The sequence below is a fragment of the Empidonax traillii genome, unplaced genomic scaffold (genome assembly GCF_003031625.1).
Source record: "Empidonax traillii isolate 1590-97213 ecotype Southwest subspecies unplaced genomic scaffold, ASM303162v1 scaffold437:size906396, whole genome shotgun sequence".
NCBI lineage: Eukaryota > Metazoa > Chordata > Aves > Passeriformes > Tyrannidae > Empidonax > Empidonax traillii.
Genome location: NW_020955630.1, coordinates 446,645 through 518,733, shown reverse-complemented (window position 1 = coordinate 518,733; position 72,089 = coordinate 446,645).

Below are 72,089 nucleotides of genomic sequence, written 5' to 3'. Positions count from 1 at the left end.
TGCAGATGTGCTTGGGCTGTATCTCAGCTCATACATATGTGTAAGGAGAACTGTGAGTCAGACTGCTAGAATGATGGTTGAGCCATGTGGAGAGCTGCAGGTGAAATGAGCCAGGCTGTGGATGCCTCAGCTCAGAAGGAGTGGCAAGAACAAGTGGCAACATGCCTGCAAATTGCAGTGCAGCTCTGACACGTGTACTGACCAAAAAAAGTCTTGTTCATGCTGTACTACGGCATGCATGTGTGTGCAATGTACTACAGTCTTATTACTTTCTACCTTAGTACCAGTTTTCTTCTATGCTCCATATGATAGTCTTATCCTGTTTCTTTGGGTTCAGTGAAATTGCAGTCTAAGAAGCTCTTTCATGGCTTGTCTGGACCTCTAGAAAAACATAAGAGAGATTTTCCTGTGCTAGAGGAATTAGGATGGGAGTAGAACACTTAGGTGATCCCTGACCCCACAGATGAAGACATCAGATAAGGACACAAACTTTATACCCAACACAGAAAAGAAATATTGGAGCACAGAGGAGTTGAAGCACCCATATTTAAAGCTCAGGAAATACATTTTTAGTTTGTTTTGCTTTTCAGGCATTATTTTACTAATTTATAAAACAGTCAGTGGGTGCTGAGTACACTAATTGCTCTGTGCCCTGCTTTGTAACATTTACTTTTTAGCCTGTGGGTTTTCATTAAGCTAGGGTTCCATTCAGCTGTAATTCAAATGTAGTCCAGATGACTGTCCACTGCAGGCTGTTAACTAAAGAGCTAATAAAATACATTGTTTAGTCAAGTTGGGTTGTTTCCATTAATCAGACTGCATAATCTTCCAGTAACAAAGTAATGCTGATTTTATAGACTACTTACATAAAACCTAATAATTCCCCATTCAGCCTAAGCTAACATATACTTTAGTATGGATTATGTTCTCATAGTTAGAAAGAGAAAATGGTGGTATTTTCAACATAATTGATACTGACAAGAATTAACAGTTCCTTTACATTTGCTTTTATTTAAAAGATTGCTGTATAAATGAATTGCTTTCACATTATATAGCTAAGTTGGCTCAAACATTCTAACTAAAAAACCCATTTGTGCTAGACTTCTGTTTCTCATAGACAGAAAACCGCTGAAGTTTCTATCTATGTCTGGCTAAGGCAATTCAGTACTGTTCATGTCATATTTCTCACAAAATTTTGGAAAGTTAATTGATATTATCTTGCATCTTTCTTTCATTATTTTTCAGTAAGCCATTTGATGTAAAAGATATTTTGCTCTTCATCTCTCCAACAATTTTCTATTAGATGATATCAAGACATATTTACAAACTGAATAAAAGAATTTTCATAGATATCGTCCATATGTATTGTATTGCAGCCATCAAAATAACCAGAAAGTTCAGAATGATCGAGAATATGCAAGTTATCAATCTTAATAATAACAATACTAATAATGATAAAACAAAAATAATAGCTGCAAAGTAAAAACCTCTCAGTTGTGGAAGCTCTTATGTTTTCATTTACAGATCTATATACACAAATACAGTTTGGTCTGAGATTCTATAGGCGAGAAATAGAATGTGTCAATTTAATTTCCTCACCATTGCCTTTATAAATACATTTATACCACAAACATATGTACTATTTGCACATAATTATAAGTTCTTAACTTTCATTGCAGTGGCATTTGAAAATAATCATGGATCAATTGGCTATTTTTCCAGATGTCATACGAAGTCAGTATAAAAGGATGGCACCTTTCTATACTTACAGACTAAATTTTTCATGCACATCTTCAAGCACATCTACTTATTCCAACATTACATTGGAGAGCTCCCTGGGGGTTGTGGATTACTTCTCAGGGGTCTGTGAAAAGCTACTCAAAAAAGCAGGTTTAGTACTAATACACTTCATCTCTAAAGGGACCCGTAACTTAATTGTGAGACTAAAAATTGTTGAAATAATCAATAATTCTGCAATGGCTAACAGAATGGCATGTATGGCATTCATCAAACAACAGAATCTCTCATTATCTTCCTTGGATTTTAAGCATCACTTTCATATCCACAGGATACTTTCTTGTGCACATTTGCCTGAGAAATAAATGGAAGTTTTTTAATACTATACAATGCTAAGATGATGTACTTGTAAATATAAATAATTCCTTCTCTATATAAATTTAAGCAATAGTGATATTACTGCAATTTCATCTTTTATTGCTACTGTTAGGGATTGAAAAATTTTAACTAAAATTAAACTGATAAATGGTGTTCAAGCTTTCATAAGGAAAGAGGACAACAATCTCCTGAAATTATTTGCTAACATATAATAGTAAATAACATTAAAAGCAAACAGATATGGATATAGTTTTCCAAAAAATATATACACAAAAATACTGAGTAGTGAAGAATATTCTTATCTAAACAAAAAAGAGAGAATTCATAAGAAACAATGATTGGCCTTCAGCGTCTTTTTTTGCTAGGTGAAATCTCAACTCCTTCAACCTCTTTCTGCCTACCTCACATATACCTCGGACTCAGGGACCAAAAAGTGGGTACAATATTTTAGACACAGCTTCACCAGTGTCAACTATGACTAGCTACAGGGAAAGTAATTTCTAAAAATTACTGTTATATTAGAGAAATACTAACAGTAGTATAAAAAATGGGCACCTATTATCCTATAAAAGGCTTAACTGACATACAATTCCTTCAACTTGAACTTGCAATAAACTTTTCCCCCAGGCAGCTTAGCATCTAAATATTTCACTTCACAAGCAATACCAGAACTAGTACAGAAGCGGGGTAAGGAATCATTTCTCCCTACTATGATCTAGGCTACTTCAGGTTTCAAATGTGTGGTGGCTGAGTATGCCAGTAGAATCAGTCTTGAGGTTTAGGCAGTTTAGCTTTGCTCCTCACAGGATAAAAAGCTCATATGTATTAGGCCAGTCTTGTCTCTGAGAGATGATGTAAGTTTAAAAGGTCCACAACCTACCTAATAATTTGAGTGTTGTTATAGTATGCCAAGGGCTTTAGACAGTGCCGTATTTGTTCATTTTGGGATTGCGGTCACTTACTGTTCTCTTCTAAAGCTTCTTTTTGTGTCATCTCAATATGTGAGGTTGTATCTTTTACAAATAGGACATTTTTTGGTTATGCCAGATTAGGTTTTGACCTACTTAAAAACATTTTTTTTACATAAGTTAAATACATTTCTTATAGCTTAGCTTTTACTCAATGTCTTTCAGAAATAAGACTTAATCCATTACCTTAGACTGACTGCTGTGTTCAGTAACATGCTGTTTTAGTAGAGTGTGCTCAAATCTAATGCTCGAATGTATGTTGTTTTGACGAAAGCCTTGAGGTTCTTTGGATAAAGACTCTACAGTACTGTGTACAAAATAAATCCATTCTTTACATATTTCAGAATTACATAAATATGTACTTGATTTCAAGAAGGTGAAAAAGAGATCTTCAGTATTATTCAGACAGCCAAATAGTTATGCAACTGTTGAAATAAGTGTAGAGAAAGCATATCTCCAAAAAAGTCTCACTAATAACATGAAATCTTGAACCATGTCTTGTCACTAATATTCCAGTGCTTTTAAACATTGTTTATACCTCCTGTTCCTGCTGTTCTGTGACTTCATAACTCATGTTTATTTTTCTGTCTTATTTTATGTTTCATCAAGTTACCGACATCTAGATAACTGATTGGGACTGTATTAGTAAGAAAGAGAAACATGATTTTTTTTTTTTCTGAGAAGAAGAGAAATGAGAGAAATAAGAAGAGTTTCCTTTCTCTACCCCTTCTGCCCTCAACATAATTTCTCTGCCTCAAGGAAAAAAAAACCCTTTTACGTCATATTTCTGAAAGACTGATACAAACAGTATTTATTTTCCACACAGTTCTGACAGCAAAATGAAAAAGTTGAAAGACTGCTAGGTTTTAATAGCAACTGTAGATAGGGAATAGGTATGAACTTTTAGCAGTGAATTCTTCTGACTTTTATTCATCATTATTTTTAACTGAGACTAGAGTCCTTCCACTGGAAAGATCTTCTAAGTTGGCTTTCTTTCAGGTGATACAACGTCCACAGATTAACACTTATTACATATACAGAGAGGTTTTTGTTTGTTTCTGGATTGATTTTTTTTGTCTTTCTCTTTTATTATTATTATTATTATTATTTTTGTGGGGGAGTTTTTTGGTTGATTTTTTTTGTTTGTTTGATTGATTTGGGGTTTTTTGTGGGATTTTTTTGTGTTTTGTTTTGTTTTGTTTTTTTCCTCTCATTTGTTTGTTTGCTTCTCCTCTACTCCAAAGCTAAGAATTGTTTTCTACTCATTTTTAATGGGGAAGAAATCCAATTTGTGACCTCTTTGAAACCAGCGTGGTAAGGTCCCTTGACACCTATGAAAAAACATCTACTAATGCTGGAAAGTGAAGACACTGTAAAGAGAATCCAGAGGAGGAAAAAATCATTCAAGATCAATAGCCTTTACAAAGTCCCATCCAACATGAGAAAAGTATTGAATTAGCTTGGAAGAAACTCTATAAAATCCCGATGTGAACTGTAAGTTCTCCTTATTGAACAATAAATTGGTACAATAGTGCTCAGAACTGAGACCCAAAAAACAAGTATAACAATCTACTTCATCCATTTGTAAACTAATCTACCAATATTGCTCCTGGTGATCTGTTCATATGAGAAAATGCAACAACAGAGTTCAGACAGAAAACATAGGTAGCTAAAAATGTCAAATTTTATACTGGAAAATATGACAGATGTGCTCTGGATGTGCTTTGGGCTGTGCACAACCCAAAAGCAGAACTTAAGACTTGCTTCAAACTGTTGCGTTTATTATTAGTATTAGTATTAATTCTTTTACCATTGAAATGAAGATTGAAAAAAGGTATTTTTCTTTTCAACATGTAGCCATCTCCATTTTCACTTGGGCCAGGAAAATGAGTTATGTACCAGGAATACTTCATATATGTAGTGTTGATGCTTTGATTCCTCCCTGGACTTTCGATTTGCTGCTGACAATAACAGAATCATAGGAGCAGTGGGAGCTTCTGCCTGTGCCTCTGCAGACAGTTTCTGGTCTTGTTCCATGGCCAAAATATGTGAAATATCAGTTTATTCATCAAAACTGCAGAAAAGAAATTATGATAATCCAGCCCTGACTGGATGTTTAATTTCACCCTGTTCCAAATTTCAACAAGAAGCTCCCATTTTGTCTGTCAGGAGACATATTTAAAACCCATGGAATCAAAATTAGATCATCTTCCAAAATCCACATTTCCCTTTGGAAATGGCTGGGGCATTCTTAACTAGTAATCATTACTTAGGCATGATGTTTTTTCAAATTATAATGCCTAAAATATACAGGGAACACCCTCACACATAGAGTCTAATCTTCCTCATGTCAATGCTACGTAGCCAGGAACTGAATTCTTCCCTGCAGCCAACTCAAACAGTCATCATAGACCTAGTGGTTGTATTTTCAGCCAAGATTAAATTGACCAAAGTGTTTAAAGAAAGCTGAGCCTGTATATAAAAGCATTTGGACAGAGCGTCAGCAAAGTCAAATGCTGACATAAGCAAACAGCTGGCTACCCAAAGGCTGTCTCTGAAGTTCAGTTGTATCTTATTTAAAATGGTTCTTATTTTTAATTAGAAGCATTCACAGAACAATACTTATTAGATGTTTATTTCAATTAATTTACAGTAAGAAGAAAGCTCTTAGTCTGCATGTGAGGAAAAGCTGTGTACCATGTTATGACTTCCTATCTACAATGTACATTGGAATTTTCTTTGGTGAAAGCAGTGACCAGCATTACCGTACCTAAAGTCACAGTTAATATTGATTTTTAGCCCTAAAATTTTACTAAGAAACTAGAATAACATTTGTTGCATTCCCTGATAAGTTGCTTTTTAATTTTGCTTAGCTTATTTTTAACATCCTTTTTTTTAGGAGATAAACAATAGCTGAATTCTACAGCAATTAAATTCCATATTTCAAATAACATAAGTTTACTAATAGTTCTCTTCAAGCGATGATTCAGGCACTATGTGTTTTGGTGTTGTGAGGGGAGGGAAGGCAGATTAGTATGTATTGAAAACAAGAGCATGAAAACAACTATGTAATTTTAGCTATCTCTAGATAAAGGCCAGACCTAAAGTCATGCCTAAAGCCTCTTCATAGTCACTGTGGTTTTGGTGTGCAAGCACACAAGTAAGGCTATATAGAGGATGATAGCATGGAGTCAGTACAAGAAGTGAGAGTAGAGATGAAATATTGTCAAGTAACAGATAATGACAGGGTGGAACTGGGGTGAACAAGGTCATCTCACAGGAGCATTTGATGAGGAAACTCAACAGCTTTACAAGCATCCTGAGACCATACGGCCAATGGATAGGCAGTTTGTCCACAACTAAAAATCCCTGTGATCTCAGAGGGATGGAACTACACACACGGAGTTTGTACTTACAGTATTTGTATTCAGCTGTAGTTCTACAGCTTTAAATTCAGCTTGAGAAAGGCATATTCTCCTATAGCCTTACCTTCCCTGTTACAGCACAAATGAGGCAATAAAGATTTAAAACATTCCATAATTAACTCAGAGGCCAGTAGCAGTCTGAAATGAGTGAACTGAGATGGACACTAAATGATGGGGCTTTATAGTTATTACTAACTTGATTTGTAAGAAATGACTGAACATGATTCAGGATCATGAAAGTGATCTACAGCTTCATAAAGCATTTCATTAACACAAGGGAATAATAAAAGTCTTTCCACATGAAAGATGTCACCAAATAAATATGATGACTAGCATTTCTTCTATAAGTTGTGCAGCTTCAGTATATATATTCTGTTTGTAACACAGGTAAATAAAGATACATTTTGGTAAAGCTGTAAATAAAGTTGTATATTTTAAAATGCTGCAGTGATACACTCACAGATTTATCATTCTGCACAACTCCTGTACAGTGTTGTGGACTGTAGAGAAGCAAGACTCCTTTGTCCAGGGACTTTTAGATACTTTTTGGTAGCTTTTATGGTTTTATTGCTCAAATCAAAGAAATAAAACAGTATGTTTTACATGAGTGTACAAAGAGGACACAAAATATCAGAAGCAAATTATCAGAACACAAAGTCTGTTCTTTATTTAGAGGGGCACAGAGACGACAACTGTACTTACAAGCAACACTAAATGTACACATATTTAAATTTTCTAGATGTGAAACAGCATTATGTAATTCCAACAATGTAGAAGGGATGCAGAAAAGTAAGTGGGAAAGAGTACATAAAATAAGTGTATATTTGGTGGCACTGTCTTTCAACACAACAGAGACATTAAGGTTTTTGAAGGAAAAAATCACAACACAGCATTTTTCAACATTTTAGTTATTTAAATAAATGCATTTTATTTCAAACTTTGAAATCAATTATTTGGGTTTTTTTTTTAATGTCTCCTGTAACTGTAGATATTAACATTTTGTTTGTGTGTGACATTTTAAGTATTCTAAAATTGATAATAACTCAAAATAGGTGATAGGATATGGCCATATATTGAGGACGCATAATTTGGCTCCTAATTGTGACAACACACTAAAAAAATCTACAAAATACTGAAAATGCCTCTCATGTGCTTAAAATCACGTATCAGAAAAGAGGTAACAGGTTGACAATTCTATATTGCTTTTTCTCACTTTCTCTTCAGGGATTGTAAATCTAGTACAGTCACTATTTCAGCACTTCTAGATTTTTCCATTTGCTAGGCTTCTGTGCCTGCTTTTTGTAGCATGTGATTACCTCTGTAATACAGGGTGTAAAACTGGATCTTAGAGTTCCACCTTTTAGACTGTAATGCCACATACATGTGTCTGGAATGATTTCCTTCTGTTTTATTTTCCCTATCCTTGTGCATGCTTTCTGGTACTTTCCTGTTTGACTGCGGAAATACATTTTGCTGACAGTTTTGTGGCTCTGTTTATTGTGTTTGTGCTCCCAGGTCCTTTCCTTGCTTTCTACCAAATATGCCCATTTAATATACACTGCTTCTGACTGCTTTTAACCCCAATGCTTTTAGCCTTGCATCTACATATTTCTTAAAAGATAAAAAAAAAAAAAAAGTGGAGCTCTCCCTCCTTCTGAAAAGCTAAATATACCGTGTGAGTTTTCATATGGTAGTAATAATAGTAATTATATTTAGCAGTCTTCATCTTCAAAACGTCCTGCAGATCTGTTCAACCAGTGTAACACCACGCACAGCAAAGACTTGTTTTGGTGTTCAAAATCAAGGCATTATAATGATTTCTGTAGAACACATATGTTATTTAATGGTGCACACATTCACACATCGATTGGTGAGATGACATTGAGCATACATAGAAGAGAGAAGTATCTTTAGATTCTGGGCGGCAAAGTGATGCATCATATCTACACTGTTTCAGGAGGGAAGATGAGTTTTAGGACAGAGCACAGAGAGACCCATCCCTAAAACAGACACAACTCAGAGGGGTCACCTGCAGTGGCAGGTTTGATCAACTGGAAACAGGGCAAATGAGACTGGGACAAGGGCTCACCCGTGCAGGACCCCTTCACAGCCCAAATCAATGTTGTGGGACAGGAGGAATCGAGGATAAATCTACTGTCCCTTACTCCTTTGACCTTGTATGGGCTTAGAGGGAGTCCAAGAACCCAGTTCCCTGACATAAACATTTTATGCTGTACCCAGCCTTTTATTTCTAGATCAGAAATTAGCCTTGAGACTGACTTCATGTCTGCTTTCTTATTTAGCAAATGGGACTGTGCAACACTGTCAGTATTTGCTTTTGGGATCCAGGCATGAACAGCCACGCAGATAAGATCACATCAGATATATCATCAGTTTAGTAATTAGAATCAGGATGGATTTTGTTCTTGTCTGCAGTTAGAATTTTCTTTTTCTGAATTTCAGAGATGAGCAGAAAATGGAAAACATATTTTAGAATCGTGTTGTTAAAGATGTTTTCTTCATTTTTTAATCAAAATTCATCTTGGTCAAGATTTTCCAAGTAAACACAAAAAATTATTTGGCCAAATTAATCCCAAGTGTATCTTAGCCTCTTGCACTGAAGGATTTAGTACAGAGCCAAGAAGCTTAGGATGCTGGAAGAAAATGTTTTTGGAGTTACTAAATTACAGTCTCCATAGTGACTTTCTTGCCATACATTAAACATGCAAGAAGACAGAACACAGTAACGAAGGTTCTCTAGTAAAAGTAAGCAGAAATATAATGGAATTATAGTGGATACATTGCTTCAGTGAAGAATAGATTATAACCTATTAAAATAACTTCAGTTTTCTGTGGTGAGGCATCTCACAGTAGTAGAGGATGTAAGAGAAAAGTGCCTAGGGAAAGCAGATGTACTAAAATGCGAGAGGAAAAGCCACAGCAAGAGGTAGAGAGAAGGGGTGTTTTTATGATTTTTTTGCTGTAGGGCATAAAATAGTTTAAGGCTGGAGTTCAAAAGTGCATAAGGTTTCAAATAAAGTCTCGCTGCTGACATTTTAAAGGTCTTTGCTTAAATCATGGCAAGTACAAGCACCACCTGCCTCCTTTGCGTAACAGAAATACTAACATGTATGTAGCTTACTGGAATATTTTGAAGATCAATTGCTTGCCATTAGCATAGAATTTTACGTGTCCATTACATATGCTTATATTTATTTCACAAGTCAATAATAATGTTTTGTATGGGTTAGTATTATATTCCAAAGACTTTACACATATTTTTAATACTAGCTGTTGAACATAGCTTTTATATTGAAAAAAGTAGTATAAGGATGCTTTGAAAAGTTCTTCCTTATAGGTCTGCACCTGGTAAGAAATTTAGAAGTGGTGTTTTCACATTTGTACTTTATTTTTTGTGCTGTATTTTACTTTAACTTGTATGCACTTTAACTTGTATTGCATTTGTTCTAGTGGACTCCAGGGCATCACACAACACTTTGGGAATTCCTAAAGAAAGCTTGAAACTACTTTCAATCTTTTAGCCATTGTATTTCAAGTTACATTGAATTCCTGAGATGACTACTTGAAGAATTCAGATTCTAGAAAATAGACATTTATTTTCAGAAAAACCTGGCAGGAAGTTAGTGTTCTTTCTTGTTTTCTGTTTTGTATTACCACAATATAATGAATATATTATGTGTGTTAGTGAGTTAGTTGTAGAAAACCAAAAGTTTGTTTGGGTAGTAAATAATGAATGAAGAACAAGAAAAAGATAAAAGAGATAATTAATTTTCTGGAAGCATATATTTAGGGATTTGACTCCAACACCTGTAGGAGGGAAAAAGGTATTTGTGCACATTTAAGATATGGCCTTAAACACTACTGTGATCCTCAGAGGTTAATCAGGATTTTCTTTTGCTATTATTTTTTTCCCCACTTCCCCTTTACCCCATGATGTGCACCTTCTGGAAGTTAAAAAGGAAGGAAGGAAGGGAGGGAGAGAAGGAGGGAGGATTTGCAATATTTTTCGTGTATACTATTGCAAATGAGAAGGAACTTCTGAACAGTCATTGCAACTATACTGTAATAAGCAGTTTTGGGGTCTTGATCAGTTTCAGAAAATATCTGGCATGAGGTATCAACAAACTGTGTTTGTGTGGATTGGGAAAATTAGAGTTTGATTAGGTTTTTGCCTTGGTGCAGGAAACTTTCTGGCCATATCTGACTGTGTCATAGTTTAGGCAAGGACATGTGTGTACTTGTATAATAGATCGAAGAGGAGAGCATCTCAGGCAACCTCTCAAGCAGTCACCTGGCCTTTGAACAGTTTTGGCAATTTGTAGTAGACTCATGTTGTTATCAAACTCTACTGTAATTTGAACTATCTGTGCTGCAAACTAAACAGCTTATTTATGCTGGCCAATTTTGCACCAGAAGAGTACAAGGGATGCTGCGCACACAGATTGCAGTGCAGGGAGGGGAAACCAAGCTTCAAACCACACTAAGTTCTTGAAACTATCTTTACTAGTACACAGACAAGAGTTTTAAAAGTCAATTGTGAAGCCACAGGCTTGGGTCTTAGGGTACAGAATGCTCTTCAAATGACTTGGTTTACAGCTTTCAGAGAAAACTTTTTGAAGTTTTCCAGCTTCTGGAAATGTTGAAAATGCCCATGTACAGCTTTCCTAACAGTCTATCATCACAGCTTTGCATTCCCTCCAAACTGCAGATGTGAAGTCACAGAGGGGTAAGAGTAAAAGAAATAACATTGGTATGCTATTTAAAGCCTCATCTAGGTACAGTTAGCAGAAATAAGAAATACATACATATATATATACATATATACAATTTTATAACATTCAGGTCAAGTGATCAATGGCCCAGTTAACTCACAGCTCTAGGAATGCTGCAAAAGTGGTTAGAGTTCATGCCCAAAATTACTACAGTATGACACTAATTGAAAGCAAATCACACTCTAGGAGTAAATAGGTGAAACAAGAGGAACAGCAATGGAAGAATACCGTCTTTAGCCTAAGTAGTTGTTACATAGGCATAGGGTTCTCTGACACCACAAGATATTATCTCACTTTCAGAAACATTATTGTGTCTTTGCTCATTTATTTTTTTAACCAAGTTATTTACATCCTGAAAGAATTCTTTTGCAAAGCTCTATTTATGGTGGCACAGACATGTGGATGAAAAGCACTTATGAAAAGCACTGGGTACACATTTATTTAGAGTGAGTTAGAGTAGAGAAAACATGACCTACTCAGAGCAGAGGATGGCAGGAGTAACAAAATTACTACAACCACTGTATTGCTTCTGCCTGTACCAGGAAAGGCAGAGTCCAGCCATTCAAACAGCACAATTTACCAGAGTAATCAGTCTCTGTATCCTCTTTTTTTTTCCTGCCATGATCACATGAATGGAAGTCTAGATCCCATTGCAGGAGGAGGTGGGTGGAAGCATGCAGAGCTCACCCACTGGACTCTAGACACAGATCTCTAGTAACATCACAGCAGATATGGGAGAAGGGTGTTGTGGATTGCAAAGAGTAGGGGTGAAGAGGAACCTTTCTGCCTCCCATAAGATCCTGCAACCATGTTCCTGCAGCCCCTGTAAGCCTTCTAAACCTGCTGATTTGGAAACATGGCTTTTATTGACAGCAAATATTGTCTATTTATATTATTTATAAATATTATTTGCTGAGTCTGTGCTTGTTTTTCATATCAGTGTTGTCACTGCTTCTATGTTTTCAGTGAGTGGCAAAGGTGGACAGTATAGCCGTATCAGATTCCCTTTGGCTGGGTCCCAACAGAGTGATTATTGTTCAGAAATGTTGAAAAATTAGGTTATGTGGTATTACAAATATCCTTGTTCTTTTTCAGTTTGCAAGTTTGCAAACTCTTGATCATGTTTCAGAGCAGTCATGTTTTGAGAAATAACTGAGCCAAGCCCACTGGAACTGATAGGATACTTGGAATTAAGACTTAAATTATTAGATTCATGAATCTTTAACAAACGTATTAATTTACCCATTCGCTTTATGTATGTTAACAATATTATATGAATTCCTAGAATTAATGTACCTTATTCCAGAAAACATCTGACTGAAAAACAATAATAGATTTTTCAGCTTTTACAACTATTGCATTTCTTGGAAAAGCTTCCAATCCCTAATTTATTGGTTGAAATGTCATTAAAATTGATTAACAAGTAAGCATCTCAGAGACATTCATGGGAAAAATACTGCTTGCAATGCGAATTTACTCACATAAATGAAATAATAGAGTAACTGAACCACAAACTGATGGTGTTACATATCCCTTTAATTACTAAATGGGACCTTCAGCTCCAAAATTGCCTGTGCCATTTCATACCTGTAACGTTTTTCTGGCAGAAGTCACCTAGGGTTTGGATGAAGTCAGACAATTGCATACTTCCTGCACAGGCTGTGAGATGGCTAGATAAGAGCTCGTTCATAAACCAGACTGCATGAGCAAACAGCTTGTAAAAAGACTAAGGAAGACCTTTGCTCATCATTGTGCTACTCCTTGGTTAACAATGCAAAGAATTTAACTCGACCTGTTCAGGCAATCATAATTTTAGAACAACTGCATACTACTGGCAACCTCCTATGGGAGTGCAAGGTAACCAGAAAGAGGCTTAAAATAAGCTCTGGCCTTTTCCCCATATCTTCTTCATACTTTTTGAAAAAGTCAGTTTAGGAATCAGGAGTAGCTTTCCGCACAGTTTCTTCCTTCTCAATATTCTGTTCACAGTTCACACAACTGCTTCCAGGATCCCAGCAAATGTATAGCTGAGCCAGTTCGGACACAATTGCCCCTTGAAGACTGGAATCGTTCTCATGAGCTTTGGATAGCTGACTAATTCCTGCTGAGAATAACACTGCTTACCCTTTTCTTTACAGACTATTTATACTCCCACTTTTTTTTTTTTTTTTTTAAAGATTTAAGAATCTTCTACTCCCTAGCACTCTCAAAGATGGATGCCCTGCAATATCCAGCACAATATGCCTCTGATTTAACTTTCCTTTCTTTTATTTGCAAAATGAATAGGTTTTGCAGTCATTTCTCATTTCATTGTGTTCAGTTGAGGGTCTCAGTGATCTCAGGTTAAAGCAAAAGGTGAATGGGGTCATTTGAAAGATTATTTAAATGCTGCCTTCTTGCATCTCACATTCTAAAGTGACTCCCTGCATTGTTTGAAAGAATTATGTGAAAGAAGGTTGAAACAACATTTTAAGAAGCACACTACAGTAAGATAACTTCAGCTTATTTCTGTGGTTTGTCTGTGACACTTTTGCCATTTGTTGCCTCTTTACCACTTGGACTAAAACATAACAGAAAAAAATTATTTGCTGATTTGCATTGCTGGAATGATATGGTGACATCTCTATATAAAGATTATTTTTTAACTCCTGTTAGATCTTAAACTTGCCATGCAAGGTGAGTGTATCTATTTTCATGTTTTGCTCTGGACTCAGATGTAAGAAGCATTTATCAGAAACTAAATTGCTAGATTATCACCAGGTTCTTCTTTCTCCATTGAGCACATATTTCTGTAGAAGTATTGTTAGAGAGTTACATTACGATATTTCTTACTACACTGGGAGTCCAAAAGCAAGAACACATTAGTCTGATGAGCTTGGGTATAGTTTACTGAATCAGTAGTACTTCTTCAGCAGAGAACTAGTAACAGACAATTGCATAATGAAGCTGTCTGTCTTTATTTACACAATGTATCACTGTATTCAGCAGGCCAGAAAGAATAGTTCTGTGTAGCAGCTGTCATTGTGTTTTTTGCTTATCTCTGTCCTGTCTGCCAATGTTATAATTCACCAGCTGACACCCGCCTTGGCAGAGACTGAGCGCGGTGACTCGGTGCCAGAGCGACAACAGTGCTCTGAACTATGACACGATTCATTGCCCTTCCAGTCAGCAACCGGGTGCTCCTTTGGTTTGCTTTTTGTTTTTTGTTTTTTTTTTAGTACTCTTTGCAGCCATGGGGATGCACAGCAAGCAAGGGGAATACTTACTGTTCTGACACCATTGTGAGGGGCAGCAGGAAAGAAGGCAAGGTCAAGAAGAGGGATGGAGAGGGGCTGGACACCCAGGATGGACACTCTGGATGGCCTGATTTTGAGTAATAAGGAAGGTATGAGGTCGGGCTGTAAAGCCAGCATTCAGGGCACTCTGTCACCAGACTTGGGTGTTGCTGACCCTGTCTTTGCTGAGAGGGGCAGAAACTCATTCACTGAAGTGCAAGTGTTGGTTGAATCAGGAGTGAAGCAGGGGAAAAAGGCACCAAATAAAGGTTCGTGCATACTTTTGGAAATGAAACACAGAGATCTGATGCTTTTTTCCTCTTTTTCTATTAAAATTTTCATGACCATTCTTCCTCAAATTCTAGTTTTGTTCTTGGAATATTCATAGGAAATAAAAATATATGATAACATACTGATGTTTTCCCCCTTGTTTTGGGTATTTTATGCCAAAATCTCCTTCTGTGTCTGTTTCCCACAGGATATAAAGCTACAACTGTTAATTCTATATTCATAGACTTGTCTGAGTGAGAAAGTTGCATTTCAACTGGTATATAACCCACATGGACTGTTATTTCAGTTTAAGAACCACATTTCTTAATCAGCTGAATTCATTCTGAAACATAAAAGTTTGAAACTGAAATTGCAGCCCCAGACAAGTCTGTGATTCAAAATTTAAGATTTTCTAATTCAAGCAGCACCCTAGAGATAATTTGAGGAGGATCATGCTTTCATTGCCAGGAATCCTATAATAAACCATGACAGTGACCAAAGTAACTGTGATTTTTCTTTCCTCTGGTCATCCTAAGTCCCATCTGTGAAGAAGGAGCAGGAAAAGAAAGGAGAGAAAGAAAAAACAAAAAAAAATGGGAAGGAAAAAAGGAAAGAGAATGAGAAGAAGAAGAAAAAGGGAAAGGAGCAAGAGACAATGAGAGAGAAAATAAAAGAAGGGAAGAGTGAAGAGAGAGAGTGGAAAGGAAAGAAGAGGGAAAGGAAAAGAACAAGATAACTAAATTCAAGTCAGGAAGAGAGACAGAAGAGTAGTAACCTAAATCCTAGAGGCAATTCTTGCACCAGGGCATGCCTGATCACAAGGAGCTGGTAAAAATGTGTTGAGAGAGGAGAGAAGTGAATGGAGGAGGATGTCATTACCCTGGAAAGCCTCCATTGTTCTGCATCCTGATAGGTTGCCACTGCCAAGTGCAGAACAGCTAACCCAAGTAAGCACATCACTTGCAAAAGAAGAGATCAGAAATGTCAAAGAAAGGGCATGGGGCCAGGTGGATAGGAAGAAATGATAGAGAAGGATCTGTCTTGTGCCTTTTGTACACATCTCCTGCAACTAACTCCTGAGAAAAGAAGGGTTCTTTAAATACAGGGAAAAGTGTCAGATGACAGCTTACCTGTAAGTGAGAGGAGTTTACTTGCTTTTAAATGCGGGTTGGCTATGCATACAAACATGTTTGAGGGACTACGAGGAGGGTGAAGATCATAGCAGACTAACCCATCATTGACACCTTCACTAGTAGAGAAATTCAAATGTCAGAATTAATCTAAACATTTAAAGTAAGCTGCAGTTAGTAGGTTGAACAAAACCAGAACTGTTCTATCACCTGGTGAAAGTGTGGGGATCTATGAGAACACTGAATATAGGATTTGGTTGCTTGAGGTAAATTAATAATATCTTTAAATGCATGGTATCTCACGGTCTCCTTGCCTATCTCAGGATGTGATTTATTGTAGGCATTGGTATTGAAGTCTCTTGTCCAGAATAATTTCTGACATCTCAGTTAAGTGGAAAAGGTGAGTTACAGTTCCTATGCCTTGTCAGAACATTTATTTTCGGAGTCTGAAGGAAAGAGATGTTGCTGATGTGCTAGTATATACAACAGTTTCCACCAAGACCTCTGACCTTTCAAGAGTAACAATTACATGGGACAGGACACCTGCAGTGAAAACATGAACAGAAAAATATAAGTGTCAAACCATAATGAACGGGACAATAACGTGACTCCACTGAAAATTATGATATAGTCTTGCTTGTCATTTTAATAGTTCTATATTTACATAGTCTAATGATCTTAATAATGGAACAACAATTTGGAGAAAAGCGACACAAGGATCACATAATTTCACCAGTTGCCAGCATATGATCAGCATTGCTCTATTGATAATGAATTAATGATTAAAAAAAAAAAATCCCTCTACAACTTTTATTTTCAACATTGGAGGATTTTGATATCAATTTCATTCCATTCTAAATATAATTAAACTGCACATCTATGAGATGTTTTTGCTACTCATTCTCACTCTTGCAATCAAGTTGAACTGAATTAAAAAGATTGGAAGATTCTTTTACTTCTCCATTTTCATGATGCTTCCTAGTAGTAACAGCAAATAAAACAGTCAAATGCCAGAAGAGAGACCTGGAAACCATCAAAAGAATCCAGAGGGGAAAAAATAACAGTGGAACAGGAACACTTGAAATAGAGGGTTTCCCTGGCACACATTGCTTCCCAGTGACTCCCAACATTGTTTCACTCTCCCAAAGGCACAGAGCCCAGTGTCTGAGGCAGACTTTAGTAGAAATACTGACTCCCACTATGCCAAGGAGAAAGAAAGAGGAAGAGAAAGAGAGAGAAAAGACTATAGTGATGGTTTTTGCATTATAGGCCAACTTGGAAACTTTAATTATTGAAATGAAATATTGAAGGACATGTGGAAAGGCTTGGGAAAATAGAAATGAAGATGAGAGGAAACAGTCATAAAGAATTAATCATTCTGGCAACTTATATACACATATATTTTTTATTATTGCCAACAGAAAATGACCAGAGAGTCAGCAATTCAAGTGGAGGATGAAGAATGGAAAGAGCAAAGAAAGGAAAACTTAAAATGACAGCATTGGAATGAATTCAAATATGTGGTTTAAAAGCTGGTTTGGGAAATGAACCAAAGTCCTCAACATAGGATGCTCTCTGTGTGAAGAAAAAGGCATTTCCACTCTGGAAATGAACAATTAAATCTTGCAGAAAGTAAATGAAACAAGTTCAAATGGCAGACTCTCTCTTTCTTCCACTTCTATTCCTAAGGTAAGAGGAAATAGCTAATAATTAGCATGCAAGGGCCATGGCTAACTGTGCCCAGGGAATTGTACAAAGCTGAGGCATATGCATGGGAGGAGATGGCATAACAGAATACAAACCAAAGAACACACTGAAAAGCAAAGACACAGTAAAAGTGTTCATTGAATAAACCTCTAGCTCTATCTTAATTATTTTATATTCATAAGGACAGACTTTGTGACTAAGCAGAGACCTTAACAAGGGCTGATATATGATCTACACAATCCCAGATCCAGAGAAATTGTGACTCAGTGCTACCGAGATATTGTGACATCCGAGTCATACTTCAGCCCAGCTGAACAAGCCCTTGCTTGTGTGAGCACTAATTTAAAGCTAGCCTTTAGAAACAGAAACATTTCAATGTTGCTCTGCAGTAGTCCAATTGTTCAGTCAAGCAACTGCACTGTCAAGCAACAGAATTGACTAAAATGAAAACACCAGCCATTTCCTTTTGATCTACTCTAAACAGTAACTGTAAAAATGATTAACTACTCTTACGTCCAGGGCTAAAAGCTGATTAATCTGAATGTGTATTTTCTGTCATGTTCCCTTACCTTAAATCAGTGAAATATTTATCTGTAAAGATTGATTTTACTAGTTGAAAAATTAGTTCAAATCATTCAATATCCAGAGAAGATTATCTGCAGTTCCACTCCCAGATCTGGTGTGACAAAAAAAAAAAAACCTCAGATGGACTTTATCTGATATATTATGTTTTGTCTGATGAGTTCTTAGAGATCCAAATATGAAAATGTCCTTCATGTTAGTTTAGCTTCCCTCCTCATGGGCTATAATTTCATAACCCCCATATTGCTATTGATGATGAGGATATGCCTTTCAAAATTGTTTCCTGGAATTAATCAAGAGATGGTAAGGCAGAAAGATATGGGTCAGATTCTCAGTAGATGAAAAATACAGTAATTTGCTTAATTTAGTTGAGTGTCTGGCTCAGATAATGTAAAAGTCACACAGAGACTGACACCAGTGATGAGGTCTGAGGCTAAGGCTCTGATGTCCATCTGTGTTTAGGTGATCCATTGACCAACACAGGGACATGATTTCCCCAGAAAAGGTGGGGCAATTAGCCAGCATTGCCAAGTGTCTTAAACTCTAGACCACATATTAAGTACTCATTTACAGCTGGCTAGGTTCAGAGTGTTCTTGGACATGAGTGCAGAATGAAATTTAATTTCAAGCATACAGAACTGTAGCAAGAGGTCTAACTGTTCTTTTCTCATACCTTGTAGGTGAGCCAAAAATATACCATTCCCTGGGGATGGGATTGCTATGCTATTGCATTCTGTTCAACTCCACCTTGTTCTGCTATTGGTACCTTAACACTTTAATACACCCAGCTGCTCCATAGGACAGCCATATCTGTAGTTTCTTTTGTCTTCCCAAGGGAAGAATAACAGATAAGGTTATTTTGGGTTTGCGATGTGAGTTTATAGTAAACACAGAGGACAAAGGGAGAAGGAGGCTATTGAAAGGAGTTTTTAAGAGCCCTATTTTCCCCAGAGAGTACATTTTAGTCTCTGAGAAAATTTTTTTGTCTTGCAAAAGTGTATTTTTCCATTACTTTTGCTATTTTAAAAGAGTGAAAATCTAGATCTTATTATTTCAGGTAATTTTTTGCCTTCGACTTTTAAGAATCTTGAATTCTTAAAAGACAGTAATGTGCACTTTGAACTTGATTCAACACCTTCTTTGAAGGCAGTATATACAATAGAAGATGCAATTATATTACTTCGGAGTTTTGAGAAGTATATGCTCTGTTTTGTACTATTTAGCATTTCTGGTAGCGATTCAGCTTCGTTCCCAGATCTGCCTTGCTTTTGCTAAAATGACAAATGATAAAGACAGCTGGAAATGAGGTCATCATTTACCAAACGACAGATGATACGAAGTGTTAGTTGCATAAACAGAGTTTTGCTGAACTTAAAAAGCTCTTCAAAATACATGTGAATATGAGTTTCTCACCGAATGAGACTATAATGTGGCTATATACTCCTTCTGCAGGACTTTAAATACTCTCCATCCCTCTGACGTCCTTGAAGAAGGCAAAACATGACTGTTAAGAGCAAGTGTCTGGAATCCAGCTTCTTTCACTTGCTCACTGTCTCCCTCCAAATCCCACTCCTTCAGTAGGCCTGGCTGCAATTTTTCCTGAGCCAGTGACAAAGACAACAGAAATAGCAAATACAGTTTAATTGCCCTCTACAAGCTCTACAGGGCTGCCATGAGTTCAGTCTATGAACAGTGTGTGCTCCCTGCACCATGCTGGGAATACAATATTCACCCTGTTCCTGTGAACAATTGTTGCAGATAAACAAGGTTTAAAGACTTACAGCAAAGAGAGGATGTTTGTCAACAATCCAGCTCTAGAAAGCATTGAAAACACTCCCAAAGACTTTCTTGCAAGACCTTCTTCCAAGCTTCCTACAGAAACCTTCCATAACATAAATAGAGCAAGTATATAAACAAAAAACCCCAAAACCAACCAACCAACCAACCAAAAAAAAAAAAAAATCCCCCCAGATACTTAGTTAGTGCTACTTAATACTTGACTAAGATTTTACTCTTCTTTCTTTCTTCCTTCCATCTATTAATGTGTTAAATCTTTCTATACAGCTAGCTGACTCTGAAGTATTTGCAAACAGAAAAGTTTTCTAAATCATGTGTTTTAAAAAAATAAACTGGAAGTTCTTGATAAAAATCATCAAGCTCAGACTGCAGTATTTGTTGTTTTACTGAAATCTTTGCACCATAAATTAAAGCTTAAAAGTTGGAACATCTGCAAAAACAAACTGAATATTGTTTTTAGCTTTTCTTCTGAATCATTCTTTGATTAGCTTTTCAGTGAAGAACCTCTCTGGGAGTATAAGAAGGTACCTTTCTCTTTCCATCAAGTACTTTATGTTTGGTTATTTACTACCAGCTGTTCATGTTGAGAATTACAAAGATTCACAGGGATCTGTGAGTGTGTGGTAGGTAATAAATCTGCCAAAGATTATCAAGGTTTGTGTATTTTAACATACTGTGATGTGACCTTAATCTCTCTAAATCTAAAGAATAAGAAATTCTGTCTCTTTATAAAAGATCCATTATACATGAAGATAATGCTGTTTGCCATGTAATTCTGATGCCGAACTTTATTTTTGCTGATGGATTCTTGGCATGTACTACAGAAAGGTTAAACAAGAGATATGTCTTTGCATTGTACAATCAGACAAAACCAGATATTTTCAATGCTGCAGAACTGCTTTGCAGCATTTTGAGATTATTTTTTAAACTCAAATTTTAAAATGATAACTAACATATGTAAATGAAAAATATAATTTGCAAAATTACTAACACTTGCCACAAGCAAAGATATTAGTGTTTGTTTGTGTTATTGTCAAGGATATTCAGATGTGCATTATTTTGTTTATTTCTGATCCCAGGCTTAGTGCAATAGTGAAGGCTTTACTGCCTTCATGTTTTACAAAATGAGTGATGTTAAATCTTAAATCCCTGCATAGCACTAAAGAACAGGGAAAAAACCTTCATGAGGTGAAAAAGAAATGAGATAATTTCTCCATGGCTCCATGTAGTGTCTTTAAAAGTTTAAAGGCAAGTTTGTCCAAGTTTAACCTTTAGAATGTGGCTTCACACTCTTTCATCTTCACTCTAAATGCTGACTATATCATATGGCTTTTGTTATTGGCAGTTAATCTGCAGAAAAGAAGTTAGAAATTCACATTACTTGTACTAGAAATATGTTGTTATGTTATTCCATATTAATATAGACTGATTCTTCTCTTCAAATGAGATAGCTCTTTTTCAAGTGCATGATCAAATTCCGTCTGTATCGTATTACATGGCAGAAACATCATAAATATCTACACTGGACATAAAAAAAATGACCGCACCAATCCTTTTTTTCTTCCTCTCTCTGTGGGAGGAAATGGGAAGTGGAACTTTCACCTCTGCATCTTCTTTTTTCCCCCTCTTTCTCTTCATCTTACAGTCTTAAGTCAATAGTTGTGACTTTTGCCTTTAAACACTTACTTGTTTTGATGGTATTTCTGTGCAGTATTACACATTATTGCACAACTTATTAGAAATATTATAAGTACTTATTTAAAAATTATGTCTATCTCTATTAATTTATTAATAAGATATATCTAATATATCCTGTTCTTGAAATCTACTGAATTTGTTATTGCATGTGGTTATTTAAACTTCACAATTCAAATGTAAACAGATATTTCTTCTTTATTTACGATTTGTTTTTTAAACAAAATAAAATTCTCATCAAGGTGTAGGGAAAAAAAGGGAAGTTTCATATTTCCACAATGGCTTGCCTTTTGCTGATACTCAGCCACTGTCAATACACAGACACCATACCAGTTTGATATCAGATTATCATTTTATTTTTTCATATAATATTTGAAGCATAAACTGTATCCATTTCATGGATAAAGGGCTTCTGCTTAAAATTCAAAATTTTGATATCCCAAAATCCTTCATTTCAGTTATGGATCGCATTATAACAGCAGTTCTCAAATCCAGGTCTACATGCTTCCAAAGATTGAGTTCAACCATCTTGTTCCTTTTTTTTTTTTTTTCCTGAATGCTTCCCAATTGCTCAAACACCATCAGTTTCTTACTGCTGATTGCCACTGAGGATGACTCCTAGGTCAAAATTGACTTGTTGCTTTTGTAGGACTATTCAGATCAAAACACCTCGTCTCCATTTCAACAAGTGAGATAATGTTATAAGGAAAGACAAATCTTAGCTAAAGACTCATAAATCATTCCACTTCTCACTGAATTAGGTAAATCAGTCCTGCATCTGATGACATACAATTTGCATATAGAAATCAAGAAGTAGATGGGATCTTACTCTTCTCCAAGTTTATTCCTCAGGTGAAAACTTTGACATAAATGACCACTATATGTTAATCAAGTGCTATTTTTTATGACTTATTCCCTAAAGATGAATAAAATTAAGATAAAAGAGAAATAGTCTTATACCACTGTTTAGACCACACAAAACTACCCTCGAAGCAGAACTTTTACATGAATGTGTCCCTTGATATTCCAGCTCTCTGTGCATCTTTGTAGTCTGTACTTTTTATTCCTGAAATTCAAAAGAATATCATATCCTTTATCACTAAATACTTCTTGTGTTGTACATCTGGTTGAGCTTTATTGTGTTGAACTCTCAGTGAACTATGTCACTGACGCTGCCTAAAGCTGAGCAGATTTCAGAACTGAGTGCACTTTTAGAGTGTAGAACTTCTGCCTAATAGGACGGAAATAGAAAGTAAAGAGTATTCCACTGTTTTTAAAAAGTGAAAGTTCATTTGGAGAGAGTTCATTGGGTCTCTTGCATGTAGAGTGAAAGAAATGTCTCAGGAGAGATTTGAAAAAGACCCAGAGGAATAATCAATGTCCAGAGTCAAGGGACTTATGTGATGCCCTGTGAAATGAACACTGTCCTCAAGTGAGTTTCTGAGTCCTAAATCAGGTGTGTATGTATGCTTTCTGTAACTGAAAGAAAGCAAATAAAGCATTCACTAATGTTCAGAATAGTCAGCTCACAGTGAAGCTTAGTGCAGCCATACAAAACTTTGAGGAGTAAGTTCTGCAGGCATCTATCTCAGGACTACTCTGACATACTGCTATGAAACTGAAATTTGGAATTTGAGTCACTTTTATTATTTCATGTATTTACATTGGATTATTTCCTACTAAAGTGGTAATAGCCATCTTCTTATTCTTCATAAAGCAGTGAAAGTCCTTTTCCAGGGAGTGGAAGACCACATTTCCACAACTCCTTTGTCCACCAAAAGACTAAAAGGAGTCTTCGGCATTTCCATCTTGAAGCTCGGCTTTACTTGCCACCAGGGAATTAAGAACTGTTTATAGCAGATCTTTAGGAACAGTTAATTTTTATAACTTGACAGATCATTTTACTATTTCTGAAAAGTGTGCTTCAATTGTTTCTGTTTGTGAAATGATAATGCCCTTGCTTAGTCTGTAAGGTAATCTGTCAATTCAAGAACATGAAGACTACTGCACAGCGTTAGCCTCTAATGATGCTGCAACAGCTCTTAATCTTAGTACCTTAGCAGTTTCTTTAGTAAAATAAAAAGGCACTAGAAAAAAAAAGTGATGCAATTTAAGATCTCTGTAAAACAGTTGTTCTTCTCTCACTGGCAGCTGATGTTTCTCATTGTTCATTGGTAGGAAGCCAGGAGATAACATCTCTTTAATACTAGTGTCAGAAGCCAAGGTGTCTGCAACTTGCCCCTCTAATTCATGTTTGTGTGAATATCCAGAAGAAATTGCTGAGAACCTCTTGGACAGCCTGCAGCCAGCTGGTCCTATTTCAAAACAATTTATGTTTGCAACAGATACCTATTACAGATCAGCAGCTTAATCCTGATTTTTCACAATATCTTGTAAATCAGAAAGAATGCTGTTGTAACATTCAATGCATCTAGCTACTATATTATTGTCGCATTATTACTTAACATTTGTAATCAACTAGTCCTAGAGGCACTGTGGAGATCTGAATTACACTACACTAAACACTGTAAACAGAGTTATGGTCCCTGGTGAAATAGCATGTAGTTAAAGGACTTGTCTCCCAAAGAACTCTGGAAAACTAAAGTGAATGGACTCAATGTGTGAAGTTAAACCATGTTTGTTAAAATATGCGTAAATTTAATGCAGGTTCCTTCTGCTCACTACCATTTAAATCCTGGAGGAGTTAATTTCAACATTTTTACTTATTCCTTTTGCAAATTTCAGCGTCAAGATGAACGCAGGTGGATGCATTCAGACGAAAGGCCATCAAAAGGTAAAGAAAGACAATGTTCAGGTTGTGAGACTGTAAAATATAAACTTTGACAGATATGTGGGAAGACTACAACAAGAAACAAACAAATAAGAAAAGTTTTCTGCTTTTAGTATGTTGACTCTCCAGCTTACTTTTTTGGACGTTGTGGTAGTTTGACCCTGACTAGATGCTGGATACCCACCAAGGCTGCTACAGCACTGAAATCACCCTCCCTCTGCCGCTTGGCAGAGGAGAGGAAAAAAAATTAGCCAAGGAATTCTTTAGTAGAGATAAGAACTGGGAGACTTGCTTACTAACTGATTTTCACAGGCAAAACAGACTCAAATGGGATAGAACCTAAATTTATTGCTAACAGGATAAGACTTAAAAAGTGAGAAATAAAACGTTCTTAAAACACAACACCTTCCCCCCACCACCACTCCTGCTTTCTTCCAAGTTCACCCTCCTCCCCCCAACAGTGCAGGGAGACAGGAAGGGTTTTTGTAATCAGTTCGAGTCCACCTCTTGGACAGCAGTTCTTGGCAATCTGCTGTCCTCTGGGTTACCCCTCCATTGGGTGCAGGGGGTGTTTTTGCACTCCGATGGTCCCCTTTGGGCTGCAGGGAGATAACCTGCATCACCATAGTCTTCACCACAGCTACACGGGGTCATGGCTCTAAGTCCTTCTCCTGCTCCTGTGGGGTCCCTCCCCACAGGAGACAGTCTTTGATGGACCTCTCTGGTGTAAGCCCATCCCTTGGGCAATAGTTCTTTTCAATCTGTTGCCCCATGGGTCATTCTGGACAAGTCCTACCTGAGAAAACTTGTTTCCATGTGGGCTTTCTTCTCCACGGGCCAGAGGTCTCCTGCAGGACCTTGCTTCATCCTTAGGAATCCCACAGGATCACAGCTTCCTTCATGAATCCACTTGCTTCAGCATGGGCTCTTTCATGAGCTGCAGGGGGGTCTCTGCACCCTTGTGGTCTTCCACAGGCGGCAGGGGCTTGGCTCTCAGTCTTTCCCCTGCTGAAGGAGGAAAGGGAGGCCTTCTCAGGCCTCTCCTCCACCCCTCTGCTACTATGACCTTGGAGTCTGCTTGTTATCCCATGTTCTCCTCCACTCCTCTCCAAGCTGGAATTTCTTCTGCGCAACAAACTTCCTCTGTTCTTAAATATGTTATCCCAAAGGTGCATTTTCATTGGCTCAGCCTTGGCTAGGAGTAGGAAATTCACCTGGAGCTGGATATCATTGGCTAGACAGTGAAAGCTTCTTAGTAGCTTCTGACAGAAACCACTCTACAGCTCCCCTCCGGCTACTGAAACCCATGACAGATGTGATCTTTGCATGGGTATAATATCTTTAGGATAATCAGGTATGGATTTAATGAAGGAGTCAAGGTGTGTGAGGGCCCTTTCTTAGCAGCCTCCAGCACGGCAACCTGCTCAGAGCTTCAGCTGAGGGCAGCTGCTGATCTTCGGTGGGTCCCAGGCAAACAGCCAGAGGTTATGCTCAGAGCATACACGCTGTCTCCATAGGGATAGAATAAACCAGATTTAGACAAAGTGCAGGTGGTTAATGCTATTCTGGCTCTGCAAGACCAGTGCATCCCAATGGGGTTAGACTCACAGAGCTACACAGTCCCATTTTCTTCCCCGATATCCTGAATACAGTAGGGGAACCACATTAATGTGAATGTGGTCATAACTCAGCACAGAATTCCGGGGTGCTTCAAAAGGAGTGTGACCAGCAAGTCAAAGTAGGTGAGTATCCCTCTTCACTATGTGCTTGTGACACCCCACTTGGAGTACTGTGACCAGCTCTGGTGCCCCTAAGAAGGACAAGGAACTATTGGAGCAAGTCCAAAGGAGGGTCATGAAGCTGGTAAGAGGACTGGAGCTCCTCTACTATGAAGACAGGTTGAGAAAATTGAGGCTGTTCAGCCTGGAGAAGTGAAGTTTGGATGGAGACCTCATAGCAACCTTCCAGTGTCTGAAGGAAGTCTACAGGAAAGCCTGAGAAGGACTTTTTGTCAAGAATTGGAGTGATAGGACAAGGAATAACGAGTGCAAATTGAAAGAGGGGAAATTTAGGCTAGATATTGGGAAGAAATTCTTTATTGTGATGGTGGTGAGGCACTAAAAGAGTTTGCCCAGGGAGGCTGTGGATATCCCAACTCTCTTAGTGTTCAAGGCCAGGTTAGATGGGGCATTGGACAACCTGGTCTAATGGGAAGTGTCTCTGCCCACTTCAGGGGAGTTGGGATTATATGATCTTTAAGTTCCATTCCAGACCCTTAACATTATATGATTCTGGGATTCTATGGGTCCCCCATTGGTTGTGTTGTGTCTATTCCTGCTAAGTTGCTTTGTGAGATTTACGTTGTTCTGTGCTATCAAAAACAGTCCTCCAAGTATCCTGACATCCTTACAGAGTCCACCGTATATTTTCAAATATTTGATTGTTCACAGAGATGATCTAGGACTACCAGCTCTCTGGTCTGACAGTTTGTTAGTACAGTTGTCATGGATGTGATAGATGTTTGGAATCATAATGATAATTAGGTAAGCAGAGTGCCTGAAAGTGTTACTTTCATGAGAAACTATGACAAGCATGCATTAAAAAGTGGTGCAGAATAATAAGAAATAGGAAGACATTAACAGATAAGATATACTGAAGAGATAAAGAGCCTATTGAGGGACTTACAGAATTCAACGAGAGTCTTTCGGCTCATTTCAGTGTGATGTGGAAAACACATATCAACACAAATAATTGTGTCTAAATTTATTTCTTCTGACAAAACAACAAAACCAACAACAGCAACAAAAGAGGAAAGACAGAAGGGGTCAAAGCCACAAGAAATCTCATAAAAGCACTACAGCCATTTTCAGATGGTGTTTTCAATAAGTAATCATGAAACACTGCATAAATACATCTCCTGGTATTTGGTGGGTCTGGGGATGTATGTTGGCTTGCAAATACATTGCACAGTCTTTCCTGCCATAGCCAAAGTGTTTCCCATCTGCAATCTATGAACTTTTCCCAGCTTTCATACATCTGTTCATAAAGATAATAACACATTTTTTTCTCTGTCCATATTATGCTGAAGTTGATATTAGGCCACAGAATTGCCTTATGGCCTTAAAAACCTAGTAAAATATGCTTGAAAGAAAACTATAGCGATGACACTTCCTGATGTCACTGAGTTAGGTACTGATCCAGACTGATATCACTCTGCCTGGATAACCTGAGTATCTCAGGATGGAGCATGTTTTTTTAGGATTCATAAAGTTTACAGCACAATCAAAGACACAGAATACCTATGAGGATATGTATGCCTTGACACATATACAAGGGCTTATTCCCACTTAACTGATAGGTATGAGTTTCTCTCATGGCTTAAGTAGACTTCCCCTATTTCATGTTTAATAAGCTATCTTCCTCATCCTACGGCTTTTCCTGCAGGACCAAGTTGCTAAAGGAAGATATTGATTTCTGAATGCCCAGAAAAGTAAGAATAACATGAAAAAGGATATTTTGAAGATCACGAGAGTAATGTTTTAACTAGAGATAATTTTCAAGAGAAAAGATGTTGCCAGATTTAACTTCGATTTTAGGAAAGAGATCAAATCCTTGTCAGTGTGGTATGAAATCACATGCATGCTTCTGTTTCAATGACCAAGATTTTGAAAATATTATGCTCAGAAGAAGCGAAGGCAGAGAGGAAGGTTTTACATATTTCACCAAAACAAAGCTAATATCTAGTCATCACATAAACAATCAGCATAAAAAATGTCATTTGTTTATTTGAGGTGTCTTTCTGACAATAACCTGGGAATTAAAATAATTTTTACAATTCCACAGAATCAATTTATTGTATAAGTCAAAGATTAAAGGTACTGTTACATCAATTTCAGCACTCTGTAATTTTACATCTTATATTACATGCATTGGGGAAACCTAATTTCAAAATAAAGACCAACACTTTACAACTGATAGTGGGTAATTATGCAAAACCATATGTGCACTACAATATAAGAAGTCTGCTAGAGCAAAGCGGAGAAATCATAGTCCATCCTGACTAAGAAAAATGTGAGGTTTTCCACCAAATCCACAACCATGTATCCGAACAGTTCACAGATTCAGCCCAGTACATTTCAAAAACTCTTTGAGTACAATGAACTCATAGGCTAAACAAAAAAGTGTTAAATTGAAAAAAGAAAAAATTGTACTTTGTAGAAAGAGACAAAGTGCTTATCTTTTATAACTAAAGAGTAACAGAGGAGTAGAGCCAGATGTATGGAAATTATTAGATGTTAAACAAAGGGTGCCAGACAACCAGTGCACTGCTTATGGTTTATATAATGAACACCACACTGCAATAAGAATGCAACTCTTTTTTGTACAATCAGATGTGCATTGTTATATGCATGAATACAGCTTTCTGTGTGATGTAACTTTTTCATATTTTCAGAGAAGGTAAACAGTTAGTTCATCAAAATATCACTCAGCAGAGTGACTCTTAGCCCAAATCTGTACCACCCAGGAAAATAATTTGTTTCATATCTACCAAAGCTGCAAAATTGTAAGGGCTTTGCAGCACAAGAAGAAAGCTTTGGTAGTCAACTTTCCTTGTGTTTGAACTTTCAGAGAGCTGAAGTGTGCAGTACATATATCACTGAGACTGTATGAATAAACTGATTGCATGCTTGCATGGCCTGTCTTACACTATCAGATACATTTAAAATTAAAAGTATGATTTGAACATATATACACTAGTGCATAAAAAGGACAAGAAAGTCAATTAAAGACCAATTTTTAAATTTAAACACTCTAAATATCTTGTAAAATTCTGAGGGAAAAGTCATACAAGTCTATTTCTTTCAGTCTAAGATGATCTTCTCAGTGAAGTCAAAAGCAATCAAAATGTTCAAGCATTGCCTGGTTAAGGATCAAAACTGTTGGGAACAATTTTTGTTTGTTTGTTTGTTTGTTTTGTTTGTTTGTTTGTTTTTGAGAAACTTACAGATTTCAGTCTAAACACTAGAAAACTCATGGTTCAATTGAGATGAGTTGGTATGTCATGAACTCTGTTGAAGAACCTGTCAGTTTTGAACTGTAATAGAACTGAGCACAAGGGAATCTTCATCCAGAGGTGTGGGGCTTTTCACACTTTCCTTATATCCTGTCATTTGACTCTTTGTAAGGACTATCTGTTACAGAATGTTCTGAGTTGGAAGGGACCCACAAGGATCATCAAGTACAACTTTTAAGTGTCCCATACATGGGATTGAACCTGTTATTGATTGAGCTTGGAGTTATTAGCACCAAATTTAGCACCAAATTTATCACCAAGTTTTAACGAATTGAAATAATGTTGTTTGACATACACAGATGTCCTCCACTCCTCCGTGTTTTTACTTATTTTGTTGTAAGCTGGGATAATCATTAATTTTATCCTGTAAAATTTGATTTCCACTTCATGCTATAATAAAAGTAAAACAAAGAAAAAGAATTTTTTGCCTTCTTTCTCTTCCATAGGTTTGAAAGAACAACACTTAAAAGGTAGAATGGCATGCACCACACACAGATCTACAAAAATTTCCTACTTTCACTCAGTTCACTTCTTCAAACTCTAAGTCACTCCAGCAGGGTGGGTTTTCACCTTAGATTTCCATTTATATAATCAGAGAATCTTCTGAGTTGGAATAGACCCACAAGGATCATTGAGTACAACTCCTGGCCCCACACAGGACCATCCCCAAGAGTCACACCACATGCCCAGGAATATATAATGAACCTTTTTAACTTACAATATTTTCCTTTGTGGCTGGTGTTTGTGTCTATGCCACCCTTAAAAATATTCATATTATTAATGGTTTAAGCATACAATTTATAACTGGTTTGTCATTTTTGGGGTATTTGGTTACTACTTAGGTATCATTGCTGACTTCATGACTCCATGGGATTTTTTTTTTTTCATCCTCTTGTAGTTGCAAATTCTTCAAATGCCAAAATTTATCTGAGAATTCCTATTTACATTGTGTCTTTTTTAGAAGACATAAACATGCATGTAGTGCTAGTAGACAGTAAAGCATCCTTTGTCTTTATTAATTCATTCATTGGAGGATGGAGATTATCTCTTCCTAAATTATAATATTTCATGTTTGTTGCAGTTTCTTCAAGCACAGCCTATACGTTTATGGCATTTTTACAATATTTTAGTAACCCAGTCTTGTCTAAGATATGTTTTGTATTTAAAAAAATATCTTTAAATGCTGCAATGTTTCATTATTTAGCATTTTTTTCATGTTATGTAGAGCTGCTAGGATAAATTTTCAATGTTACAAGTAGGGATTTGGCCACGTGGTCCTCATTATCTTCAGTGAGATTCAGGTGGCTTTCCGCCTTGACTTTGAATATTTATATATATATGTGTACACATACTGCTGTGTTTCACTGGAGCTGCTACTCTCTGAGGAAGAAGAATATGTATTTCTATCTGAAAATCTGCTAGCACTTGCTGATTTGTCCTGAAGAGTGTTTGATGCAATTTTTTTAAACCACTCGTGATTTCACTGTACATGTGCCCTTCTTATTCACTCTTCACAAGTACTTCTCTAGGGAAGTTTACTTCAAGAATCTGGGGAATGAATGCTCATTTTTCAAGCAAGTAATCTACTAAAATAATAGTCACTCACATGTGTTAATAGTTAAGGTCTTTTCAGAAAAGAGATTTACAATACCACTATGTAAACCAGGAGACTAATCAAGCACCAAGAACAAAGAATGGTGGATTTTCATACAACGTCACCATCAGAGAACTTACGGAGAAGTTTCTCTGCTGGTTGTGAAATTATGTGGCAGAATAATTATGAACATTAAGACTAATTATGCAGAAATTGAAAGCAGAACTATTTGCATCGTAACAAGTTCTACTCTTACATAGTTCTCACCTACCTTATCGGAGACCAGCACAGGATCCAGTTAAGAGCTTCTTACGCTGCTCTTTTCATGCAATTCAAAGGAATCAGGCTCATCCTGGAACAAAAAAAGCCTCAGTCAAAGTCCTCTATAGTGTTCATAAGTGTTGTTGCAGCCAACTCTTGGTACCATCAAAAGTTTCAGTCTCTTCTAGTAGGGAAGCCAAAACCCACTATATTCCTTTATTTCAACTATTCCATTTCACAGACTGGTGTCTTAATTGTGTTTGCAGCTGAATCATTCACAAGCTGCCTTCTGCTACCTCTGACAGGAAAGCTGTGACTGATGGGTGAAGTGCAAAATGTGCGGGGAGATAATAGTGTTAAATCTTTCTACAGTTGCTCAATGAGTGTCAGTCAGAGTTCTTCATTAAAGTGATTTTGTACTATTTGATGGATGGAAAGGTGATTGAAGAGTGAAACCCACTCCATTTTATCATCATTGATAGTCAGTAAAAACTGACCTCTCAAATTGACCTCAATATACCTTAAAATGTACAATGGGCCCCAAAATCTGCCTTGACTCATTTAACGAAAATGCACCTAAACTTTTTTAACTGCTTAGGTTTCACAAATTGCGGTGAAATCAACATGAATCATAAATGCTTGGAATATGTAAATATCAAGAAACTTTCACTGAGATGTGATAGTATCCTAGAGCAACCAGAGTGGAACTACATACTCCCTACTTTTCTTTTGAAATGATTGCTCCTGATGACACTGACACTGTTCAATCCCTAAAAATATGCTTGTTTAAATTAAACAATACCAAAAGCAAAAAATCCCAGAGAACTTCCGACACTCTAAATTTAAGCAGAAAATACAGAATACAGAAATACAAAAATAAAAGCAGAAAGCTCAGTGATTCAGGCATAATAAATTAAAGTCTTGAAGACAGTTTGTCTCTTACTTCGAAACAGTAAGATAGGTCCTTTCCTTTCCTCCTACTCTCCAGGTGCCTAACTTTCTTGTTATGAGTAAGGCTTAGGTCTGAGCCTGTTCCCTGTTCTCAGAGTATCGTACACCCCTTCAAGAGGTTCACCCTGACCCTTCTAGCAGCAGCCAGGTCAAGGCACAGCTCAGCTGCTCATTTTCGTGACCCCTGAGCTCTATATCCCATACACAATATTTACATAGCAGACTGAAAACAAACACACTAAACAGTTTTGCCCTCGATGATAAGGTGCCTAAATATTTATTCAGGAGCTTAACATCCAAAAAACCCATCTTTAAGAATTAAAAATCCAAACAAATTCACAAAAAAAAAAAGCATGTGCTTGTAGCTGCTTTTGTTTGATTAAAACCATGGAACTGTTAAGGTTAGGAAAGAACCTCTAAGATCATCCAGTCCAACCATTAACCCAGCACTAAATCAGTTCACCACTAAACCAAATCCCCAGGTGCCACATCCACATGTCTTTTGTATACCTTGAGGGATGGTGACTCCACACTTCTCTGGACAGGATATTCCAATGTCTGACCACCCTTTTAGGGAAGAAATTTTTCCAATATCCTATCTAAACCTCTACTGGCACAACTTGAGGCCATTTCCTTCTGTCCTGTGACTTGTTACCTGGGAGAAGAGATTGACTCCCACCTCGCTACAATCTCCTTTCAGGTAGTTGTAGAGAGCAATAAGGTCACTCCTAAACTCTTACTCCAGGCTAAGCAACTCTGGCTCCTGAGACACTCCTCAAAAGTCTTGTGCTCTGGGCCCTTCACTAACTGTTGCTCTTCTCTGGACACTCTCTTGCTTTGGCACTTCAATGTGTTTCTTGTAGCGAGATGTCCAAAACTGAATACAGCTTTTGAGGTGTGGTGTCACTTCTGCCAAGGACAGAGGGATAGTGAACCGACATGACATTGTTAATGGTGTAAGTGATGTGATTTTTTCCTGATGTTTCTTCAGCAAAGCCATATGAAGTAGCATGCTTACAGGGCATGCTGAGCAATGATGCATCACACCTTTTTGCACAGGGAATGCAGAAGCTAACATCCTCCCTTCCCCCTCAGGTAAAACCACAACCTCTTTGTGTTCATTTGAGGAATGTGCCCTCACCAGCTCAATTTCTCTCCTTCTGCTCCTCTCAAATATACAACCTACCATGTGTATCTACAACATAATCAAGACATGGTATTTGGTTTTCATTCGTGTTTTTCTCATCCTGTTTTCTGCAGAAGAACCATCCCTCGCTGCATTAATTACACAATCTTGCATCAATTAGAAAAACATTCAGATTATTTGCCACACTGACTGAATACTAAGTGAGGAAGGGAAACCATCTGCCTATAATATTGACAGCAGACGCCACATTCTTGAGAAAGCCCAATTTCTGAAAGGTATTTGTCTTAATAAAAGCCTAGACATCTATAATGAAAAAGGTCTATTTGTTCCTTCCCCAGCCAGTGCAAATTTCCCATTACCACAAAGACACCAGTGGTGCAGACAGTTTAGCTTTAATTGTTCCCAAGGGCTTTTCTTGAAATCTATTACTCTTATTACTATACCCACATTTTCCTGTGGAGTGTGCTAGACTTTATCCATGTACACCAGATCAGAGTCTTTACACCTTCAGACGCTATTAAACCACCAAATGGTTGTTTCTCCAATTTTTCCCTGATGCTGTGACCTAATTTCCCTGTTTTCACATCTGTTCTTGGATTCAAGTTCTAACTTTCTTGATTAATCAGCATGACACATCTCATTTTCAGGTGTTGATGCACCCTTAGTATTTGTAGTATGTCGTCATGCCTATTCCCATCAGAACAATGACGTTGTCTGGATTATTGCCTCAATAAAATAAGTTTATGTGAGTGTCTCAGGGTTTTCTGCTGCAAGGTACCAAGCAGAGAAATGATTTTTTAGTTCAATGGACAGACAGAAAAAATAAAGACAGTAACTAAAAAGGCTAGTTTCTAAATATTGCTTTATTTGTCTGCACATTCTTACTTCCATGCCATCTTTCTCTTGCTACAAACACATCATTCTGAGTTAAAAGCTTCTTTTTTCATGTCTTTCTTAAAAGTACTATCGTTCACTATAAAGAATTGTTCCTAGAATATAAAAACTTAACCACAAAATTTCCTACATCTCTAGAAAGCAGTATCAGAACTTTAAGAACTTTTCAACTGAGTGAATTGTGTTCAGTGCTATTTATTTTATGTTTCAAATTAATCAGTTAGTTTTCTTTCTAATTGCCTTGATTTTCTTTTTTTTTTTTTTTTAATGCAGTCCCCAAATTTGAACTAAGTATCCAAGATAAATAGGTGTTATTGTATTTCTCCTCCATGACATGACATAGAGACATTTCAAAATTGCATTGGTGATTTTTTTCTACATCATAATGCAAACTCCTAGTCTATCTTGTTTGCTGTCTAATATAACCTCAGAGCTACTTTTGGTATTCCTGTTTTTCAACTTCTCCTCTGCAGTTTTGCGGAACTTTTGAATTCTTTTCTTTATATCTATCAACTTATATTTTACTAATGTTGTTCTCTATGCATTGGTTTAACAGCTCTGGGACTTCTTTGTAATTTTCTGTGTTCTTTGTTTTTTAAAAATTCAGATTGTATGGAAATTCCCTAACATATTTGTACTTTTTCTTCTAGTTTATTAATGAATCTGAAAAATAAAACCAGAACACACTGATGGAATTTCTCAATATGTAACCAATCCCAGTATGAGTCAGTTTTTGCTGAGCATCATTAGTTTTTTTGATAACTGTGTCATTCTTCAGGTTCTTTCTCATGCCAGTGTTTTGGGTTTGTGCCTTTAAATTAGTTCTGTGAAGATACACAATGCTCACATACATACGCAGTCCTTATGAAATCACAGTCATATGCCAGTAAAGTGTGAGAACTGTAGTCTACTGGTTTGCAGTTCATGTTTTCTTTCCAGCTATCAATGTATAATATAAAATTCTGAAATGTTAAAGAACTGAAGAGTCCAGGAATGTCAGGGAAACAGCATTAAAAGATAGAAAACAATAAAATTCCAGATGGGTTTATAACAATGAGAAAGAGACTGGGTTAAAGACTGAAGATCAGTCTCTGGTGGATATGGAAGATTTTTTGGCTTTTTATGGGGACTGGATTGATTTTGTTAGCTTACCTGAAAGTTACATTTTCACTTTGTAAATCCGATTTTCACTCCTGATCTTTGATTATCTTGTTAGCTACTCTTTATTACTACATGCTGAATTACTTTCTGTGGAAGGCAATATACAATACAATTAATCTTTTACAAAATCTGTATCAGACATTTCTTGATGTAATGAAGGTAGCCACATAATTAATCAATAAAGCAATGTGTTATGATTTAAGCAATCAGTTCCAGCCAGTAGAACATTATGGTTACCTTGAGAAGATTGCTTTTTAAATAGAAAGCTAAAAAATGGTTTTGTTATATATAGGTGGGTTTTTTTACCTGTTTCATATATTTTAATCTATGCAGCTTTTTTTATATTTTACAAAACAGTTAATAAATGCTCAGCAAAGGGCCAACAGTAATGTTATATATTTCTGTATTCACAACTTGTAAACTTACTGGAAAATATTTCACAGATTTTGATAATAAATTTTTTCTATAACTCTTCCATAGGATTCTTAATGAAATCACAGTATGTACACATTGTATATCAGAATTAAATACGACAGTTAAACTACTTTGGGCCCTACTGCAAACACACCATAATAAAAATTAACCATTAAGGATTAAGTCTTGGATCCCACAAATCAGTTAACCCCATACATAATTTCATGGAATTTATCAATTCAGCACATAATTCAACTCTGGACCAGATCTTCAGATTTTAATTGGAAAAAGATGAAAAAATTTAAACGGGCATTTATGGCTTTGGGAGTTTTGTTGTAGTGTTTTGGGTTTGTTTGTTTGTTTATTTTGGGGAACATGGAGGGGCTGTTTGTTTGGCTTGGGCTGAATTTTATTGAGAATGTATGACTCACTTGTTAGCACTGTATTTAAATGTCTTTCTGTCCTTTTCTTGCACTTCTTGTAGTTATGTTGGACACAAAAGTTTATCTCAAAAACTGGGACATATCATAAGCATCCTATACAAGCAAGTGGACTGAGAAGAGAGACCATGAAACATTGCATTGTAGAGCCAGTTCAGAATAATTTTTTTACCACTTGAAAGTTGTAACTGGCATATGCTACTGATACCACTAAATGTCTGACAGACCTGTCACTTCCTCTGTTAAAAAAATATTTCCTGAAATTCGTACAGAGAAGAAAATTCAAAAAGCTGAATGCATACATTTTCAGCAAGACTGATTTTAAAGTTCCCCCTGTTTAAGTAAATAACTTCTGTATAAAAGTACATTATTTTTTGAAAATGTTAACTGACTTTCTTCACAGTTTGGCCTTCTCATATTTGTTAAATGACAACACTAAGATTGCAAATCATAAATTATCCAGGAAGAAATACTCTGAGATTACTTTCACTTCAGTAAAATTTGTCCTAATTGTCTTACAATAACCACTATTTGATATCAGCTTAGGAGTTCAAGAAAAAAGTATTATATATCTTGAATTCCTTCAATATATTAAAGATATCCAGACAGGCACTTGTAACCAAAAAAAAAAAAAAAAAAATTAATAACTCAATGAGGGGAAATGTTTCTTCTCCAACGTTTTTCACTTTCTAGAAATGTAGTATTATATAAAGCATATTTCCATGCCCACAAATGTCATCACAGCCAATCACAGATTTTAGGGCATTCTTTCTAACAGAAGCCAATCTGAACTATTTGAATTTTTTATTAGTGGAAAAATTATAGTTGAAGTCAGATGACTGAATGCAAACCCAGATTGCAGAGACATTCCAACTGCATGTGACTTCCCTCCACATGTTTAAGAAATGCAGTCATAGTTTTCTCTACTATTTTGGTGACCTTCATATAAAAAAATTAATATTAAAATTACTGAGGCAGCTTGGTCCTCTTTCATTGCGGAATACTTGCATTACTTCTTTATTAAAACTGTTCTAAAAAAGTTACCATTACCTTTATACAAATGAACAAATAAAAGAATGGAGACAAGCACTTTTTGTTACTATTTCTATTCTAGCTCAGGATTTTAGTCCTGCTGCACAAACAGGGGGAAGCATCTGTCCTAGTGTACTGTAAATTCAACCAGGAGTTAATTTGTACAGATTCAAGCATGCCATTTCTGATCTGCTAAGGAAATGTGCTTTGCAATTAAGTTACCAACAGTCAATGCAACAGATTTGTTTTGAATGATATTCAAATCTTCCCAGGAACACCGGAGTTGTTTCCTAATTGGTCAACATTTTATTATTTATTATAACATACTGCCATTTATTTTTATGCATAAATCGTTGGGTAGCAATGAAGATTTTTAAGACAATTTTACCCAGTTTTCATCCTCTGAAACCTTTATTGCACGTCTGCTTCCACAAGATGCTACCAATTAAGCACGGGGTAACAAACTCAGTAGAAATCCCTCTTTTACAGCAGACAAGCTGTGCAGAGGAATGCCCTTCCTAATGAAGAAACCCTGTTTTGCAGAAGTTTCTTCTTTGATTTCCAGGAGCTGATGAATTAGACCCATATGACTGAACAAACACTCTGTGGCCAGTCCTAAAATCTTTTGCAAGAGGGGCAGTTTTTTCCTGTTCTGTCCTGTCAATCATAAACTGGTTTTCCTTCTTTGGGTCACTTTTCTGCCTTCACTTATATGTGACACTTTTATTTAGAGATTATACTACCGAGCAAACAGTATGTCAAACGTAATTAGGACTCTTCTTCACAACACAGAATTGATTCTGGCATTGAAGACATGTAAAAGGGAGAGAATCAAAGATGATAAACATACAATGTCTTCATTTCTCAGCAAATAACAACTACAAAAAGAAGCACAGCTAATATCAGCAGTAGTGGGGCCAGGAGGACTAGGACAGTGATTGTCCCTCTGTACTCAGCACTGGTGAAGTCACACCTCAAATCCTGTGTTCGGGTTTGGACCCCTCACTACAAGAAAGACACTGACTGCTGGAGCTTGTCCAGAGAAGGGCAATGAAGCTGGTGAAGGGTTTGGAGCACAAGTCTTACGAGGAGTGTCTAAGGGACCTGGGGTTTTTTAGCCTGGAGAAAAAGAGGTTCAGGGGAGACCTTACTGCTCTCTGCAACTACCTCAAAGGAGATTGTGACAAGGTGCTGGTTGATCATTTCTCCCAGGTAACAAGCAACAAGATAAGAAGAAATGGTCTTAAGTTGTGCCAGTGGTGGTTCAGATTAGATATTAGAAAAATTTCTTCCCCGAAAGGGTGATTAGGCATTGGAATATGCTACCCAAGGAAGTGGTGGAGTCACCATCCCTGGAGGCATTTGAAAAACACATAGATATGGTGTTTAGGGACGTGGTTTGGTGGTGAATTGTCAGCACTGAGTTGATGGTTGGACTCAATGATCTTAATTGGAAGCTTTTCTAAACAGAAAAATTCTGTGATTCTATTACTGTGACTGCAGAGATACAGAAAAATTAGCACAGTTTAATATATGTATTGGTTTGTAGGATGGAAATTACTTAGTTGGAGTTTAGATGTTATACTTAATTGTTGAGCAAACAGGATATTGAAACTTCTCTATTTGAATATATTTGAAAAATATATATGTATAATAGAGGTGTCTTTTTCAATGGATGCAATATGCTAACTATAAGATGTGTAAAGGCAAAAAACAGTATACAGTCTGATTTTTCTGCTTATAGGTAAGCAAACAAGATGAGTCTTATCTGACCAAATGCATACATATAGCGTGTAAACATGTACAATGGAGCTGGTCATAGCTTTGTAGTCAGTGGAAAGAAATTAATACACCTAGGATTTGTTTAATCTTATTCCAAAACAGTTGTCAGAAATAGACCACATGTTCTAAAACTTCCTTCAAAGCCTTGAATAACAATATTTTCTACAGACATATAAATCTAAATCTATGAAATCGTCATTTGTGCTAAATCTCCTTTTCCCTTACAGTGCAGCAGTCAGGCTTGTGGACTTGTGCTTTTCCTGGCTCCTGCTGAGATCAGAATTTAAAAGTGCACTTATAGTAGGAGAAATGTCATGTTTACAGTTCTTTTCAGCATGGTGAGAAGCAGGAAGTGACAGAAATAGTATTCTTGGATGATGTTGTAGCAAGGGGCTCTCAGACATAATTCACATTATTCTTGAGGATTTGTCACAAGTGCCTTATCTTATGACTTTGTGAGTTTGCAGAGTGGTTGAAACTAAAATCTGTGGAATCCATCCATTTTGTTTTTCCATTAAAACAAAAAGGGTTTCCTATGACAAGATCCAAAAAGGAAGAAACAGACTTACCAAACAAAACTTACGTTAAGAATGCTTTGCTGGAAATATTTATACTTTACTTCTGGAAATTATACAAAATGCAATTTCACAGTGGTATCAGTTGAGTCAAAGGGTCTCTGTATGTTAAGATATTGAATGGAGGTCCAAGGTTATCCTTTCTGACCAATTTTGTTTAAAACTACTTGACACATTTTGAAATCTGTGTCTTCCAAAAGTCAAACAAAAACTGGCCTTTTAAAAAATTACATGAAGTTCAGAAAAACAATCTTTTAAAACGCTGAAGTAATACACAAAGTGCACAAGCAGGATCCTCTTTCTAACTCTCAGAAGTTTTTTCCAGCAGGTAGCATACTGTAATTCTGTATCTCTTCAATGAGGGTGTGTGAAACAAAGTTGCAGTCACTTTGGTTAAAATCTGATGTAATAAACAAAATTATGCCTTAAACTGTTAAGTTCGAGAGCTCGCCTAAAGCTGCTTTTTTGCCATTTGCTGAAAAAAATTACCTCTTTTCCACTATACCTACTGAACTCCTTGTGGGAAAATGCCTTAGTATGCTTAGTCTTCTAGGGCCTAATTAGAAATCAGTTCCTATTCAAACTTTTGAAGCCAACCTGTTGTGGTTTTTTTCCCTCAGAGTGGGTTAGAGAGCTAATGTAGTCAGTCAGACATTGTAAGGTGCCAGTAGCCTCAGGGGATGCACGGTGACAAAGCTGGAGTGGAAAACTCAGCACAACTGAGCCTAGAAGAGGACAGCTTGGCTCAACCTACTCCCTGCAGAGGCTGCTAAAGGCAGACAGACAGGCTGAACCTGAGTGAGATGTTTGTCTCTTCAACACGTACTCTAACCTGTGAATTTCTAAGTAACTGGGAACACTGCAAATCACTCTCCAAGAAGAAAAGCCTTCTTTCTTTATCCTACAAGAGCCAAGTCCCCTCCTTGTTGGCTTTCATCTTCTCTCTCTCATCAAAAGTAAAGTACAATTGAATGGCAGAGTTCATGAAAATAAAAAGTACTTGGAGAACAGAAACGTTGATTGTTGTGCTTAGATTTTAAATGCAAGATCTTTAATTTTGTTGGGTTTTTTTTGGTTTTTTCTCTTTTGTGTTTTTAGGTTAACAGCTGGAACACCACTGATGCTATAAGACCTGATTACTGTTGGAATGAGTTCTGGTAACCAAAGTTCATAATATGGTTTTGGATTTCTGGCTCTATCATTGTGTATGTGATGGCCACCAGTGATGTGAGAAATATCTCTCTGTACAATCAGACCCACTGAGCCAGATAAACCTTTGTCAACTCTCCTGATTTGTTGTTCTCAGGCAGCAAAGATGATGTGTTTCAAAACCACAGCAAGGAAAACTTTTTACACTAGACTTTATAATGAACAAAGTGAATGAGAAAGGGAAAAAGTAAACATATGAATTAATTTCATTAGTTTTACCCCTATATCCCTGATTATCCACTCAAATCTCTTTTACTGTTGCTTGTTAAAAAATCCCAACATAATTGAAGAAAGTTAACTTCTACTTACTCAACTTCTCTTTCTACATCACTCATGACACAGATATTATTTAAGTGATTCCTAACTTCAGTCCTGTTTTATTTCTTTCTGACAACCTCTTCTTTTTTTCATTAGATGTTAGAAAGACTGATGCTCTTTCTCTGAAGAACAGATTTCTGGTTTAATTTTCATGACCCAAAGTGAGAACCACTTCATCACTGGAGTTTGTTCACAGAAACAATGTACTCTAGAGTGATGATACTTTTTAGAAACATTTTTGAACTGATTACTCAAGTAATTAGGACATGTATGATGTCCCACAAGTCACTATTTTGCTTCTGAACCAGAACCCAAGTAAATGAATGTTACTAATATTTATGTGGCTTTGTGGATTTTGTATGAATGATGGACATTTGCATCATTAAACTCAACATATTTAATTGACACATCTGTTAGGAAATTTGGAATGGACTGGATGCTGAACAATTACTCTTTTACCACTAAAAATTACTATGATTAATGAAAATTAGCAAATTTAGGCTGCACAGGTTTTTCACAGATTGTTTTGCTATTGACTTGAGAACTTTGGATTTAAGTTTTATCGGTCCAGTACATATCATAGTGGCAGCTCATTTTTTGAAGGTCTTCTGATAAGCATTTTAGGCAAATGCATACTTGTACCTCCCAAAACTTTAGTTTTGTAGGTATAAGTACAGATCAAAATAGTACAGAGGGAAAGGAAAAAAAAAATTGCATCCTCATAGTTGAAAACAAAATCATTAAGCAAAGGATGACCTGCTTCACAGCTTGTACTGGTTAGAATGGACTTAGAGCCCAATTATCTTCTCCCATGTGCCCTGGTTTAACCCAGCTGGTAACTCAGGCCCACTCAGTTACTCACTCACTTCTCCTCACAGTGGAATGGGGAAGAGAATTGGAAGAGTAAAAGTGAGAAATCTCATGGGTTGAGGTAAAGAGAGTTTAATAGGTAAAACAAAAGCCATACAAACAAGCAAAGCAAAGCAAGGAATTCTTTCAGCACTTCCCGTGGGCAGGCAGGTGTTCAGTCATTTCCAGGAAAGCAGGGCTCCATCACACACAAATTTGTAAAGACAAACGGCATCACTCTGAATCTCCCTGCCTTCCTTCTTCTTCCCCAGCTTTATATGCTGAGCAGTGTCACCATATGATATAGAATATCCCTGTGGTCAGTTGGGGTCACATGTCCTGGCTCTGTCCCCTCCCAGCTCCTTGGGCACCCCCAGCCTCCTAGCTAGTTGGGTGAGGTGAGAGGCAGAAAAGGCCTGGAGGATTTGTAAATGTTGCTCAGCAGTAACTAAAGCATCCCTGTTTATTAACACTGTTTGCAGCATAAATCCAAAGCATAGCCCAATGGTAGTCACTACGAAGGAAATTACCCCTACCAAAAGCAGCCAACCATGCCAAATCCATACTTGCTCTATGCTTTTGTTTGTTTGTCTGTTTGTTTGTTTTCACCTCGTGGTCCTCTGTTTTGGAAATGATTTTCCAAGTCTGTATATTTCCATCAAGAACGTCACTTTTGTATGAAAATTAGTCTTACCAAAAAGAAATTTAAAGAAAAAATATAAAATACCCTGAATAGTATACATCAAGTTTTTTCAGGGTTTATTTGCCTGTGATAAAGATTCTCAGGTCTGAATGAATGTAATTCCAGGCCTACAAAGCAACAAAGAAAAAATAAACTGGAAAAAAAAATCTTTTCACTTTACAGACAATATTTCAGGAGTCTGAAGTTACATATTATAAAGTTAGAGTTCTTATTTTTTTATTTTTTTTCTCCCAAAGCCTTGGGCAACAGTATTGATGGCTGTTGAAAGTCAAAGGAGGTTTCACATCCAAGTCTCTCTGCTAAAACAGCTCAATAGAATAGAGCACTCTTATTATGATGGCAAGAGTGTTTTTCTATTTGAAATCTCTCTCAAGTGTGTTGCTGAAAGACTTTTTCTCTGGCCTTGACAGAAACAGCACTGCCTTGCCCTATTTTTTCATATACTCATTTCTGTGGTATTTCTGTTCACCCTCAATCATTTTCAAACACTATGCTTAATGGCTAGTTTTCTTTATGAATATATTTTCATTTTTCTCATCTGCTGCTCTTGCAGTTCTCTATATGATATTACAGAGACTGTTGCTTTTCACCTGTGTTTTAGAATAACACTTATATTTTGAGAAGTGACCTGTGTTATGGCTGTTCAACTTGAATAGGTGTCTCAGAGGTGAATGATTTACTCTCTAGAAGTGTCTTCTCTCTCCATATGGAAAAGGAGCTTGAATAAAAAGTTCAGACAGACACTAAACTTCCACTCAGCCAAAAAATAGATACAATGAATGACACTATCTATATTGGAGGTAGCTATACCAGTAATTTAGATACTTGCTTGTAGACAGCTATGTGAAAACAACTAAGGTCCCTGCCCTCATCTGGATGTGATTCCTGACCAATAGCAAACATACATTTTACCCCTAGTGTTTTTCCACCACACAACCCACTGAGGATTCAGGTCTCTGAAGGACTTACTGTTGTGGTTCAACCCCAGCTAACAAAAAAGTGTAATGCAGCTGCTTGCTGCATCTTCCAAAATTAGAAAGACAGATAATGTATCTAAAACTATTTGAAGAAGAAAGTGGACAAAGACTTTTTCATGGTGTGGCCTTTAGCCTTTATTGATTTATGGATCATTGTTGCTTAAATGCCCTTTATACAAAAGTTAGGAGGACACTGGGTATCATGGGGCAGATGGGAACTTGTTTTAAATGTAATACACATTTTGAGTTAGTTTGCGTATTTCTAAGTGATCATTCAGACAGAATTATAGCTCTAGGTGTGCTGAGATTTTGTTTCCTCTGTAGTACTATATTTCCTACTCACATCATAACAGATAAAATGGTCCCTGGAGCTCGGTAGGAACGAGTTAACAATATCCAATGCAAAAGCAGTAAGACCATGCTTGTCTGTGTACCTTTGGGGTTTTCTTAAGGATAGGATTTTTTTCAGAACTTCATTTATTTCTCCTTCACTAGTTATTACAACATATATAATGCACCAAGCTGCATTAGATGACTTAGAAATATACATCACTGAGAGCCAAAGCTGCTGCTGGATCCTTTCACAGAACTGGGAGATCTGATAAGGAGAGAATATAGCCTGGACTGAAGAAATGGAATGTGATTAGTGCTCTGTTGGGGAACCTGTCACATCTCATTGGATCGTTATGTATCATATCATATCATAACTATAATCCCTTGAAATCCTATTCTAGAAATCCAAAGCTGGTTTTGCAAAGCACTGCATGGAAGCCACATAGTTTAGAAATTACTGTGCTTTCTACACACAGTAGGAACATACTACACAGATATAACGAACCAGGCTGTAGCTGTCTCGTATTTTATACATCAGAAAATAAGTTTCACATTTTATAGAAAGTGAATTCACTGGAAAGAGTTGTGATTTACATATTGAAAGGTGAAATGTCCTATTTGTAGCTAGGATTACAGTTCTGGATGACACTCATAACTGAATATCTGACAAGTAGAATATAAGTAGACTACTTTGGAAATAGCATCTAGATCCTTGTGTCTACAGAAGACAGTAGTAGCACTGTGCTGAGAGAAACAAGATCTACACTTACAGTGATTCTCATTTTAAAAATTATACTTGTGGAGACATCTGGATGACTTAGTAGATAATGTTTTTAAAGAGCAGAAAAATTCTGATGTGAAAATTCCTCAGATGCATCCATCATGTCAGTGTACTGTTTTTATGATTAATTCCCATGTTCTGCCCAGGCTCTTAAGTGCTACAGCTTTCCATGTACAAATAATTAGGACTATACTGGTAAGTTTTGTTACCACTGTAGACTCTATTGGTTGGAAATTCATGCAGGAAAAATCTTTGTTCTGCCTTTAGGAATTTACACCTGCTTCCTTAGAAGAATTTGGGGATAGTCATTTTGTCAAGTCTTAGGTAGACTTTTCACACTTCTACTTTGTAGTTCACCCACACTGAGCAGTATTTACAGATGGCTACTAAGAGAAAAGTATATCTTTCCAGGATGGAAAATTTCCCTAATCTATCATCTTAAACCCTTCTAAGGGTCCTTCATACATATGCAAATTATTCAGGAAAATCTGTTTTTCAGTACTGCTAGAATTTAAATGTCCAGAACACATTGCTTGTTCCCCATTAAACCTAATCCTACACACTTCAGACAGCTGCTTTCCTTCTCACTATCCCCGTATAGTCTTTTTTCTTCTTTTTTTATTTTGCTTTTCTTTGATATCTCTGTTTCTCTAATGGTTTACTAGAATAGGAATGAACTTTATAAAATATTTCTGTTTAAAAATACTGCAGAAGAAAAGTATATTTTTCCTTAGTGTTAACCTGGTCCACAACATTTCCAGCTAAGAAACAATCCTACACCCACAATGGATCATTTTGCACTTGATTTTTTGATGTGATGGATACAAATACTAAGAGACTGCAAGGCTGATCCCCTACTAATGGAAGTGTTTTCCACCTGGTTGGGAAAAATGGGACTGTGGAGTCTACAGTGGCAACAGATTTCTACTTCACAGGTCAAACCCATCAAATGTTATTTTTCTGCTATTTTGTGGCTGGGCTTTTTCTTCTAGTCCACAGTATAGTAAAAAACCAGAGAAAGAAAGAGACTCTGCATATTAAGTGTTATTCATATTTTTGTTGTTTTGCTGTTTAATTCCCCACCCCCACCCTATATTATTGGGGTGGTTTTTTTTGTTTTATTCCTTGCATCACAATGCCCTGAGTTCCCAATGGAAAGGAGGAACCCTGCTGTGGCAGGCGCTGTATAAGACTATAATGAAAAGGGAGTCCCTGCCCAAAGGGCTTACTTAAGTTTTTTTAACTACTGATTCAGTTTAAGATTGCAGTTCTAACAACTTGAAGTATTCTCTTTCTCTCACTTAGTCTTTTCTAAGAACAGAAAGACTAAATTGTCCTCTGGCTTGTAAAATAACTCAGAATTTTTTCTGTAATGCTCCTTTTTCATCACATTTTTGCATCAGTTGTTTCTCATATGGTTTAGCCCTGAAACACATATATTACTCACTGAAGTAAGTGAAAACACATGACAAGGTACTAACTTACCCTTCCCCCTACAAAACCTAAGTTATTTGAACTGCTTCAAGTTTTGGTTTTGGGGTTTTTTTTACCAATTAATTACACAGTCTTGTGCACTGAAATTCATCGTGTGAATACAGTACACATTGCAGGGCGATCATATTACATCGTAGACATCAGTGGGGTCACTACTAATCAAGAAGTGTACTGTACAGAGGAAGGCCTCTGGAGAATATTGTCCCAGTTTTCAAGAAGGGCAATAAGGAGGACCTTGGAAGCTACAGGCCTGTCAGTCTCACTTCAGTGCCTGGTAACCTTATGGAGAAGATTATTCTGGGAGGTACTGAAAAACATCTGAAAGAAAATGCAGTAATCGGTCACAGCCAGCACAGTTGCATGACAGGAAAGTCCTGTTTATCAAACCTGATTTCCTTTATGACAAGATAATCCACCTAGCTAATCAAGGAAAGACAGTCGATGTCATCCTTTTGGATTTCAGTAAAGCTTTCAATACTATTTCTCATAGTATCCCTTTGAACAAACTGTCCAGCCCACAGCAGGATAAACACATCATGTGGTGGGCAAGCAACTGCCTCACAGGTCGAGCACAGGAGGTAATAGTGAATGGGGTGACATCAGACTGGTGACCTGTCACTACTGGGGTTCCACAGGGCTCCATCTTTGGCCCTGTGCACTTCAACATTTTCATTTATTACTTGGAAACAGTATTGGAAGGGATACTAAGCAAACTTGCTGATGACAGAAAACTGGAACTGTTGACTGCCCTGAAGGCCCTGAAGAGAGATCTTGACAAATAAGAGGACTGGGCAATCACCAACCATATGAAGTTTAACAAGGGAAAGTACCAGACTCTGGACCTGATATGGGGCAACCCCTGATGTACGTACAGACTAGGGAATGAGGTGCTGGAAAGAAGTGCCATGGAAAAGGACCAAGGGTTCCTCATAAGTGGCAAGTTGAATATGAGTCAGCAGTGCTCTGGCAGCCAGGAGGGCCAGCCGTGTCCGGGCGAGCATCAGGTGAAGCATTGCCAGCTGGTTGAGAGAGATGATTGTCCTTCTTCAACTTGAATATCAAGTGCAGTATTGGTCATTGCAGTATAGGAAAGATATTAAGCTGGTAGAGAACGTCCAAAGGAGGGTAATGAAGATGGTAAAGGACCTTGAGGGGAAGACATATGAGAAGCTATATGAGGCTGAAGTCACTTAGTCTGTTCAGCCTGGAGAAGAGGAGACTGAGGGGAGACCTCATTGCAGTCTAGAACTTCCTCATGAGACAAAGAGAAGGGGCAAGCACTGATCTCTTCTCTGTGGTGACCAGCAACGGAACCCAAAGGAATGGCCTGAAGTTGTGTCAGGGGAAGGTTTAGGTTGGCTGTTAGAAAAAGGTTCTTCACCCAGAGGGTGGTTGGGTACTGGAACTCCCCAGGGAAGTTGTCACAATACCAAGCCTTCCAGAATTCAAGAAGGTTTTGGACAATACTCTCAGTCACATGGTGTGACTCTTGGGGATCTTCTTGTGTGGGGCCAGGAGATGGACTTGATGATCTGCATGGGTCCCTTCCAGCTCAGCATATTCTGTGATTCTGTGACTATTATTTCAAATCTGAAATATATTTCAGTAAAAAGTCTCTATGCTCAGAAATAATGAAAATTATTTTGATTTTGCTTTTTAGAGAGTGGCATGGTGTTTTCTCCTGACTTTCAATCAAAAGAAAAAAATGGAAAATTTTTAAAAAAGTTTTCATTTAGATCGAAAAAATAAGTTAAGGTATTTTTTCACTAAATGTTGTAAAATTGGATTTTGATCCTTTAAAATCATGGGCTGCTCTACCAAACCATTACTCATCAGAATGTATTGGTTGATGATATTGCAAATATAAGGACTCTTCATCCTTCATCTGAATATGAAACTTGCCACAGGCAATATATTTTCTTTGTCTTAAACAGCATTGTTTTAAAAATCCTCTTCTAAAGCATTTTAGTCTCTGTGCATTTAATTAAAACCAACTTTTCACTCATTTGAATTAGAAGCCTGAAGGAGAACAAATACAACTCCCATTTCCTATCCCTAAGGCACTTATTTTTGAAGACTGACACACTTTCATTTCGGTAAAGGGATTTTGGATTTTAGAGTATGGATAAGACCAACCTTTTCATTAATTAAAACCAACAAGAGTAACAGTACCCTGTATAAGCAACACTTTAGTTCTCTATTGAAATGTAGCTACACCTGGAGTATAGAACAACAATATACTTGGAATACAGAGCATGCAGCTGTATCAGTGTTAAACAACAGGCTTTTGGGTGTCTGGTTCATTATTCAGAAAAGTTACTGAGTTACAGAAAAGATGTATTTATGGGAGGAGTGGAAAATCTAACCAGACAGGCAGGCTCTCTTTGCTTCCCCTGCATTAACACTGTTGACTGCACAGAGCAGGCTGCCAGCCCATTTGAATCAAACACTGAACACACTCTAGGCCTTCAAGCAGTGCTCTGAAGCACTTCCTCAAAATGTCCTCTTTTTTTAGAGCAAATATTGATCAATACAAGCTGTAGAAATGACAAAGCAGGCTGAACACCCTGTCTACTGTATTTGCAACATTTTTCACTACATCTTTACTACCCTCCCCAAGCACTTTTACCAGGGAAAAAGTAAAATATTTACACGTTAAAATTTAGTGCTTTCAATGCTTGAATAACAGTGGCTTAAAAAAATTAGCATCTACAGTGTCAAATTACAGCAGTTTGTCTTTCAGTTTGTCTTCATTTTTGGCATCTCTTGGTTTGTTTATTTGAAAAAAGAATCTTAAGCACAGGACAATTGCTGCTGCATCTTAACCTAACACACTGCATACATCACATTTTACAGGCTCATGATGCTATAAAGTAGCTGCATGTTTAATGAATAATTGTATAGTAAATCCACTCCACATGAAGACAGTACTGGGTTATAAGGTGTCTAAGGCTGCCAGAAGTTGTTCCAGGACTTCAAGCAAATGTAGTCCTTGCTGCTGTTCATTTCAGCTGTTTTCTTTCTTCTCTTCTTTACATGTTCCTTGCTGCCAGAATCCACTCTTCTTCCCTCCCAGCAGCCTGTGAGCCATGCCCAAATGGCAGCAGATACTGAGGAACAGAGGGCACAGGAGAAATGGGCAGAGTGGCATTGTGGTGGGCAGTGACCACGTACAGGTGGTGTGGCAGAAGCTAACCCACCAATTCTTGGTCCAGGGGAATTGCCTTAAATTGTTTTCTTCCCCCTTGTGCTAGGACTGACATTAAAGGAGTTTGACTACATTGTCTCACAGGCTGTTGAAGTATAAGGTTAATAAAACAGAAGGATATGCAGTCCTCTCAGAGTTTTTTTTACTGTTTTGGAAATGACAGGCTGGGTGGGGAGCTTCTTTTCCTTCTGATCTTTTGTTTCCTCCTCTTTTGATCTTTCTTCTTTGTTAGTGTTTCTTCACACCCTGCACACATGTTCAGAGTAAGAGCTGAAAAACAAGTTAATAAATAAATTCTGCATATTTCTATTTTCCTGAAGTAGTCTCTGCCATACATAAAAGATGATTGATTTCTTTGAATGAAACTCTCAAAGCAGCAGCATGTATGGTAAACATATTCGCCTTGAAAATAGGTATGCTTTTCTGTTACAATTTCTCATCTAAAATAGATGGATATTTTAGCCTTAAAGAAAACATGAGTCACTTTTGGAATACCTGGGTGAGTAAAAAAATGCATACTTGCACTTTCTTCTGCATCACAGTCTTGCTATACAAGACACAACACATCCCATCTTTCTCTGCTTAGCTTCATAACAAAGCGCTGTCCAAGTTGATAAAACCAAACTGAATGATTTCACTCTCCTGCACCTATTTATAGATCACTTGGTTCACCTCATGGCAGTCAATGACCTGACTGTAAAGACCTCCATAAACTATGAAAGTTTTTTAATCAGACCTGATACCCTTGTGTGTAGAGAGAGTGTGAGCGAACAGGTCAGGGTGATGTTTCTACAAGTCACCTTGGCCTATGGATTACTTTAGGTTACTTTGCTGATGAAAGACTTAGCACTTGGGTTCTCAATAAGTATAGGGAAAGAGAGGAAAACAACTGATACCAGAACAGCATATCCTTCACAATAATCTCAGTGAGTTTTTAATGTTCTTTTGGATTTGCTGTTGTTGTTGCAGGGGAATAAACCTGGCTTTACTTGATGCTGAAAAAGAGGATGGTCTTGGGAATGTGCCTTTTTCCTGGTTTTTATATTCTTTCCTTAAGCATTCACTTTTGGTAGCTGTTACAGAAGAGAAACTGGACCATATGACCTCTGGTCTCATTTATTATCGCTGTGTACTTGGAGGCTAGCAGCAATTCTACAGTAAGTCACATGTATCCTAGAAAGCAATTATTGTGCAAAAGATGGTGTAGAATGATAAAGACTTATTTGTTATAAAATATGCAACAGTAAATATTGCTCAGTGAGATGTTTTCAAAATCTATTAGCTCTTCATTAAGAATAACTTCATTGTTACCGGATGCCTTTAGCAGTATTAACAGCAGAAAGATTTTACAGTACGTTGAATGATGCAGGTCAAACAGACAGCACATGTATAACTACCTAAGTGGGAATTCAGTTGAAGAAATACATATGTATGCAGTGATAAAAACAAACAATAGATTGAATCCATGTAGGTATAGCTCCATTAACTTTAGTGAGCTAAACTGACAGAAACCAACTAAAGATGTGGACCAACAGTTTCTCAGGAGTTGTATCTGATTTATATCAGTATGTAACATGAATAGAATTAATTTTATCCCTACTGTGACTCAAAATATTGCAAAAATATTTTGTAAAATGTCCAGGAAAAAATGAGATACTCAGAAGCATATATCCCTCTCATAAATTCACTGGATTCCACTTGAAGAACACTGCGCTCTGAATGTCTTTTTAATGGTGCTGTCCTACAATAAAATATGTCTGATTAAGTGCCCTAAGAAACATTATCTGTAGGGTTCTATGTCTGGTGAATATCATTTTGAAGGCTTTTCTTTCTCTGATTGTGATAAAAGGGATGTAATGGTCAGTTGTCATGTGTTCTAAGTGACTGGACCTGATTTACTGTTGAACTGTTGCAATTAGTATGAGCATTAAGTCACACTTTATTCTGTTACATATTTTCTAACAAAAATATAATAAGACTTCTTGATTTAGTTGGAACTTACATAGAAGGAAAAGTACAGGTTAAGAATGTCTGCACCATCTGATATTGTATATGAAGTAGTAGCTAAGAAAACTAAAGTTGTAGTATTTCTCACCTACCAAATGGATAGCAAACAGGGTGAAATGCAGAGTGTGATTTCTTACCCTAGTCCTTGAAAATACCTTTAGACTGCTATCATATATTACATATAAACTTCCAGCTTTTAGGTTCAGGTATGTACACTACCTCTCTCTTGGATATATGTTGAACAAGGTCCAAAAATTATCACCTTTTCACTTCTATTTGCATTGGTTTACATTGAAGGGAAAATCAGTCATGCCAGTAGGAAGGAAACAACAGCATACTTCGAAACCAGGTGCCCTTATCAGGCTGATCAGCAAAACTTTTTTTATCACAGAGCCCCATGCTGCTGAACATGATCAGAAGAAGTTCCAGCCCTTCAACACATGTCTAGGGTATAAAAATCATCAAGAAAAGGCTCACTAGAAACATAACTCAATCAAAAAAAAAAAAGTCAAGTCTAGGCTTTAAGTGCAAAACTAATGTTTTGTTTTGTTTTGTTTTGTTTTGTTTTCTAGCTCCATGTTAAGATCTATGTAAAGATGGGTCCATTTCACAGTTTTCAATTGAATACTTAAACTGGAGTAACAGGTATTTGACTCAAGTCTATGACTAAGACGTTCGTAGCTTTTAAATTGTACCCAATTAGTAAAGCTTCAGCTATTGTTCAAGACACACAGTCTCTTCAGAGGTTTACATGCATACATGAGCATGACTTATAATCTCTTACAGGCTGTTTGAGGAGTACTAAGTAGGTAGATAAGTCAATCTTAGCGCTCAGACTTCCGGATAACCACAATATTAGAAAATTATTACAGACTAATAAGAGGAATAATTAAGAAAAAAGGGAAATTCAACTCATTCTCAAGTACTTTTTTAATTAGATCACATATATTATATCTGTCCATTGAATGCAAAAGGGAAGCATTGAAGGCTGTGAAATCCTTCCTCCCCATGCTACGTTCCAAACAGCCACAATATAATGAATGTGTTCATCTGTTCCAGCAGTCTCTGAAGTGGGATGTTGTGTAATGAGAAGACATAGCCTTACAGATATCACCAAGAAAAGATGAAGCAGTGTCCCATGATTAGGATGAACCTTCCCAGACTGACTGTCTCTGTGCTAGACAGAAGCATTACTTGTTTTTCTACAGGCACTGGATGTTCACACATGTATGTGTTCATGGTGCTTCTGAAACTTTTCTTAGTAGACAACAAGAGAGACAGGAGGATGAGTTTAAAGTACTCCATACTTTAAAGTACAAGAGGTTCTCAGACTTGCAGTGGAAAATAATAATTTGACAGGGATTAAAAATAAAGAAAAAAAACCCCAAACAACAGGATGTTTCTGCCTGACAGAGCAGTACAAAGAAAATTATATATTAGGCGGTATTCCAACAGTGGTGCAAGTGATTCCATAAAGCCAAACTAGTTAAAAATATGAATCAATTGGTCTAAGGAGAGGCTTAAGCTTGATAATTGAAAATAGGAAACAGCAAGTGGTTATTACAGGGAAAGAATAGGGAGTGGGGGAGTGGGAGGATGGTATAATGAGATTTTTGTGTGTGATGTAAGGTCTATATTATCTAAGCTGGATGTATTACCATCAGCACAGAATTTTCAGTCAAAATGTATTTTGTTTATTGAAGTCGAAGAATAGCTTATCAAGACAGGATCTCTAGGAAAATATTAGTGCCTGAAAAATAGAAAAGTTTAGTTTGTGTAACAAGCAAAGAATGAATGTTTGCTACTGTAAACCATGTGTGAACTAAAGACCAGGCTAAAATTTGTGAGAAACTTTGAATGCAGTATATTAATTATAATGTAATCTTTGCATTAAAATTATGTTCAGAGCCACTGATGTAATAACTTATGGGAAATAAAAATATTACCAAATTCACAAAACAATTAATTCAAGTGGAAGAAAGGGAAATACCTCAAGTATGTGGTCAAAAATAAAGTGCACAGAAATATTTGGCTAGGAAAGGAATATCTGAATGTACAGAAAAAAAATTAAAGTACGAACAGCACTTGCAATGTGCTGAAGCTTGAAATGGAACATTTCTATGAGACAAAAAGATTGATAATACTGTTTGCAGCAGGACTTCTTCATAAGTGTTAATGCTTTTCTGTAATTCATCAAATCCATCCATAAAGTGATTTTCAACTGCTTTTTGTAATTTGAAAAGCATATAAAATTTTCCAGCAGGTAAACTAAACCTGCTGAAGAGAATTTAAGCTTCTTGACTCTCTGCTTACTTTCCTTAGTTACCTTACACAAATCCCTTGAAAATATAATGGCCAGTCTCTTCACGAACGAAGAACCGGGGAAGGTCTTTTCACCTTCCAGCCTGCGCATTGGATTTTTTTAGGTGAGACACAGTGTGCGCGGAACTGAGCCCACCCTTTAATCCTGAGGTTCATCTGCCGGGGCCAAGCACGCTTGGACAGTGGCAGCGAGGTCCTCAGGACGTAGATGGATTGCCTTGCAGGGCTAACGAGCTCCATCTGCCCGGGGAGGGGCCCCGACCGGGAATTGAACCCGGGTCTCTGCAGTGACAGTGACAGCCCCCTGGACCACCGGGGGCTCCCTTGAAAATAGACCACAAACGTCAAGGTATCCATGGATCCCAGCCTAAAAATTACTTTTCAATACTCAAGGTAAGTTACTTTAGTTTAGTAGGGGTGGGGGTGAAGGAGGCAAATTCTCTCAAGCTTTTAAAAAATTATAACTGACATTCTAAATGGAGAAAGTCTGTACAATACCATAATAAAAACATGAACATGGGTCAATTCTCTGTGTATTAGGTAGAAATATAGGGTCTGGTAATGACTTAGATAAGATATCTAGGACCATGCAGGGAGGTGTGACCTGTATTAAACACTGAACAGCTGTGATTTCTACAATATTAGGTGTTCCATGAAATAAAAACAAATTGTTGTTACATAGCATAAATATGGTAAATATTGTAATTTTAGTTTTGTTAGAAACACAATCTTCTTGTTTTCAAGACTTGCACTTCCATTTCTTTTGTTTTATTGTGTCAACCTAACTAGAAATGATACTAAGTAAAACTAATATTCCACGAATATTTTGGTCATTTTTTGTGCACATCATTCATAATTAAACACAGAAGTGATTTTAATATCTAAAACTAACCATTGGCATAAAACTACTCTTCAAATTCTTTATGGTCAAAAATGCAAATAAAAGTAGAAATTAAGTGTTTCTGTTCACATAAAAATTGCTGAAAGAAATCAGTTAGGTGAGAGAATTTTTTTCTGTTTTCTGAAGTGTTACATTCAGAAAACCTTCACAGCCATACGAGAGAAACTGAAATTAAACCCTTTTCCTCTGTTATTACATATATTCACAATCAGTTATGCAAAATATATAATCGTAGGTGGTATGACACTAGGAAATTCCTGACCATAAAATTATCAGACAAATATGGATCTGATTGTAATAAGGGACTACCACAGATAAAGAGTTTGTTGTAAAAGGTTAAGGTTACCATCTGGAACAAAGTTCCCCTGAGTCTACCTCAAGTAAATTAAAACATGTTCTTCAATGGCTCTTCAAATCTCTTTGACCCTATTCTGGTTTGTCAGGACGGTTAGAAAGTTAGAAAAGGCTCTTTTTGTTTCATAATTCAATTAAAATCAGTTTGGATAGGGATAATTCTTTTGTGGATCATAAATAAAATACATGAGAACTGAGGTGAGTAATATGACCGTATTGATATAACACTGATGGAATGTTGTTTGTTAAAATACCCTAAAAAATAGTAATTTTATTGAAAAATGTCAAAAATGTAAGTTTTACCTACTTTATTCTTCTTTTTTTAGCAACACACGACATCTTGTGATTGCTCTCCACCATTTTGCAATTAACATAAATCTGCTTCTGAGACTGTTACATTTATGAGCATCAGTAAGCAAGCTAGTCTTTTATTCAGCATTTTTATTTCATCAAAGGCAGTTAGATTACTCTTTTTGTATATGACTAGGCATCCTTTCCACTAGGATGCTAAAGTTCCATCCTTTCTGATGCTTAGTAGACCCACATTCTTTAACAAACAGTGGAGCTATGAACTTTCGGACCCTCATAAAATTACCAGTTTCTGCATTCAGCTTCACATTTTAGGCGTTCTGATGATGTATGATTGTCATGGGGGATGATTCCTGAAACCTATATTTTGTAGGTATAGCAATGCATGATCAGCTTCTGCTTAATAATAAAAATAATTAATAATAAAAACTGTTATTGTTGTTAATATTATTATATAAACATTATATTAATAAAATAATAAATACGTAATGTGAAATGGATTATATTCAAAGGTTATTATATTAGCAAAGAAGAAATCGGAGCAAAGAAAGAAAATAAGGCCTGGTATATTGGAAATTTTTCTTAAAAAGTCCTTCACATCATTCCCAAAGAAACATGAACTGAACTGTTCAGTACTATGAAGTTGACATTCACAGACCAAATTTAGGTAATGATAAACTTAAATTTGGAGGTTTGTATCTTCATAATTCTTCACCAGCAGATGTGACATATATTGTGAATCTATGAGTCATAATACCAAAACATTCCTATGGCTTAGAACCATAATGTACAAGCAATATGGGTTTCAGAGGTAGAAAGGGACTAAGAATGGTTCATGAGTGGAATGGGACAGGAAATAATTTCTCCTTGAATAGATGGAGACAGTCTCACTTGGCTGTAGTGTCTACCAGACCCCTGTGGCTGTGAATTTAAAGTTTCCAGCATTGCCCTACCAACCAGGCTCTGCTAGTCATGGGCTGCCTGCTTGATGACACAAGAGCTGGATGCCTCTCTGCTATCCTCAATGAATAGTGAAAATCTTCTCCAGAGTGCAAATCAGAGAACTAGGAATATGCTCCTGCCCTGCTTTCCCTCTGGATGAGCCCAGTTCTTTCTATTTCTTACAGAGATACAGAAGTCATTCTAGACCTCTAATCTAGGTTTAGAGGTTAGATACCTAACGTTATTAGCACGAATACATCACAGAATGTACTCCACCAAAATGATTGCACGCATGAACTGCAATAAAAAGCAGTTTGCCAGAGCGTGCCAGAATTAATGACTGAGATAGACTATAAGACAGGAAAAAAAAACTGAGAGGGAAAGGCAGGGAGCTCTTCAGAATGCATCAGCTGTGCAGTGTTTAAAGGCTTTTAAAATGAAATACCTCTTTCAGTGCCCTCCCTCAGGACTTTTAATTGAAGCCTTATGAACAAAATGACTGCAGTAGTTCCTTTGGGAATAATAATTGTTGGGAGTGCCCACGACAATGGAGCAGAAATCCCAAAGGTGCTTAAAAGAAGCAGTAGGCATGAGGTTGGATCATAAGCAGAAAAGCATAATGTCTTTTCCCAGAGGTGCTGCAAAAGGAATGCAGGATAAAAAGTTGTGCAATACTGGAAATTTAAGCAGCATTTGCAGTATTTTGAAACATCTCATTATTTAAAATGTGAGGTCAGTTTAAAGCTAAAGAGAACAGGACACAGCAATAGGTTCTAGGGTACATATAGTCTCAGAATTTTTTTTAATGGTGGCTACAGAAGGTTAAGAAAAACTCAATTTGTTTCCTATAGGAAGTTTTGAAGAAGCTACACATATTTCCACTCTGATATGTTTTTTCAGGGAGAACTTCTCAAAATGCCACTAAAACCTCAACCTTTAAAGCATTTTGGTTGTTAAAATGAAAATTTGCTTCTCTGATTTTTTAAGACATAAAGGAAACAAACAAACAAACCCATCTCTTAGCTATGGTAGTTTTTTTTTTCATTTAAAAATATCTTACTCTCTTTCACTTGTGACTTTGTTTAGGCTCATGGGACTGAGTTGTTTACATAGAGGAAAGGAATTGTAGAGGCAAAATATGCCCTACACAGAAGGTAGGCATTTTTTCTTATCTTCTATACATTTCTGTCTTCCTATCCATTTTTATCAGTCTTTCTCCCTTTCCCATCACAGATCTATTTCTGAGGGAAATTTCTGCTGTTGCTGTCCATTGTCTATCTATGTACTTCACTTAACTGCGGGAATATTGGGCAACACTTCATAGGCAGCCATAGCTCCAGAAATGAAAATGTTTACAGCTTGCACAGGTTGTATCTATTCTCAACTCATTCATGGTAGTTCTGAGGCTTTCCTGGCATGTACAACAAAGTTGGCATGAGCACACACTCTAAATCCCACTCTTTGGAACAGCAGCAGATTTATTGCATTGGGATTATGTAGTCAGTCTTTGATTGGGCAGTAGATTAAACTCTCTTTAGAAGTTTTGGGTTTGGGGATCCTGAACATAGCCATGTAGGCATACTCCCATCATCTGTGAACTGACATACAGAAGCTCTGGAGAGGGTAAGCAAATATATTTTTACTCATGGAGAGAGGAAGGTCTCACCTTCCCATTAAGAGTCCCTTGTGATTTTTCAGTACATACACCTTAAAAAATAAAGGCTGGTCTTTCAAGTTTCTTATTCCTTTTAACATTCCTGACCTTCCTATTGCTGCACTGTAAAGACTGTTACTGATCGCTAGTTAATGATGGCTAGGTTTTCAGAAGATGAAGGACAGTATCTGTAAGGAATTTTCCTGTTAGTTTCAGTATGGACAAGTTTCAGTGTTGGATTTAAAAACCAGTGATCTTTGGCTGGTAGGAACATTTAGGTCACCATAGCTTGCAACAGGTGTTGAATACAGATTAAAGAAGTAAAAGACTAAAGGAGAAATTGTTTTTTACCAGAAATAGTGGCCTAAAGCACTTTTAGTAACCCAGTTCAACACCTTATTTCACTTTAGAGACTAAACTGAACCCCATTTGTAGGCCAAGACATTTAGCTGAGAAAGCTGGTTGTGAGAATAGTGCTGTATAAATTCTGTGCTGGACCCTGTTGCTGTATTAAGCAAGGCACCACTTGCAGGGAGAAACAAAGTCTTTCATTACACGAACTGATTACCATACTCTCAGAGCTATAAACTGCTGCTGTTGCTACGTTAAACCAGCTGTTCCAGCCTGCTATTGAAATCTTTATCTGTCTCCATTCCCATGTGTCTGCATTAATCACAAGAGCAAAAACCCACAATGAAAACATTTCTATTAATTAAAGCTTTCTTGTTTTCTGGAAAGAAAAGATGAGTTTTGTAATATGCTAGTTGTTCTTGTTTAATGGACCATTGTTCCTTGCCTGTGCAGATGAACTGAAAAGCTGGAGAATGACCAATAATACTCTGTTACAATGATACTGTATCACTTTCATTAACCAAAAAAAAAAAAAAACCCAAACCCCAAAACAACAACAACAAAAAAAAAACTTAAAAAGAATAAATAGTTTCTGCCAACTGTAAAGCATGTGATGTGTCTTTTACTGCTAAGCTTGTTTCAACTTTGGCCTGCAATACTATTTATCTGAATAGGTCCTTACAATGTTTTGAATATATATACATGCAGGGACTTCTCGGAAGTATGTGAAAGTTCATAAGGCCAAGACAGTAAGACACAGTCACATATAACCATTCATATAAGCATATAAGACCAATTCATATAGATTTAAATATTACTATATTTAAATATGGATTTGAACTGTTTTGTTGTATTATTTCTTCTATGGATCTGTTCTTACTAACTTATCCAAACTCCATGCAATCTTAGTTCAAGAACTGGATTCTTAATATTTGCTTACCGATTACCCTTTTCACCCTGCCATTGCACAAATGTGTCCTTGGCATTCTATAGCCAGCTTAATAAAAATCTTTTAAAATAGCAGTAAATATCAAGGGAGCAAGACTAAGAGAAGGAAATTATTTCACTGAGTACTTCAAAAACCTTTCTCTTGGACTCTGACATATCCAAAACTTCAAGAAGACTCATTTTTGCAGACAGAGTTATTGCAATGTCTAAAAAATTTTGGCACTGAGTCTGGGAAAATAGCATAAAAGGCAGTGGTAAAAAGGCGCAGCAGGTGATGATGCCACTCAAAATTCCACTGCTCTGTGGCAGGCACTTCTGCCTGAAGCCTTCAAGCCTGGTTGCTACATTTACAACCCTTGCAGACAACATAGTTGAGCCAAAACAGGAGAAGGAAGAAAGTATTTAGCCCTGAGAGAAGCACTGGCCTGTGGCACGAGAGTAAAACCAGGAGGCAAACAAACAAACTACAGATATGTCTGGAAAAATGGTAACAATTGGATCTGAGTTTGATAAACAATTTTAAGAAGCAAAGGGATGTATAAGCCATCAATATCTATGGATATAATAAGGGAGACCTCAGTTACTTGTCTTTCCTTTGCTTCTCTGTCTCTTTCCTCAAAGAATACAAAATAATACACTGCAGATTAGGAACCTGATAAGTGAATGGGATGTATGAAAAAAAACAGAGGTGCATACATCCCCAATGGAACTTCACTGTGATTACTGGAATTATTCCAAGGCATGAACTAGGGTCATAATTTCATATTTATAGTAAAACCTTGGAGATTAGTATAAATTGTTAGACTTAAGTTTTGGAAAATCTGCCAAAATCCTTTCTACAACCCCTTCAAATCCCACACTTGACATATTGTTTATGTTTTGGATACTAAAACATAAGCTTAGTAAGCACAAAGCATAGGTATTTGATGTTAGTGTTGTGACTGTACTTATTACTGGAATGTTCTAAAATATTGTTATAGTAAAGGTGATACATGAATATAACAGAATAGAATATACACTACATGGTAGAAAAAACCCCCTCAGTTTTATTGCTTTATAACCACAAAATTTGGATAGTCTTAAGAATGGTAAGCCTCTTTTCCTGCCTCTATTATTCTTTGTGCAATCTTGTTTTGTTTTGTTTTGTTTTTCCTAAAAATTGTCCGGTCATTTGCAGATCCAAAACCGGTATATACTATTTCAAGTAATTTCACATCTGTAATTTTATAATCATTGTAACACTGCATTGAAGACAATCAGGAATAATGCGTTTTCCTATCTCTAGCTGGTATCACTCTTGAATGAGTACAGAAATGTCAAGGCCTTCTCCTACTTTACTCTTGAAACATGGACAATGGAGCTATATCAAAAGTGAAAACTGAGAATTCACCAGCTGTCCAGGGATGTGCAAACTAAAGTTGTAGATCAAATAGCAATTTATGGGGCATAAATCCCAAAAGAAAATGAGTAGACAATAGGCCTGGGGAAGTGGAAAACACTGAACTTTCGAACATGACTTCGACTACTTGCACTTTAGCAGCAGATGCAGACAGAAGTGAGCAGACCAGGGTGGCAAATCTCAACACCTTTTACTTCAGAGCATGCATGAGAGGGTGTTGGGGATTTTGGAGGAGTGCTGAGCCGAATGCTGAGTCAAATACTGATATTGGAGTCAATAGCAGAAAGACCCTCTATAAATGCTCTCTACAAATAAAATAGCTTTCCCTATCACCTATTGCAAAACATTGCAACATCTTCAGATTTCTTTACTGAAACTGTTATTTTTTGACAACAAAAAAATTACCACCTTTTCTTAGAGAATGAAGTTTTGGATGAACAGAAGCCTCCTTCCTTTGCAGGAAGGACTGACAGGTTCACCTGTCAGTCAAGAAGAAGAAAGGTACGTCTCAGTCTTCAGAACTGACTGAGGTTTGCAGACAGGATTGATGGCTTCAAGGAAAAGACTAGACTTAGTTAAAGAGGCTGAAGTGGTCAAGGTTATGATGCTGAGTATTAGAAACATAAAATTGCTTATCAGCTCTGGTGGAGACAACTGCACGGGCAGATTGACTGCAGATGTGGGGAGCTGTGGGCCTGTAGCCCAACAACCCTTAAGTAAGCCCATTGTCTCTGACTTCCCGGAGGGGCTGCTGTATCCATGCCCCAGCACACCTTCACCTTGTTCTCCACACTACAGATAGGGTTTCACAGCTGAGGCAAATTGTCTGCCCTAATCATAATAGGCTTTCCCTTGAATGGAATTTGAATTAAAAAAAAAAATTAACTAAAATTAAAGAAGAACCTATGAGTGAAACTGTGAACATGCATTATGCTTAGGAACCTACAGAGTTTGAAAACCTGAAAACACCTAAAAACTTTGTTACTAACTGCAAATAGAATAATTCCAGTTTCATTTAGGTTAGTGGAGCACTGGTGATTCATGACATTAGTCATGGCATCAGCCATGTGCGTTCCAGCAGAAATCAAACCTAGGAGCCAGAAACAATACCAAAGTTGAGTAACTTCATGAGATTGGAAGGATTCAACACATTTTTATCTCAGCTGAGAACACTATACTCTGGCTTTTTCATTCACAGGAGTTTTTTTCGCGAGCTTCAAAACCCTGGAAAAGACATGCTGCAAAACAATCTGTGCTTACATTTGTAACTAAATCCATCGTGCGTGTACTAGTAAGTTTCCCCAAAACTGGGTAATAGACTTAAACTAGAATAGTTTACAGCTGACAGCATTAGAACATTGACATAGCCAATTATCATTGTTGTTACTAGACACTAGAGATTTTAGAAACGCACAAGAAAACCTTTAGCCAGTGGAAACTCATATGAAAGGTGACCATGCTCTATGGTGCACAGTTTGCCCTGTTGTCCATGCACGCTATGGACTCCAAGAGCACCTTTAATGCAGGTCCTCAGTTATGGCATAATGCTGATTTGTTGTAGTTGCAGAACTGCAGTAACAATTTTTACTGCCATGACTTGTCTCATTGAAACTTAGAAAAACATTTGGAAGAATTTGAAAATAATAAAAATGGTCTAGGAGAAATTGCATTTTAGGCAAACTGAGGAAGCATAAGGAATCGAGAGGATAAGAAAAGGCATGAAAGAAAGCTCTGAGGTCAATGTGACATGGAACTGATATGTCCTATTTATTTTCCCACATTTGCTTTGATACTGAATTCATCATTACCAATACCTGAAAAACTCTAGGAAAGTCCTTTCGTAACATTTGGGAAAAAAAGAGAGAGAGGCAGCAGAGAGTGTTTCTGTAAAAATGCAGAGAGTGAAGTACTAGACCCCAAGATACCATTAGAGCCCCTTTACAAGTTTGAATTAGCTTGTGGGAGAGCATTAGTTTCAGGTATACTTACAGTTTGAGAGTAAAATCTTAATAATTCTACAGTGTATGATGCTTAGTGCTCTAAGAAGTGTTTGCAGTTATGCATGTCACCGAATATGACAGAATCAGAGAATATGCTAAATTCAATGGAACCCACAAAAAACATCAAGTCCAGCTCTTAACCCTGCTCAAGACCATCCCCAAGAGTCATGCCATGTGCCTGATAGTCCAAAATCTTCTTGAATTCTGACAGGCTTTGTACTATGACAACCTCCCTGGGGAGTTCCAGTACCCAACCACCTTTTTCTAATAGCCAACCTAAACCTCTACCTGACACAACTTCAGGACATTCCTTTGGGTCCTGTTGCTGGTCACCACAGAAAAAAGATCAGCTTGCCCCTTCTCTTTGCCTCATGAGGAAGTTGTAGACTGCGATGAGGTCTCCCCTCAGTCTCCTCTTCTCCAGGCTGAACAGACTAAGTGACCTCAGCCTCATAAAGCTTCTCATACGTCTTCCCCTCAAGGTCCTTCACCATCTTCATTACCCTCCTTTGGACGTTCTCTACCAGTTTAATATCTTTCCTATATTGCAATGATCAAAACTGCACAAAATATTCGAGTTGAGGAGGGACAATCACCTCCCTCAACCAGCTGGCGAAGCTTCACCTGATGCCCCCTGGACGTGGTTGGCCCTCCTGGCTGTCAGGGCACTGCTGACTCACATTTGACTTGCCATTGATGAGGACCCCCAGACCCCTTTCCATAGCACTGCTCTTCATCCTCTCATTCCCCAGTCTGTACATACACCCAGGGCTGCCCCATCCCAGGTGTAGAATCTGGCACTTTCCCTTGTTGAACTTCATATGATTGGTGATTACCCAGACCTTCAATTTACCAAGGTCTTTCTGCAGGGCCTCCCTACCTTCAAGGGAATTAACAGCTCCTCCAATTTTTGTATTGTCTACAAAATTGCTTATGTCTACAAACTTGCAAACATCCCTTCCAGACCTGCATCCAAGTTATTTATGAAGACATGGAGGCCTGTGGAACCCCCTAGTGACAGGCCACCAGCCTGATGCTACCCCATTCGCTGTCACCCTCTGTGCTCAACCCGTGAGCCAATTGCTCACCCACCGCATGGTGTGTTTATCCAGCTGTGGGCTGCACATTTTGTTCAGGAGGATGTTCTACTAATTTGTACAAAGAAAGAACCATTTCAAACACAGTATTCCTGGGTGAAGAGGGCTAGAGGAACAGAGTGTTAATATCGGCCACACAAGGTTTATTCTGTAGTCAGTAGATGCCCAATATAAACATAGTCAGTTTCAGTCAGAATTCGAGTATTTCTACATTACTGTAACAATTCTATATTTTGATGATAGCTGTATTTCTCAGGCTCTTTATCCATATATGCACATACATACACATGCAGTCTCACAGATGCTATCATTTTCTAAAACTGAATGTTTAATGTTTATTGGGGGCACTAATTAATTTTGAGTTCCCACTTTTTTCGTTAATTTTAATCATGAAAATAGAAGAGTTGATGTATGTCTTTCTATGAAGTTTGCTTGAGTTTTTATGGATGCTCCTTGGAAAATTATTTTGAAGTGCATTTTACAACAGAACATTAAGGGGGTTTATTAATAGCAATCTATGTTAAGGTTTTACTCTATTGGTTCTATTGATGTATTAATTCCTTTTGTAATTAATCTAAGAAAAATGTTTGATAGTGTTTACATCTGGCTAGACTTAGTCCAGAATGGAGAGCAGAGAGACTCTTGTAAAATTAAAATTTTGTGTCTTATTTTTTCTACTTTTTTTTTTAAATAGATTTTAAAATGCTTTATATAGGCAATCACAGAATCACAGGATCAACTCCTTTTTTGCATTCATAATGATGATTTTAAAATTGAGGGGAAGTGAAATAAAATAAAATAAAATAAAAAAAAAAATAATAAAATAAAATAAATGGTAGGGTTTTCTTTTGGACAGGATTAGAGTCCTCATTTTGAAAAATATTTTTAATTATTTCAGAAGAAAATTAAGAAATTTTATATATGAATATAATTCTGTTCATTATGGTGATAGGTTCTACTGAAAATCAAGACAAATTGTAGTGGTTTGAAAAAATTTTCTGTTAGAAAATTTTAAAAATTTTGCAAATAAAAAAGGAAAGCTATGTCAAAACTACAAAATCCTTGAATCTCAGTTTTGTAGAAGCAACAGGGTACTTGAAACCCTCAACTTGCTTTGGACCAATTATTTACAAATGTATTGATTTATTTTACTTTGAACATTAGTCTTCTCATTTTATTCTTCTTTAGTGGTGTGCTATTGTCTCTTCTAGACCATATGCCATGCTGTGTTCCTGGTAGTTCTCGCTTAGAGTAATTTGTGTGTAAAGGAGAAAAATGTTGATGTTCATTTCCCAAGCTTTTATTTTATGGCTAGAGGTGCAGATGACAGTGACTTTTTTTATGTTGTTCTTGAGTTTTGACAAATTAAACCAAGTAAGAGAGTTTTGTTTAATTTGAATAAATGACTATCAATAACACAATTGCACAGATATGAGTTTAAAACCAGTCTATACTAAGTGTAATTTGAAGCAAACTACTGCTACTTCAATATCATTGGATTGTACCCTAATATAGCACCCTCTAATTTATGACTGCTGTGTTAGTGTAACAACCATTAACTTAATAAAGTATGAATTTTTCAATCCCTCATATTTGCACCATATCATCAGCAGATGCTATTATCACTGTTGGCTCGTTGCCAAGCATTAATGTTTCGTTAATGCACAAGGCAAAAGAGACTGGAGCACAATATTTTTATGTTAGAAACACAGCACTGACATCTTGCACCAGCAGAAAGACTGGGCTCAGAATGTCTTGTATTATAGTTGTTGGGATCACATTTATTTATTCTGTTGAGAATATGGTCCAAATCAAGCACTTTTTCTCACAGGAAAACAACTGCAACTTGTAGAACACATTATTTTAAAGAATAATTATATCCGTCTATCTCTTAGTAATTTTAAAAGGTATTTAATTTGTGACCATTATGTTAAAAAAAACATATGTAAAGAACATTTAAGCACATGTTAAACTTTTAGCAGATCTGTCCCATTTATCTTTTCCAGGAATGAAAGCTTATGCTTGAAATTTCTATTGAATCTGACAATAGCTAAAATAGATTAGGGTCTAATTGTGATTCAATAATTTGAAACTGCTTTCCCCTAGAGAAATTTCTGTTTAATAAATGTCCAGTTTCAAGACATATCTATCAGAATGATTCTTTTGCACTTTGAGTTGTTGCTTGTTTGTTTTTTTTTTGCCATTACTGTATGGAGAGTTCCTGGGATATGGAGACATGGAGAATGGGAATTTATCCGGACCCAGAGATTGCATACAGATATTCTCTTCAATGAGATCAGTCAAAGAGGAGAAAAGTAACATGAGAGCAGGAAAAACAGAGCCATATCAAGTACAGGATTATGACACAGACCCTTACCTATTGGCAGGCAAAACTAGACTTTTACAGTAGATGAACAAATCTGATCTACTTTTTTCATCTATAGCTTTAATTAACTATTTCTTAGTGGAATGTGGTATATAGATCTAAGTTAACCTCACTTTCTATGTCTTTTCAATGTATTTCTACAATTAAAATAGTAAATAGTTTTAATAAAAATATTGTCAACAGTACCTATCAATTGTCCTTCTTCGCCGCCAGCTCAGCACTGGCAGCTTTCCCATTCCCAGGGTTTAGTTAGAACTGTGGTCTGAATTTTTAGAAACATTTTCAGTCTACTGCTGCACATTCTGTGTATCTCTGTGTGGATGTGCAAGAGGTAGGGAACGAGACTAATAGGGCAGGGATGGAAGCTATCTTAACTTTTCTTCTTTTTTTTCTCGTGCTTTGAGTTGATGGATGCAGCAGGAAAATACTTACCTGCTTGAGTTGAGGGCTATGCAGTCAAATGACTTTCCAAAGAAGGGGAAGAGACTGCAAACATCCAAGAAGGCAAGTGTTTCTGAGTGTATTACAAATGTTTACATCTGAAAGTTACATCAAGGTCAATGTGAAAAGATGGCCAAAACAAACAAAAGAAAGGCAATTAAAAAAAAAAAAAAATCCTAGTATGACCTGGGTTGGAAAGGACCTTCAGGATCACCCATTTCCAATCCCCTCAGGTTGGTGGGCAGAGACACCTTTCACTAGACAAGGTTGCTCAGAGCTCTATCCAAACTAACCTTAAATACCTCCAGGGATGGGGCATTCACAGCTTCTCTCAGCCTGTGCCAATTCCTCAACACCCCTACATTAAAGAATTCTTTTTTTTCTTAATATATAGTCTACAAATGCTCTCTTTCTGTTTGAAGCCATTCCCCCTTGTCCTGTCCCTACATGCCAGTGTAAATAATTTCTCTCTATCTTTCTTGTAGGTTCTCAGACTTTCTGAATGTTTTAGACTGTTTTACCACTTAATTTATGTCTTCTATACCTGTTTATCCTAGAAGAGAGACATTACTGCTTTGGCCCTTGATTTCAAATTTCTTCAAAAGTATTCATAGTGGCAAGTGTATTCAGATATGTTGCCTTTTAATCATCCTAGAGTTTTTTGACACACATACATGGAGTGATGTATCTTCATTCATCAACACAAATAAATCTGAACATCTGGTGAAACTGAGGTACTAGAGGACTTAATGATTTGTTACTGCAAATATTTTAGCAAGTGTCACTCAGGTAACATATACTTTTCAATATGGATGTGCCAACATAGAGAGAACAATAAGAAATATCTTGTTTCAGTGCCTCACCACCCTAACAGTCAAGAATTTCTTTCTAATATGTATTCTCACACTACTCTCTTTCAGCTTAGGACCATCTCCCCTTGTCTTGTCACTACTCGGCCTTGTGAAAGTCTCTCTCCAGCTCTCTTGCAGCCCCCTTTAAGTATTATTGTTGTCTTAGAGGCTGTCCTCTGGAGTCACTCTGACAGGTCCATATCCTCCTACTTTGAGAGCCCTGGAGCTGGCCACAGTACTCCACGTGTTTGGAAAACACATGCCTTAGGAAGGAGACATTTTATAGTCTCTATTTTTATCACTCAGTGAAGGAATAAAAATATGAAAACAGGGTAATGGAAGCAAAATGCATCATAAAGAGCAAGGTTAATAGAAATTATGACTGGAACATCAAAGATTTTCTGGAGTTCTCCCTTGTGGTAGACCACAGATTCATAGAATACAAGTCAATAAAGAGTCAGGAAAGATTTTTGCAATGTACTTAGTTTGTGAGATCGTAGGAGCTGATTTGGAAAAAGAAATCGGCCCCAGGAGGCTATGACATAATGGATGGTATGGAAAAATCATTCATGAAATGATTTTATGAAATCATGCATGACCAAATCATTGCAAAACATTTTGAAAGATGCTCCTTGTCGGTATAACCATCTTAGGCAGCTTGATCTACAAACTTCTTACTTATTCTTTTGGGGTGCAAGTTCAGCTTTTATCACCTTCAGAATTTAATTAATAGCAAATTCATATTTCTTATCCTCAAGCAATTGTGAGGTTTCCTAAAAATATAGTAGGACACCTTTGAAACTACACTGTGTCTCTCCCAACTACAGTGTTCATAAAAACTGAACTTTATTGCACCTATGGTTGCTGGGCAGGGATTTCATGGTTTTTGAGTAGATACTTTTGATTTGCAAAGTCTGGGAGTTCAAGGAAACCAACTATTTTGCCTGAAATGGCAGTTTTTGTAAAAGGAAACTTTTTACAAGTTCTGTAAAGATAAGTTGGCAAGTGAGTACAAGAATTTCCCCCCCCTTTTTTTTAAGGTTTGGCAAAACCCTTCCTTTCTCTCTCCCCTCCCCCTCCCCCCCCCCCCCCCCCCCCCCCCCCCCCCCCGCCTTCTATGGCTTCATTTGCATTGACATCGAAGTCTTTGGATTTTGTAACGTATATATTTATTATATGGCACTTGGTAACAAATTCTGTTCACAGAAATAGCACTTCAGCTGTAATCAGTACTTAAAAATTATGAGCAGTTTGTGTACATTTCTCTTTTTTGGCACTTCTAGAAGTCAGCTGTGATTTCAGAGTATAATAAATGCATTTGGTTGAATTCCCCTGTTATGCTGTGAGGAGAGCTTGTCTTTGGCTCATTTAGATTCTGAAGACTTTGTCCAGTGTCCAGATGCACTTTTAAAATGTAGTTAAGAGAATAATTACTGAATATATTGAAGAGCTATTCCTATTTTTTTCAGTTTATGCTCAGTAGATTTCAAAATTGGCGTAATTGCTGCAAACTCACTTGGCAAAGAGCCATTATCTTCAGTGGGAATAATGCCTACTACACTACTTCTCAATCTTATCCATTATTAACAATGTGCATTTAATAACTTGCAACTAAATGGTCTTCAAAGCAGTCCCAAAATTGCTTAAGCTGCTTCTCACAGCATTTGAGGTAAGTTAACAGACTCTGTAGCAAGCAAAGGCAGAAATACAGCAATCAGTGCAATAGCATTGGTGGTTTTTGCTTTAGCTGTTCGAGAAAATGCATGGTTGAATTAAGTTGTACTAAGAAGAGATAAGTTGATCAAACTAGATTTACTAACTACCTGAGGCAAAACTCTGCAGTGACACTGAATTGAATATGTGCTGGGTGACAGAGAAAATCTTTATTCTCAGCAACAAATTGCTTTGCAATAGTTGCAAATTGCTAGGGAACTCTAATATAGTGAAGGTTGGTATGTAAGATGTAAAAGCTTGTTTTAAAGGAAAATGTGGTTATTTTTCTCAATGCAAAAGTCATTCAGATTGTTTCAGAATAGAAACATTTGCATGGGAACAGTCCAAAAATTATTTACAATTTAAATGCAGATTGTTGAACTATTTCCAAATTTTTATAAAGCTAAGGTGAATTCCAGTTCCACAGCAAATCAAAAACTCAATAAAACGCTTTTAGCCACATTTTTTGTTAAAAACATATCTTAAGGTCCCATGTTACTCATTAGGATTTTTGCTAAATTAAAAACATTTGATCTCTCTGACCTTTAGTCAGTGTGAATTCTTAACTAATTCCTATTTTTTTTGAAAGCAATATGAACAAAACATGTCTATGAAAATACCTTTTCCAGAAAATAAAATGGCTTATTGCATTATTGAAAATAGAAGGAAGTCATTCACTAAGGTCAAAGACCTTTTATCCCTGTGAAAATTGCCTGCCAGCATATGAGAATCCATGAAAATTCAAAACAACATGCCAGCTTCTTGTTTGCTTGGCAAGTCTTTCTCAGATATATTACCTTGGGTTTTGACAAAGAGCAAGAATTTTCTTCACAATTATGTACTGGCAATTAAGTAGGTGTAAGATTGGAGCTGAGCCTTCTGTATAGGGTGTGCTGATAATGACACAGACTATCTACCACCCCCAAAGCAATGCAGTTGAGAGTTCATGCAGATCTCCAAAATGTCTGTGCAAAACTCTTGACAAAAGCAAAGTGGATTTTTTTTTTTTTGGAGCAAAGCTACTCCATTGCAGCTCATAAAACAGACATATTGTAACAGAATAATGATAATTCCAAAAGATATCATATTGTGGGTGCAGAAAACCAAAGTACATAAATAGTCACCTCTTTCTTCTTGTGTTGTTCCATTTCTGTATGGAGTTTAGTTTTTCACTTCTTTAGTCAACGTTGCACTCTCAATCAATGTAGGATAAAAATATAGAATTCCTGACATCAGGGTTTCCCTGAAAAGCAGTAAATTTCTTCTTATTTACTCAAGAATCTTCATGAAAGATACAAAAGTGAACATAAATAAGCTGCCACTTCCAACAATTCACATAGTCTCTTATTTTAAATAGAGTCCTGAAGGAATGCCTGAAAAATAACATCCCAATTACTGTCTTCTCACCAGAAAATTGGTCCTCAGTACTTAGAATGAATACAAATATTAGCTCTTTGCAAAGTGTTATAATTTTCAGGCAATTATACTAGTGCACTGCACTTTGATGCTGCTACTATTGTAATTTTCTTGGCTAGTGACTACACTGTTACTTCTATTATGTCCTGCCTGAATTCATAGTGAAGGGCAGCCAACAAGACCAATAAATGATAATTTTTGCTACTTCTAATTGAGTGCTAAAGCAGGAACTGTGTGTTCTAGATAATTGTCTCTCAGGGATGCTTTTAAGCAGTGAAGTATACTATCTCCTTACTCTTGCGTTAACTCTTTTACCTCCATTGCCATTACAAGCCTAACTCCATTCTGCATCTGCCCCAAGGCAGCATTCTAGACATCTCAGGCACATTTTTACCCTCCCGAGTGGGTTGATACCATTTTCTCAGCTCTAGGTGGTAGCGAATGGGCTACAGACCTCTGTTTCACAGACCAAACATGATCATGCAGCTGATCCCAAGGTACAGAGAAATGTACAGACGTTAAAACTTTCTTTCTGGGTTCAGAGATCATTCAGCTGGTTTTTTCCACACTTATTCTTACAGCTTAGCCCATATCTCTCTTTCTCTACTACCCACAAGCCAGGTACAAGCTTTGCACAGCACCCACCAACTAGGTTTTCTTGGAACTTAAGGCACAAAGTGGGGAAATTCTGCAGCATCAAGTTGCAGCTGAAATCTCTGCAGGGAGCAGCTTCCTCCCTATCTATCTGCAGACAGACTTACTATCAGCAGTGGTTTGCATACCTACAGCAGCACAAAAGTCTATACCCTCTTTTCACCAGCAGACAACTTGCAGAGATGCTTAGGAACCAGCCTTCCTACCTGAGAACGTGCATCTGCTTTAAACTTCACCACTTCTCTCCTACAGACTTAAGGAACTGAATCACGCTGAAAAAAAAGGGAAAATATGTGATCTGCTGTGTTTGGTTGCACAAACCAGGCCACTCAACATCACTTCGTTGCTTCCTAGCTGATGACATGCAAAAAATAGGAACCATATACTTTCTTTATGTTCATTTCCAAGCAATCTTGCTAAGAAATTAGTGTGACACAGCACAGAGGTGCCAACATAATAATTCAGGCAGAATAGTAGTTATTACAGGTGACTTTTTTCCCTTCCAGTGTCTTAGTGATTTAAATCTTGGTTCTGAATTTTCCAGGTGTGCTTGGTTTCAGTTTTTACTAGCAGCATAAACCGAAGCCAATTCTGCTGTA